Below are 72,089 nucleotides of genomic sequence, written 5' to 3'. Positions count from 1 at the left end.
AAGAGCTAAATCTAAAACCCTGAACTTGTATATATATATATATAACTCATCCAAAAGAATGTCTTGCTGCTTCAGTTCCCGAAACCTGTAAGAAATAAAAGACAAAATTAGGAGAAGAGGTCGCAGATATAAGACAGTTGAAAAGGGTGAAGAGAGCAAATAACAGAACCCATATAAGGACAACTCTTCTAGTTAGTGAAGTAAGTGCACTTACAATATAATTCATAGAGGAAGAGTAGGTAACAGAAAATTAAGTAACTAATTGTTGTTTATTTTGAATAGTAACAACTAACTGAGGAGGACGGTGTAAACGACTAGAACAGAAGAGGAGCAAACGTCCAGCATAGTCAGGGTGGGTGAGGTTCTAACACCATTTAGTAAATTAAGAATAAAATAAGAGTAGAGTTGGTAGTCATAATGATCTGTTAATTTACAGGTTCCTAAGAAGGAAAAGAGAACGTTATAGCAAGAAGTTGACGGAAGGAGCCCTATCTTGACCAGTCTCTTCTTTGTTTATTATTTTATCCAATTCCCCCGTCCCTTGAGGTAATGACTGGGAGGTTCGATAGAAAGACCTCCTGGCATTGCTAAGAGGGATTAGGGACCTAGCATCTCTGTTCCTGTGTAATAACCGGTAAGCCAATATAATTCAAGTTATCGAGTTCTGACAGAGTGGTATGTGTTAGCAGCACAAGACACACCTTTGGCTATATTTGGGACTGTTACAGAGATGACATTAACATACCATTGTATCTCCTTGTGGATTGGGGGAATATAAAACTGCAGAGGAATCTCCTTTTCAACAGCTCATACATGTGTGGAGAAACAAATACCTATGTTGTACACATTTAACACATACCCACTCTATATCTCAAGTACTACAGCAAGCCGAAAGACGTGAACGTTGGCCAAGTCAAGCTGCAATACTTACCATAGCAGATCTCACCCAATACAATGTTAGCCCCAATTGGAATTCATCCCACAAATACATCCATCCAACATTTACCCTCATCCTCTGTAGGACCACTACTTGTCCCAAGGTCTCACCATTCACTGCAAATGGACCAGCTATTATTGTCAAACAAACACAACTGTAGTCACATATCCCAAATTAGACAAGAACAACAAGTAGCATCAGTAGCAATGGTTGGACAAATAGTTCTACATAAAGCAAGTTGTTTATTATGGAGTACAATTTGGGATCCAAAAACAAAGACCACTGGCCAGTACATAGTCCAGTATGTCCTCCAACACACTGCTGTGCCACCTAACTTGCCAACTATAACACTACCGGGGAAAACTCCCCAGGAATGGGTATCTAGTGGGCAGTACAGGCATCTGAATTATGTAATTTGGGTGGGCTGGGGTTGGAATCTGGAGGGCTTGTTTGATCCCTGGGAGGGCTGAACTCAGGATTGGGAGGGTTGGCCTGGTCTGTGGGAGGGCGGGCTCAGATTTGGGAGGGATGAGTTTGACCATGAGTATGAGAATTGTATTACTAGAGTGCACTGCCACTCCCAGGGAAGCATCTAGGCGGTAATCGGTGATGAGTGTGGCTGCATACACTTAGTCAGTATTGATTAATCTTGGGGGGATCCATAAAGGGTATACAGTACGCATTAAGGGGTTTGTCAGGCAACCTATATGTTGAGTGTACACACATATGGATATTGGTCACAGTGTCCACACTAACATGTACCACGACACAGCCAGATATTATGTGAACAAACACTAATCAAGGGACGGTTATGCCACCACCAGTATGTGGGGCAATAGTGTGAATAGGTTTCGGCATGTGCCGCTTCTGCCTCAGGAGGACACCCCCAGCTAGACCTCCAAGATCTTATGGGTCCAGCAACTCAGGTCTTCTGACATTTTTCTGCAGTGAACACTGTGCCGATGAGTGATCCAAAGGGTCTATATCTTCTGGGTGATGAATTTCCTTATGGACGTTGACCTGTAGGGATGCAATTGATAAAGAGACTGAATGGACATACAATATGTAGGTTATCTGCTAGGGTGGCACAGAGATTGTACGCAGCTAGCATAGCCATTTAACAACATTGCACACATTACTTGTTTGAAGCACACATTCTGAGCACTAGAAAAACCCTAACTGCACACTGTTAAAGTCCTCTGAATACTACCCTCCACCCTGATCATGCCCATACTGACTACGCCGGACCACTGACATCATGTAGGCCTGGCCCACACCACATGTGCTCTGAAAGGTGTTACCCTGTAACACAGCACACAATTGTGTCCCCCTGTAGGCTACAGTAGTAGTGCAGCACTGGACCGACACATGATCCGTGTGGACAAATTACTTGCTTGAAACTGTACAAGACATCACTGCTATCATTGTGTCCGAAGCCATTAAAGAGGCACTGGATTCGGGGGGCAAAGCTATGCTCGTAATGCTAGACTTGTCGGCGGCTTTTGACACCGTCCCCCATGAGGGTCTCCTCGCCAGACTCCATGAGATCGGTCTGAGGGGCACGGTGTTCAGCTGGTTTACATCATTCTTGGCTGGCCGTCAACAAACGGTCTGGGTCCCTCCTAGCTCTGCCGTGATGCCGCCTTTGGGAGTCAGAGTTCCGCAGGGCTCTGTGTTGAGCCCGACTCTTCTTAACATCTTTATGACCCCTCTGGCGGCACTGGCGGAGTCTTTTGGGGCCCAGATCGTATCCTATGCCGACGATACCCAGCTCCTCTTTACGTGCTGGAAAGGAGAAGATTTTGATGGAGAGAGTATCCGTGAGTGCCTTGGGGCTGTTTTTAAATGGTTCCAGCTTAACAGCCTCAAGTGCAACTCAGATAAATCTGAGGTACTCTTCTTCGGCTGTCCATCTGACCCAGATTGGCAGGAATGGTGGCCGGTTAACATGTTCCCTCCAGCGGGCTCGTCCCAGCTAGCAAAGAACTTGGGGATCAAGATTGATAATGGTCTGACGTTAAGATCTCAGATCCTTGGTCTTACCGGAACATGTTTTGGCCTCCTCAGGATGCTCCGTAAGTTCCTCCCTCTGCTTTCAGAGGACCATAGGAAGACGACGGTGCAGGCCTTAATTGGTTCAAGATTGGACTACTCCAACGTCCTATATCTCGGCCTGCCGGAATATCTCCTGCAACGGCTGCAGGTGGCCCAGAACTCGGCCGCACGGGCCATTTTTGGTCTGTATAGGCGAGCCAGAGTCTCCGGTCTTTTGCAGTCGCTCCATTGGCTGCCTATCCGGAAGCGGATAGTTTTCAAGGCCTTGACCTTGGCCCATAAGGCTCTCCACGCCTCGGGAGCAAAATATCTCCAAAAGAGGCTTGCCTTTTACCATCCGGCCCGATCTCTGAGGTCTGAATCACTGTTCCTTGCGGTGGTCCCACGAGTAAAAAGGGCTCGTATTGGAGGTCGCTCTTTTAAGCTGTTGGCGCCACAGCTTTGGAACACTTTGCCCCTGGCATTGCGCAGCACCTCTAACTTGCTGACCTTCAGGAAGGGCCTTAAAACATGGCTTTTTGCCCTTTAGGTCGCTCTCCTTTCTTTCTGCTTGGTCCGTTTTATTTTACGGTGTTGTGTTTTTTTCTGCTACAGGTTTGTCAATAAAAGCGCCGGGACACTCTATGGAGTAGCTGTGCGCTATAAAAGACTATATTAACATAACATAGCATAACATAACATAACATAACATAACATAACATAACATAACATTGCATTGACTACATTCAAAGTTTGGGGTCAAAATCAAAGGGCTGCCATGCGTGTAACTGAGAACTCTCACTCTGAGGATCAGTGGACATGTGATTTCCTAATTTGGACATCATACTATGTCTGCATGTGTTTCTGTGGGAAGTCCTGACATCACAGGACACATGTATGCAATATTTTGCAGTTTGTATGGGACAAAATCAACATTGTACATACTGCATGATTGTGCATTATTACACAGCAGGTGATGCACTTCGGAACTGCACTACAGATGTAACCAACTATCTGCAGTGAACATGTTTCACATGAGCAATGTTCCTGTACAATGAATGTTCCTGTACAATGGTAGTATCACTCATATGACAGTAAATTCCTAGACATCTGGGAGTAAGGGCCTCTCCTAAGGCAATGAAACACAATGTCAATATGGGTCCATGGACAGAAGTCTCTGGCTATCATCATGTACACTACCGAATGTAGTCTTACTAGGTGCATTTAGGCAAACTCATGGTCCAGTTACACTGGTTCAGGCCATGTTTGTGAATCAGCATATCTACAGGGAGAGTACTATGTACATAAGTTCCATTGTCAAATAAACTCTGCTACAATCTGGGCCATGAACCACACAGGGCACACAGCATTGTCAGTGATTGCTCTCTGCATGCTGAGCATACAGTTTCGAAATGACTATTATATGCCCACATATTCCATACCCAACAGTACATCACATTTTTCAAACTTTAGCCTATTTCTGTGACCGCCGTGGCTGAATCATCCTACTACACAGTTCAAAATTAGCCAGCGATCGGCGAATGAGCATCTCCCATTAGAAAGGTCAGGCATCCACATAGGCGGTCTTCTCTGTCGGCAGATACATCCCTTAAACTGCAACTTTCACAAAAACCACTTTCAGCCTATGCTGTGACAGCCATTGATGAAGTTGCCTCCTGCTGGGTTTGAATCCTCCAGTGGTTGGCGATCCTGCATGTCCCATTAGTGAGGTCAGGCATCCTCTATGTCAATGTTGCAAACCACATTGTAAAACTATTCTCTAAGAGTGTCTCTGCCACTACATACATGTTTGAACATGTCACCTAATGTATGACACAATTCCTCTGCTTATACCATTACTCACACTTCAGGGTGAAGTGTGAGTAATGGTATAGGCAGTGCATGAACACACGATTACTGCAGTGCTGTGTACACCAGTGCTGACGGTAGAAATGTGTGCAGGCTCCACAACATGACGGTGTCCATCATGCAAATGTAGTTACAGACACATTTGGAGGCCAGATTGGGATTGATAGGTGGAACTTGTGCTGATGTGAATAGATTAGATTCACCTGGATGACTTGTGTACATATCTGGAAAGTCAATGATAGGCTGTCTTTTGCCAGGAATGTCCTCTCTCACAACAGTGGTCATTGAGGGATATGTAATATAAAGGCATTTTTCAGGCATCTCTTCCACTTTCCTCATACAAGAAGTTGCTATGTATGCTTATGTCTTTTATAAAATTATGATGTGAAATGCTGTGTACTGCTCACATATATATTAGTGTTTGTTCACATGACTTCTGGCTGTGTCGTGGTATATGTTAGTGTGGACACTGTGACCAATATTCATGTGTGAACACACAACATATAGGTAACCTGACAGAGTGAAGAGACAAAAGCCTAGAGTATTTCACCCATATCCAGGATCTACAAACTATGGAAGAAAGGGATGTCATCAGGATGTTTCACCTCAATAGGCAGACAATACAAATCTATGTGACTAGATGGAGTCTCATTTACCCCCCTATAGGGCCTATCCCACTTCTCTGACACCAGTGGTGAAACTCATGTCAGCACTGCATTTCCTGGCTACAGGTTCATTTCACTGCACTGTGGCTATATATGGTGGAATGTCACAACCTTTGTTCAGTGGGGTGCTAAGGGATGTACTTTTAGCACCAATAGGACACATGGACAGCTGCATTCAGTTCTCAGATGTGAAGATTTGGCCAATGTTAAGAGTGACTTTTATGGATTAGATCACATCCAACATGTGGTTAAAGATATTAATGGCACATATATTGCCTTAATACCACCGCAAGCCAGAGAATAGGTATATAGGAACAGAAACCACTTCCATTCTATCAACGTGCACGTGGCATGTTTATCTGATGTATACATCTCACACATTTGTGCCAGATTCCCAGTATCTGTAATGACTCCTTCGTACTGCGGAACAGCGCCATACCCCAGTTGATGTCATAACAACTACCGAAGAGGGCCTGGTTTGTTGGTGAGTATGATGTGTCCATCCTTTGCATGCGTGATGCCTGCTCGCATCTGCTGAAAATGTGTGACTCAATATTGCACATATGTGTGTCTTCCATCTAGGAGATTCAGTGTATCCCAACCGGGCATGGTTGTTGACATCACTGAGGAATCAAACAGCGCCAACGGGGTGTTCACTTTAATGAGGCCCATGGTAAAACACAGCAACCAGTGGAGCAGGCCCCGTTAGGGCTTCTTAAGGCCAGATTCAAGGGTCTGGACAAGACTGGGGGAGCCCTCCTCTACTCACCAAGGAAGGTGTGTCAGATCGTGATAGCCCTTTGCATACTTCACATCCTTGCACTGCAACTGAACATCCCTATCAATCGCAAAGGATGGAAACCAGCAGGAGCCAGCAGGTGAGGATCCTGAAATCCCAAATGATGAAGATAGTGGTGAAGATGAAGAAGATAACATGGGTCAAGAGCTCATCAACAACTTCTTCTCATTAATCTAAGTATGCTGTGAGATTTCATTACTTTGACTTCTACAGTGAGTGCTGTTGTGAAGCTGTGAGGAGGACGTTCATGGATACTGGTATGAACAGCTGTGGGAAACTGTGCACAGCTGTTTCTGGAAAAAAGGTTCTTGACACATGAACACTTTGTTGATGTTGTCTGGTGTAGGTGACATTTACCCATACACTGTGTACTCCAGAATAGGCCTGGGTGGTGAACTTCATTCCGTTTGCAGAGTTTGCAGAGTTTTCTGCACTCTGCACTCCACAGAGCTTGCGGAGTGCAGAAAACTCCACTTCGTGATGTGCAGCAGAGTTTTTACCCCGCTCCCAATCGCAAGCAGTAAGTACACGATCACGAACAGTAAGTACACGCGAGCTTCAGCTCAATGAGTGGCAGAAATACCAGCACAACTGCAGTTCGCACTGCACTCTGCCACTCACAGAACTTCACAGAGTTTTTTTGTAACTTCGCGTAGCTCCACGAAGCAAAACTCTGTGACCTATGCCCAGGCCTACTCCAGAAGTGGACTGTAATTGTTTTCATATGTATGATTTCCTAGTTCATTTTGTCTGTTTGGGTACCTTCAACGTGTCATCTTCAGTTGGACATTTCAAATTTGTGACATATGATGCTGTTTGGAAGTACGAGGTGGACATGGAATTTTCCTGGGAATGTCTGGAACATAACTTGGGTGTACTACCCGAGTACCAAGCCAGATTGCACAGTGATGGAAGCTGATGATACTCCATTGGACTTGTTCCCTATCATGTGATGGTCCATTAGCAAAATGTCAGTTATCATGTTCTCCAACACACTGTTGTTGTTGGGCCAAATTATGTTAGTCTCTCTTCATATTGGCTAAGTCCTCAATGTGTATGAACTGAATGTAGCTGTTGATGTGTGTCATCATTGTATGCCACAGCGGTTGTGGCACACCACTGACAAATGTTTGTGACATTCCACCAGATGCACCAACACTTGATTGGAGTGAGCCTGTGATCCAAAAAATTTGTACTGCCATGCTCTGGTTCCTTGCTTTCAAAAAAGTGGGATTCCTTTTGTGAGGTTGTCGATATGGCTCCAGCGAATTCCATGAGCCAATTGGCATTTGCCTACTCTACTTGGCACTAACAGATGTATCCCCTCCAACCATGTTGTTGAGGTCTGCACATTACATTTGTGGTCACTGACACAGATCATGTCAGTGACTTATTATTTAACCGTGTTCTTGACATCATGCCAGCCTCAGGTTGGAACTATGGAAAAAATATGTCATGAAACTAAACACATGTATGTCTGTGTTGGGGTGTAATACTCAGTTACACATTGTTGACATTCCACATGTCCATGCTCACACAGGTAGCTTCTACTTACATTTGGTAATCAACAAAAGGATAACTTCATTATTTCCTAGATGTGAATGATACTACATGAATTAATGATTTTGTGACAAGTGAATTTATTGCAGTGCACATTGTAAAAATATAAATCATTTTCACCACGATTTGCCAAGAAGATAACTTATAACTGGGCCTTCTCGGGGTTGGCACCCTGGATTTGGAATGCACTGCCCACGGGAAACAGACTTAATCCGTCTTTTGTCTTTTTAAAAAAAGAAGTGAAATCTATTCTCTTAGCTAAATTCACATGAACTCAGTATATAACTTGTATTACAATTGTGTACTTTCACTGAACTGTTTTTTTTCCTACATATGCCTGTAAGGCGCTCTGATACATACAAGGGTCTTGTTCGCGCTATATAAAACCTTCAAAATAAATATATAAATGAAATAAAACGAAATATACAGTGATATAGTGACAACACAGGGGTGTTGTTTTCAGTGTTGGTGGATGAAACTATTGCTGTACGAGCCACTTTGTCTAAAGTCCTAAGTCCAACATACTCCTCCAATAAGAAGACATAAAGTGTACATTAATAGTCAACAAAAGTGAAAATGTTGCACACACACAAAGGAGGACATCAGGTGTAACATTTCCTACTGACCGTGAAGTGTGCCTTGGCAACCAAATCTATTGTTGTTTTTCTTGAGCGCCCCATGCACAAGGATCGATCTACTGCTGCAGACTCAGTGAGGTATCTGAGGAGTCTTCCCCTGACAGGGTACCCCTTCCTGTGGCTGACACAGATGCTGAAGGGCCAGATGTAGTTGGATCACAGGAAGTGGTAGGTGGTGGGGGAAGCCATGCAGAGTGTGGTGTCACTATTTTTCAGTACCCCAATGAAGTGGCTCATGTTGTTGTTGTGGGTGTTCAGCCTCTGATCAATGGACCTCTGCAGCTGCTTCATCTTGTAGAGTTCCTCAAGTACCTGGCCCATCATTCCTTGGGAGTCCTCATAGGCTCACATGACTCAGGCAATGGTGGCCTGGGGGCCAGTGGCAACAGAGGCCACACTTAGCTGGCCCACTATTACCCTCCTACTACCCCTTCCCCCATGGGCCAAAGGTTTTATGCCAGCCTGCCCCCTCCTACTGGCTCCTCCATCCTCAGTGACTGTGTTGTCAATCCTCACCTCCGGAAGTGGGACTGAGGTGCAGGAGATGTTGTTGCTGGGTGCTAGGTCTACAGGTTGTTGGGGCAGAGGTCAGTTGATATGTTGCAGCTGGGTTAGAAAGTGTAGTTGTGGGCACAGTGAGACTCACTGTTTCTGTTTGCCCAGGCTGTCCAGATGGCCCAGGTTGGTTCTCCACATCCATAGGTCTCGTAGATTCTTTATCATTGGTGGCTTGATACAGGGGGGTAGGTGGAGTGTAGGCAGTGTCCTGAGTGTGGCCAGATGCAGTGCTGGATTGACCTGTTCAGACATAGAGTCACATTTTATTGTTGTGGGTGTGGTATGTACATCCACATCATTTGGTACCCAGTAGGTTCAGGCCTGTGAGGGACAAAAGCATTTGGTTGTTGACATAGTGAACTATCCCTGTTGTGTTTGACTCATTTGAAAGACTCTGGGAGATATCCATTACATGACGTGTTAGTGGCCTCATCATTTGCCCTACTGATATGCTTCATGTTGGCATGAGGGATGGACATAGCATCTTCCAATAACTTGAAGCCAACACAGTGTAGAAGTTACATGCGTATTAGTAAATTCCAAGTCCTAGGTGTGTGCAATACAGGCATGCAAGCTACTTGGTAGTAGATTTAGCACTGGCAATCATGTGTGCTCTGCATCGTCAATGGGTCCATAGCCATTTCATATCAGCTGGGTTACCTTCATATGATACTGATATGTCAGTTACACACTTGATATGGTGTTACTTATTTCCACTTTCTTTTCATTTATGGGGACCCGGGGAAGTTCCGGCTTAGCTGGCAGGCATGTGCCTGAGCAGGGCATTGTGTGCAAGGTGCTCAATCCATTTCACCTGGGGATCAGTGGTGACATGACTGACAAGTGAGTAAGGACAAGCACCACTGGGGTCTCCTGTTCAAAGTTAGAGGTAGCAGGCCTCACGGTAGTTGTGTTCATTTCAATCACTCCTACCCCACACTGGACCAATGGTTAAGTGCATGTGAGGTGAACCTCAGTAGTGACATTGCTGACAAGTGAGTAAGTACAAACAACACCAATCCTCCTGTTCAGTGTTCAAGAAACAGGGCCTCATGGTGATTGCGGTTGTTTCAATTTTAACTTGCCAACACTAGGAAAACTGGTTTGTGTTACATACCTGTTTGCAAAATGCAGTAGTGATGGACCATACTGTTAGACAGGTGTACATATGATGTGTCCTGGGGTGATGATTTGTTGATAATGTACTTACTGACCGCATTCCCACATGTGAGATGTAATAGATGTTAATACATGTAAACTCATGTGCAGGGCTACTGATTGTAACTGCCAATCACACACCTCTGATATTTTAGCTACTGCATATAAGAAAAGTAGATGAGGAACACAAAGGCAAGAGCCGAGATGTGAGGAAACAGAACAGTGATATGTTGTGACAGTAGGTGTGGTGCTACTTACCAGTCTCCACAGGTATTCCTTTCAACCCCTCAGAATGCAGGATGACGTGTACCTTCTCATCCCAGGGTGTGTGTGAGTTCTAATGGTGGGCTGTGAGGACCACACCAGTGTTCTGGGCTGTAAGGTGGTGCCTGGAGACCAGGTTCTTCACCCTCGCCCTAAGGTCATGCCACCTCTTTCTGCAGTCCTTCTTTGTTCTCAGGGTGGTACCCACAGAATTCACTTTGTTGACTAACCTATCCCATATTTATTTATTTTTACGGAGAAGAGTTTGTTGGACTTGTGCTCCAAAAATGTGTGGCTCCACTCCACCATCACTTACAGGTTGGTGTCAGATAATTTGGATTTTTTGCCTGTGGCATAAAAATTAAATAAAGTGAGAGTGACAAAAACAAAAATGCCTTTATACCAAGGAAAAGTATAGAAAAAAGTGTGATGGTATTGTGTGAAAAGGGCTAACTTATGTGATTTCTAATGCTGCTCTGAGTTGCTGTGCTGCTGTGTAGAGGCAAAGGATCATGGTCAGGGATGGGGTGTGTTTTACAGTATTATTTGTAGGTATGTCCACTTTGGCAATGGCCATCAGCCATGTTGTTTTTCTCTGCTTTCAATATGCATGGTTGGGGTGATTCGTGGCAGCAGTAGCATGGCAGTCTAGCACCCTCTTCAAACCACAGACAAGGGATGCCAGTACAGTGATTCCATAGTAATCTGCTCAACAGTGGTAGCACAGCCCTGATGACGTTGGAGCCATCCGGCACCATTTCTGACTGCTGCAGGCATGCAAAGGCTACTCCAACTGATGTGTCCCATACCCAGCATACTCCGACCACCACGTAAGAGTGGTTTGGCCAGCATACATCGTAATACAAGAGTGTTAACTTTGCGACCGCAGCGGTCGGAATTGGACCGGAGCCAAGGCGGCTGAATGGTCAGTCTAACCATCATTGCAATCAGCCCCTCAGTTACCGGCCCATATTTTAAACATTTAAACATTCATTACTTTCCATAAAATAAAACTTAGTATTAAAACTTCTATAAAATACAATAAAAACTTCACTATAACAACACACATTAAACTTTAGACAACTATACTACTACAACCCTTACATTAGAAACATTTACAAAAACATTAAAAAGTAAGTTACAGGAACTTCTAACCACAACTTCTTGCCCCAAAAAGGCCCAAAATAGCACCAATCAAGTACAAAATATAGATACAGTTTAAAAGAAATTCTACTTAGGAATGAATGGGAAAAATAGTAACAATGTTATAAAAATGTGTAAAGAAATGTTAGAAATATTATAAAATGTTATACATGAGTAATAATGTAAAAAATATCACAAAAACTGTAAAGTATATATTAAATAATCCCTTCAATTATAGGAAATGATTTACATATAATAATAATATTTATGTTAAACAGCACTTAGAAAATGCATATAACAGTGTTTAAGAATATACACAAAATATTTACAATATTTCACAACATATAAAAATGTTTTTTATACAAAAAGCAATAAAAAAATGTTTTCTTTATTTTACAACAGAAAAAAAATTAAGTTATGTATTTACATGGAAAATTACTACTGTTTTAATTTATGGATGTATTTAACAACAACTAAAATGTTGCACTTAAAGGTAATTCTATCAAAATAAAATGAAAAAATAAATAAATGTTTGATTTTATTTTACTTAATAATATATCAATAATAATAGTACAGATATATATTCCCATATCAATACAAACAAACTGAGGGAAGGTGTTGGACTCTAAAGGGGTGGCATTTACTCGTCCCACTCCAATTGAAACAAAAGATGTTAATTACAATACAGGTCAAATCGGCCGTCTGAAAACCGTATCCGCAGGCCATTTCCCATGGTAGTTGCCACAAATAGTCTCTCGCCTCTTACGATGCATGCAGCGCAAACCTTCAACCCCTACAGTTGGAAAGCTCTCCGCATGGGCTACTGCTGTTAAAAAGCTTGCCGATGGGGATTCCAACAGCACTACAGTACAACTGGAGAGCAGATTACGATGAAACTGCTGTACTTGAGGTTTGGCTTTTGCAGTCCCTCTAAAGTGATCAACCACTGAACTACTGAATATCCCAAATATCACAACTGTGTTAATTGGAATTTGAAACAAAAGGACACAGCTGATGGTCATTGCCTAGGTTGACACACCTACATTTCAAAGTATAAACCACACTTCATCGCAGACCATAATCCTTTGCTACAACACTGCAGTGCAGCCTCACACACTACTTTGTTGCAGAGAGAGAGAGAAGGCAGCCATCACTACACAATCACAAAAAAGAGGGACAGGGGCTTGGTAGAACCAGCATAGAGGACGTGGAAGGGTAGAGGAGGTGGTGGAAAAGAAGTGGGGGAAGGGGGTGTCAGGTGTTCAAAATCTAGAATGTGGACTGCGAAAGGAGTAGCTCCAATAAGGAGCAAGGGCTCTTACACTCTCCAGAGGGTGTCATGCTTCATCATAGGGTAGCTCCTCATTGGGCCAGCGCTGAAATGCCCAACGGGCCTCACGGGAGGCTCTTTGCTGGAGGTCTTCTCCAGTTGCCGACGTGAAGCTTGAGAGTGGTGTGGTGGCGTATGTGTATAGAGTAGAGATATGGAACAAAAGTGCAAGTAAAATAGCTAAGGGATTCTAAAACCAATTTTATTCACTGGCTTACTCTACTACTATTAAAAACAATTGACTGTCAAAGTAGTGGCTGGAGAGGGAAATTATACCTGCTGTCTTTTGCCAGGAATGTCCTCTCTCACAACAGTGGTCATTGAGGGATATGTATTATAAAGACATTTTTCAGGCATCTCTTCCACTTTCCTCATACAAGATGTGCTATGTATGCTTATGTCTTTTATAAAATCATGATGTGAAATGCTGTGTACTGCTCACATATATATTAGTGTTTGTTCACAAAACTTCTGGCTGTGTCGTGGTATATGTTAGTGTGGACACTGTGACCAATATTCGTATGTGTGTACACGCAACATATAGGTAACCTGACAGAGTGAAGAGACAAGAGCCTAGAGTATTTCACCCATATCTAGGATCTACAAACTATGGAAGAAAGGGATGTCATCAGGATGTGTCACCTTAATAGGCAGACAATGCAAATCTATGTGACTAGATGGAGTCTCATTTACCCCCCTATAGGGCCTATCCCACTTCTCTGACACCAGTGGTGAAACTCATGTCAGCACTGCATTTCCTGGCTACAGGTTCATTTCACTGCACTGTGGCTATATATGGTGGAATGTCACAACCTTTGTTCAGTGGGGTGCTAAGGGATATACTTTTAGCCCCAATAGGACACATGGACAGCTGCATTCAGTTCTCAGATGTGAAGATTTGGCCAATGTTAAGAGTGACTTTTATGGATTAGATCACATCCAACATGGGGTTAAAGATATTAATGGCACATATATTGCCTCAATACCACCGCAAGCCAGAGAATAGGTATATAGGAACAGAAACCACTTCCATTCTATCAACGTGCAAGTGGCATGTTTATCTGATGTATACATCTCACACATTTGTGCCAGATTCCCAGTATCTGTAATGACTCCTTCGTACTGCGGAACAGCGCCATACCCCAGTTGATGTCATAACAACTACCAAAGAGGGCCTGGTTGGTTGGTGAGTATGATGTGTCCATCCTTTGCATGCGTGATGCCTGCTCGCATCTGCTGCAAATGTGTGACTCAATATTGCACATATGTGTGTCTTCCATCTAGGAGATTCAGTGTATCCCAACCGGGCATGGTTGTTGACATCACTGAGGAATCAAACAGCGCCAACGGGGTGTTCACTTTGATGAGGTCCATGGTAAAACACGGCAACCAGTGGAGCAGGCAGCTTTAGGGCTCCTTAAGGCCAGATTCAAGGGTCTGGACAAGACTGGGGGAGCCCTCCTCTACTTACCAGGGAAGGTGTGTCAGATCGTGATAGCCCTTTGCATGCTTCACATCCTTGCACTGCAACTGAACATCCCTATCAATCGCAAAGGATGGAAACCAGCAGGAGCCAGCAGGTGAGGATCCTGAAATCCCAAATGATGAAGATAGAGGTGAAGAGGAAGAAGGTGACATGGGTCAAGAGCTCATCAAAAACTTCTTCTCATTAATCTAAGTATGCTGTGAGATTTCATTACTTTGACTGCTACAGTGAGTGCTGTTGTGAAGCTGTGAAGAGGACGTTCATGGATACTGGTATGTACAGCTGTGGGAAACTGTGCACAGCAGTTTCTGGAAAAAAGGTTCTTGACACATGCACACTTTGTTGATGTTGTCTGGTGTAGGTGACATTTACCCATACACTGTGTACTCCAGAATAGACCTGGGTGGTGAACTTCATTCCGTTCGCAGAGTTTGCAGAGTTTTCTGCACTCTGCACTCCACAGAGCTTGCGGAGTGCAGAAAACTCTACTCCGCGATGTGCAGCAGAGTTTTTTCCCCGCTCCCGATCGCAAGCAGTAAGTGCATGATCACGAACAGTAAGTACATGCGAGCTTCAGCTCAATGAGGGGCAGAAATACCAGCACAACTGCAGTTCGCACTGCACTCTGCCACTCGCAGCACTTCACAGAGTTTTTTTGTAACTTCGCGTAGCTCCACGAAGCAAAACTCCGTGACCTATGCCCAGGCCTACTCCAGAAGTGGACTGTAATTGTTTTCATATGTATGATTTCCTAGTTCAATTTGTCTGTTTAGGTACCTTCACTGTGTCATCTTCATTTGGATATTTTAGATTTGTGACATATGATGCTGTTTGGAAGTACTAGGTGGACATGGAATTTTCCTGGGAATGTCTGGAACATAACTTGGGTGTACTACCCGAGTACCAAGCCAGATTGCACAGTGATGGAAGCTGATGATACTCCATTGGACTTGTTCCCTATCATTTGATGGTCCATTAGCAAAATGTCTGTCATCATGTTCTCCAACACACTGTTATTGTTGGGCCAAATTATGTTAGTCTCTCTTCATATTGGCTAAGTCCTCAATGTGTATGAACTGAATGTAGCTGTTGATGTGTGTCATCATTGTATGCCACAGCGGTTGTGGCACACCACTGACAAATGTTTTTGACATTCCACCAGATGCACCAACACTTGATTGGAGTGAGCCTGTGATCCAAAACATTTGTACTGCCATGCTCTGGTTCCTTACTTTCAATGAAGTGGGATTCCTTTTGTGAGGTTGTCGATATGGCTCCAGCGAATTCCATGAGCCAAATGGCATTTGCCTACTCTACTTGGCACTAACAGATGTATCCCCTCCAACCATGTTGTTGAGGTCTGCACATTACATTTGTGGTCACTGACACAGATCATGTCAGTGACTTATTATTTAACCGTGTTCTTGACATTATGCCTGCCTCAGGTTGGAACTATGGAAAAAATATGTCATGAAACTAAACACATGTATGTCTGTGTTGTGGTGTGATACTCAGTTACACATTGCTGACATTCCACATGTCCATGCTCACACAGGTAGCTTCTACTTACATTTGGTAATCAACAAAAGGATAACTTCATTATTTCCTAGATGTGAATATTACTACATGAATTAATGATTTTGTGACAAGTGAATTTATTGCAGTGCACATTGTAAAAATATAAATAATTTTCACCACGATTTGCCAAGAAGAAAACTTATAATTGGGCCTTCTCGTGGTTGGCACCCAAGATTTGGAATGCACTGCCCACGGAAAACAGACTTAATCCGTCTTTTGTCTTTTTAAAAAAAGAAGTGAAATCTATTCCCTTAGCTAAATTCACATGAGCTCAGTATATAACTTGTATTACAATTGTGTACTTTCACTGAACTGTTTTTTTCCTACATATGCCTGTAAAGCGCTCTGATACATACAAGGGTCTTGTTCGCGCTATATAAAACCTTCAAAATAAATATATAAATGAAATAAAACGAAATATACAGTAATATAGTGACAACACAGGGGTGTTGTTGTCAGTGTTGGTGGATGAAACCATTGTTGTACGAGCCACTTTGTCTAAAGTCCTAAGTCCAAATACTCCTCCAATAAGAAGACGTAAAGTGTACATTAATAGTCAACAAAAGTGAAAATGTTGCACACACACAAAGGAGGACAGCAGGTGCAACATTTCCTACTGACCGTGAAATGTGCCTTGGCAACCAAAATTATTGTTGTTTTTCTTGAGCGCCCCATGGACGAGGGTGGATCTACTGCTGCAGACTCAGTGAGGTATCTGAGGAGTCTTCCCCTGACAGGGTACCCCTTCCTGTGGCTGACACAGATGCTGAAGGGCCAGATGTAGTTGGATCACAGGAAGTGGTAGGTGGTAGGGGAAGCCATGCAGAGTGTGGTGTCACTATTTTTCAGTACCCCAATGAGGTGGCTCATGTTGTTGTTGTGGGTGTTCAGCCTCTGATCAATGGACCTCTGCAGCTGCTTCATCTTGTAGAGTTCCTCAAGTACCTGGCCCATCATTCCTTGGGAGTCCTCATAGGCTCACATGACTCAGGCAATGGTGGCCTGGGGGTCAGTGGCAACAGAGGCCTCACTTAGCTGGCCCACTATTACCCTCCTACTACCCCTTCTCCCTTGGGCCAAAGGTTTTAGGACAGCCTGCCCCCTCCTACTGGCTCCTCCATCCTCAGTGACTGTGTTGTCAATCCTCACCTCCAGAAGTGGGACTGAGGTGCAGGAGATGTTGTTGCTGGGTGCTAGGTCTACAGGTTGTTGGGGCAGAGGTCAGTTAAGATGTTGCAGCTGGGTTAGAAAGTGTAGTTGTGGGCACAGTGAGACTCACTGTTTCTGTCTGCCCAGGCTGTCCAGATGGCCCACGTTGGTTCTCCACATGCATAGGTCCCGGAAATTCTTTATCATTGGGGCTTGATCCAAGGGGGTAGGTGGAGTGTAGGCAGTGTCCTGAGTGTGGCCAGATGCAGTGCTGCATTGACCTGTTCAGACATAGAGTCACATTTTATTGTTGTGGGTGTGGTATGTACATCCACATCATTTGGTACCCAGTAGGTTCAGGCCTGTGAGGGACAAAAGCATTTGGTTTTTGACATAGTGAACTATCCCTGTTGTGTTTGACTCATTTGCAAGACTTTGGGAGACATCCATTACATGACGTGTTAGTGGCCTCATCATTTGTTGTACTGATATGCTTCATGTTGGCATGAGGGATGGACATAGCATCTTCCAATAACTTGAAGCCAACACAGTGTAGAAGTTACATATGTATTAGTAAATTCCAAGTCCTAGGTGTGTGCAATACATGCATGCAAGCTACTTGGTAGTAGATTTAGCACTGGCAATCATGTGTGCTCTGCATCGTCAATGGGTCCATAGCCATTTCATATCAGCTGGGTTACCTTCATATGATACTGATATGTCAGTTACACACTTGATATGGTGTTACTTATTTCCACTTTCTTTTCATTTATGGGGACCCGGGGAAGTTCCGGCTTAGCTGGCAGGCATGTGCCTGAGCAGGGCAATTTGTGCAAGGTGCTAAATCCATTTCACCTGGGGATCCGTGGTGAGATGACTGACAAGTGAGTAAGGACAAGCACCACTGGGGTCTCCTGTTCAAAGTTAGAGGTAGCAGGCCACACGGAACTTGTATTCATTTCAATCACTCCTACCCCACACTGGACCAATGGTTAAGTGCCTGTGAGGTGAACCTCAGTAGTGACATTGCTGACAAGTGAGCAAGTACAAACAACACCAAGCCTCCTGTTCAGTGTTCAAGAAACAGGGCCTCATGGTGATTGTGGTTGTTTCAATTTTAACTTGCCAACACTAGGAAAACTGGTTTGTGTTACATACCTGTTTGCAAAATGCAGTAGTGATTGACCATACTGTTAGACAGGTGTACATATGATGTGTCCTGGGGTGATGATTTGTTGATAATGTACTTACTGACCGCATTCCCACATGTGAGATGTAATAGATGTTAATACATGTAAACTCATGTGCAGGGCTACTGATTGTAACTGCCAATCACACACCTCTGATATTTTAGCTACTGCATATAAGAAAAGTAGATGAGGAACACAAAGGCAAGAGCCGAGATGTGAGGAAACAGAACAGTGATATGTTGTGACAGTAGGTGTGGTGCTACTTACCAGTCTCCACAGGTATTCCTTTCAACCCCTCAGAATGCAGGATGACGTGTACCTTCTCATCCCAGGGTGTGTGTGAGTTCTAATGGTGGGCTGTGAGGACCACACCAGTGTTCTGGGCTGTAAGGTGGTGCCTGGAGACCAGGTTCTTCACCCTCGCCCTAAGGTCATGCCACCTCTTTCTGCTGTCCTTCTTTGTTCTCAGGGTGGTACCCACAGAATTCACTTTGTTGACTAACCTATCCCATATTTATTTATTTTTACGGAGAAGAGTTTGTTGGACTTGTGCTCCAAAAATGTGTGGCTCCACTCCACCATCACTTACAGGTTGGTGTCAGAAAATTTGGATTTTTTGCCTGTGGCATAAAAATTAAATAAAGTGAGAGTGACAAAAACAAAAATGCCTTTATACCAAGGAAAAGTATAGAAAAAAGTGAAAACAAATGTGTGTGATGGTATTGTGTGAAAAGGGCTAACTTATGTGATTTCTAATGCTGCTCTGAGTTGCTGTGCTGCTGTGTAGAGGCAAAGGATCATGGTCAGGGATGGGGTGTGTTTTACAGTATTATTTGTAGGTATGTCCACTTTGGCAATGGCCATCAGCCATGTTGTTTTTCTCTGCTTTCAATATGCATGGTTGGGGTGATTCGTGGTAGCAGTAGCATGGCAGTCTAGCACCCTCTTCAAACCACAGACAAGGGATGCCAGTACAGTGATTCCATAGTAATCTGCTCAACAGTGGTAGCACAGCCCTGATGATGTTGGAGCCATCCGGCACCATTTCTGACTGCTGCAGGCATGCAAAGGCTACTCCAACTGATGTGTCCCATACCCAGCATACTCCGACCACCACGTAAGAGTGGTTTGGCCAGCATACATCGTAATACAAGAGTGTTAACTTTGCGACCGCAGCGGTCGAAATTGGACCGGAGCCAAGGCGGCTGAATGGTCAGTCTAACCATCATTGCAATCAGCCCCTCAGTTACCAGCCCATATTTTAAACATTTAAACATTCATTACTTTCCATAAAATAAAACTTAGTATTAAAACTTCTATAAAATACAATAAAAACTTCACTATAACAACACACATTAAACTTTAGACAACTATACTACTACAACCCTTACATTAGAAACATTTACAAAAACATTAAAAAGTAAGTTACAGGAACTTCTAACCACAACTTCTTGCCCCAAAAAGGCCCAAAATAGCACCAATAAAGTACAAAATATAGATACAGTTTAAAAGAAATTCTACTTAGGAATGAATGGGAAAAATAGTAACAATGTTATAAAAATGTGTAAAGAAATGTTAGAAATATTATAAAATGTTATACATGAGTAATAATGTAAAAAATATCACAAAAACTGTAAAGTATATATTAAATGATCCCTTCAATTAAAGGAAATGATTTACATATAATAATAATATTTATGTTAAACAGCACTTAGAAAATGCATATAACAGTGTTTAAGAATATACACAAAATATTTACAATATTTCACAAAATATAAAAATGTTTTTTATACAAAAAGCAATAAAAAAATGTTTTCTTTATTTTACAACAGAAAAAAAATTAAGTTATGTATTTACATGGAAAATTACTACTGTTTTAATTTATGGATGTATTTAACAACAACTAAAATGTTGCACTTAAAGGTAATTCTATCAAAATAAAATGAAAAAATAAATAAATGTTTGATTTTATTTTACTTAATAATATATCAATAATAATAGTACAGATATATATTCCCATATCAATACAAACAAACTGAGGGAAGGTGTTGGACTCTAAAGGGGTGGCATTTACTCGTCCCACTCCAATTGAAACAAAAGATGTTAATTACAATACAGGTCAAATCGGCCGTCTGAAAACCGTATCCGCAGGCCATTTCCCATGGTAGTTGCCACAAATAGTCTCTCGCCTCTTACGATGCATGCAGCGCAAACCTTCAACCCCTACAGTTGGAAAGCTCTCCGCATGGGCTACTGCTGTTAAAAAGCTTGCCGATGGGGATTCCAACAGCACTACGGTACAACTGGAGAGCAGATTACGATGAAACTGCTGTACTTGAGGTTTGGCTTTTGCAGTCCCTCTAAAGTGATCAACCACTGAACTACTGAATATCCCAAATATCACAACTGTGTTAATTGGAATTTGAAACAAAAGGACACAGCTGATGGTCATTGCCTAGGTTGACACACCTACATTTCAAAGTATAAACCACACTTCATCGCAGACCATGATCCTTTGCTACAACACTGCAGTGCAGCCTCACACACTACTTTGTTGCAGAGAGAGAGAGAAGGCAGCCATCACTACACAATCACAAACAAGAGGGACAGGGGCTTGGTAGAACCAGCATAGAGGATGTGGAAGGGTAGAGGAGGTGGTGTAAAAGAAGTGGGGGAAGGGGGTGTCAGGTGTTCAAAATCTAGAATGTGGACTGCGAAAGGAGTAGCTCCAATAAGGAGCAAGGGCTCTTACACTCTCCAGAGGGTGTCATGCTTCATCATAGGGTAGCTCCTCATTGGGCCAGCGCTGAAATGCCCAACGGGCCTCACGGGAGGCTCTTTGCTGGAGGTCTTCTCCAGTTGCCGACGTGAAGCTTGAGAGTGGTGTGGTGGCGTATGTGTATAGAGTAGAGATATGGAACAAAAGTGCAAGTAAAATAGCTAAGGGATTCTAAAACCAATTTTATTCACTGGATTCCTCTACTACTATTAAAAACAATCGACTGTCAAAGTAGTGGCTGGAGAGGGAAATTATACCTGCTGTCTTTTGCCAGGAATGTCCTCTCTCACAACAGTGGTCATTGAGGGATATGTATTATAAAGACATTTTTCAGGCATCTCTTCTACTTTCCTCATACAAGATGTGCTATGTATGCTTATGTCTTTTATAAAATCATGATGTGAAATGCTGTGTACTGCTCACATATATATTAGTGTTTGTTCACAAAACTTCTGGCTGTGTCGTGGTATATGTTAGTGTGGACACTGTGACCAATATTCATATGTGTGTACACGCAACATATAGGTAACCTGACAGAGTGAAGAGACAAGAGCCTAGAGTATTTCACCCATATCTAGGATCTACAAACTATGGAAGAAAGGGATGTCATCAGGATGTGTCACCTTAATAGGCAGACAATACAAATCTATGTGACTAGATGGAGTCTCATTTACCCCCCTATAGGGCCTATCCCACTTCTCTGACACCAGTGGTGAAACTCATGTCAGCACTGCCTTTCCTGGCTACAGGTTCATTTCACTGCACTGTGGCTATATATGGTGGAATGTCACAACCTTTGTTCAGTGGGGTGCTAAGGGATATACTTTTAGCCCCAATAGGACACATGGACAGCTGCATTCAGTTCTCAGATGTGAAGATTTGGCCAATGTTAAGAGTGACTTTTATGGATTAGATCACATCCAACATGGGGTTAAAGATATTAATGGCACATATATTGCCTCAATACCACCGCAAGCCAGAGAATAGGTATATAGGAACAGAAACCACTTCCATTCTATCAACGTGCAAGTGGCATGTTTATCTGATGTATACATCTCACACATTTGTGCCAGATTCCCAGTATCTGTAATGACTCCTTCGTACTGCGGAACAGCGCCATACCCCAGTTGATGTCATAACAACTACCAAAGAGGGCCTGGTTGGTTGGTGAGTATGATGTGTCCATCCTTTGCATGCGTGATGCCTGCTTGCATCTGCTGCAAATGTGTGACTCAATATTGCACATATGTGTGTCTTCCATCTAGGAGATTCAGTGTATCCCAACCGGGCATGGTTGTTGACATCACTGAGGAATCAAACAGCGCCAACGGGGTGTTCACTTTAATGAGGTCCATGGTAAAACACGGCAACCAGTGGAGCAGGCAGCTTTAGGGCTCCTTAAGGCCAGATTCAAGGGTCTGGACAAGACTGGGGGAGCCCTCCTCTACTTACCAGGGAAGGTGTGTCAGATCGTGATAGCCCTTTGCATGCTTCACATCCTTGCACTGCAACTGAACATCCCTATCAATCGCAAAGGATGGAAACCAGCAGGAGCCAGCAGGTGAGGATCCTGAAATCCCAAATGATGAAGATAGAGGTGAAGAGGAAGAAGATGACATGGGTCAAGAGCTCATCAAAAACTTCTTCTCATTAATCTAAGTATGCTGTGAGATTTCATTACTTTGACTGCTACAGTGAGTGCTGTTGTGAAGCTGTGAGGAGGACGTTCATGGATACTGGTATGTACAGCTGTGGGAAACTGTGCACAGCAGTTTCTGGAAAAAAGGTTCTTGACACATGCACACTTTTTTGATGTTGTCTGGTGTAGGTGACATTTACCCATACACTGTGTACTCCAGAATAGACCTGGGTGGTGAACTTCATTTCGTTCGCAGAGTTTGCAGAGTTTTCTGCACTCTGCACTCCACAGAGCTTGCGGAGTGCAGAAAACTCCACTCCGCGATGTGCAGCAGAGTTTTTTCCCCGCTCCCGATCGCAAGCAGTAAGTGCACGATCACGAACAGTAAGTACACGCGAGCTTCAGCTCAATGAGGGGCAGAAATACCAGCACAACTGCAGTTCGCACTGCACTCTGCCACTCGCAGAACTTCACAGAGTTTTTTTGTAACTTCGCGTAGCTCCACAAAGCAAAACTCCGTTACCTATGCCCAGGCCTACTCCAGAAGTGGACTGTAATTGTTTTCATATGTATGATTTCCTAGTTCAATTTGTCTGTTTAGGTACCTTCACTGTGTCATCTTCATTTGGATATTTTAGATTTGTGACATATGATGCTGTTTGGAAGTACTAGGTGGACATGGAATTTTCCTGGGAATGTCTGGAACATAACTTGGGTGTACTACCCGAGTACCAAGCCAGATTGCACAGTGATGGAAGCTGATGATACTCCATTGGACTTGTTCCCTATCATTTGATGGTCCATTAGCAAAATGTCTGTCATCATGTTCTCCAACACACTGTTATTGTTGGGCCAAATTATGTTAGTCTCTCTTCATATTGGCTAAGTCCTCAATGTGTATGAACTGAATGTAGCTGTTGATGTGTGTCATCATTGTATGCCACAGCGGTTGTGGCACACCACTGACAAATGTTTTTGACATTCCACCAGATGCACCAACACTTGATTGGAGTGAGCCTGTGATCCAAAACATTTGTACTGCCATGCTCGGGTTCCTTACTTTCAATGAAGTGGGATTCCTTTTGTGAGGTTGTCGATATGGCTCCAGCGAATTCCATGAGCCAAATGGCATTTGCCTACTCTACTTGGCACTAACAGATGTATCCCCTCCAACCATGTTGTTGAGGTCTGCACATTACATTTGTGGTCACTGACACAGATCATGTCAGTGACTTATTATTTAACGTGTTCTTGACATTATGCCTGCCTCAGGTTGGAACTATGGAAAAAATATGTCATGAAACTAAACACATGTATGTCTGTGTTGTGGTGTGATACTCAGTTACACATTGCTGACATTCCACATGTCCATGCTCACACAGGTAGCTTCTACTTACATTTGGTAATCAACAAAAGGATAACTTCATTATTTCCTAGATGTGAATATTACTACATGAATTAATGATTTTGTGACAAGTGAATTTATTGCAGTGCACATTGTAAAAATATAAATAATTTTCACCACGATTTGCCAAGAAGAAAACTTATAATTGGGCCTTCTCGTGGTTGGCACCCAAGATTTGGAATGCACTGCCCACGGAAAACAGACTTAATCCGTCTTTTGTCTTTTTAAAAAAAGAAGTGAAATCTATTCTCTTAGCTAAATTCACATGAGCTCAGTATATAACTTGTATTACAATTGTGTACTTTCACTGAACTGTTTTTTTCCTACATATGCCTGTAAAGTGCTCTGATACATACAAGGGTCTTGTTTGCGCTATATAAAACCTTCAAAATAAATATATAAATGAAATAAAACGAAATATACAGTAATATAGTGACAACACAGGGGTGTTGTTGTCAGTGTTGGTGGATGAAACCATTGTTGTACGAGCCACTTTGTCTAAAGTCCTAAGTCCAAAATACTCCTCCAATAAGAAGACGTAAAGTGTACATTAATAGTCAACAAAAGTGAAAATGTTGCACACACACAAAGGAGGACAGCAGGTGCAACATTTCCTACTGACCGTGAAGTGTGCCTTGGCAACCAAAATTATTGTTGTTTTTCTTGAGCGCCCCATGGACGACGGTGGATCTACTGCTGCAGACTCAGTGAGGTATCTGAGGAGTCTTCCCCTGACAGGGTACCCCTTCCTGTGGCTGACACAGATGCTGAAGGGCCAGATGTAGTTGGATCACAGGAAGTGGTAGGTGGTGGGGGAAGCCATGCAGAGTGTGGTGTCACTATTTTTCAGTACCCCAATGAGGTGGGTCATGTTGTTGTTGTGGGTGTTCAGCCTCTGATCAATGGACCTCTGCAGCTGCTTCATCTTGTAGAGTTCCTCAAGTACCTGGCCCATCATTCCTTGGGAGTCCTCATAGGCTCACATGACTCAGGCAATGGTGGCCTGGGGGTCAGTGGCAACAGAGGCCTCACTTAGCTGGCCCACTATTACCCTCCTACTACCCCTTCTCCCTTGGGCCAAAGGTTTTAGGACAGCCTGCCCCCTCCTACTGGCTCCTCCATCCTCAGTGACTGTGTTGTCAATCCTCACCTCCAGAAGTGGGACTGAGGTGCAGGAGATGTTGTTGCTGGGTGCTAGGTCTACAGGTTGTTGGGGCAGAGGTCAGTTAAGATGTTGCAGCTGGGTTAGAAAGTGTAGTTGTGGGCACAGTGAGACTCACTGTTTCTGTCTGCCCAGGCTGTCCAGATGGCCCACGTTGGTTCTCCACATGCATAGGTCCCGTAACTTCTTTATCATTGGTGGCTTGATCCAGGGGGGTAGGTGGAGTGTAGGCAGTGTCCTGAGTGTGGCCAGATGCAGTGCTGCATTGACCTGTTCAGACATAGAGTCACATTTTATTGTTGTGGGTGTGGTATGTACATCCACATCATTTGGTACCCAGTAGGTTCAGGCCTGTGAGGGACAAAAGCATTTGGTTTTTGACATAGTGAACGATCCCTGTTGTGTTTGACTCATTTGCAAGACTTTGGGAGACATCCATTACATGACGTGTTAGTGGCCTCATCATTTGTTGTACTGATATGCTTCATGTTGGCATGAGGGATGGACATAGCATCTTCCAATAACTTGAAGCCAACACAGTGTAGAAGTTACATATGTATTAGTAAATTCCAAGTCCTAGGTGTGTGCAATACAGGCATGCAAGCTACTTGGTAGTAGATTTAGCACTGGCAATCATGTGTGCTCTACATCGTCAATGGGTCCATAGCCATTTCATATCAGCTGGGTTACCTTCATATGATACTAATATGTCAGTTACACACTTGATATGGTGTTACTTATTTCCACTTTCTTTTCATTTATGGGGACCCGGGGAAGTTCCGGCTTAGCTGGCAGGCATGTGCCTGAGCAGGGCATTGTGTGCAAGGTGCTAAATCCATTTCACCTGGTAATCAGTGGTGAGATGACTGACAAGTGAGTAAGGACAAGCACCACTGGGGTCTCCTGTTTAAAGTTAGAGGTAGCAGGCCACACGGAACTTGTATTCATTTCAATCACTCCTACCCCACACTGGACCAATGGTTAAGTGCCTGTGAGGTGAACCTCAGTAGTGACATTGCTGACAAGTGAAGTACAAACATTACCAAGCCTCGTGTTCAGTGTTCAAGAAACAGGGCCTCATGGTGATTGTGGTTGTTTCAATTTTAACTTGCCAACACTAGGAAAACTGGTTTGTGTTACATACCTGTTTGCAAAATGCAGTAGTGATGGACCATACTGTTAGACATGTGTACATATGATGTGTCCTGGGGTGATGATTTGATGATAATGCACTTACTGACCGCATTCCCACATGTGAGATGTAATAGATGTTGATACATGTAAACTCATGTGCAGGGCTACTGATTGTAACTGCCAATCACACACCTCTGATATTTTAGCTACTGCATATAAGAAAAGTAGATGAGGAACACAATGGCAAGAGCCGAGATGTGAGGAAACAGAACAGTGATATGTTGTGACAGTAGGTGTGGTGCTACTTACCAGTCTCCACAGGTATTCCTTTCAAGCCCTCAGAATGCAGGATGACGTGTACCTTCTCCTCCCAGGGTGTGTGTGAGTTCTAATGGTGGGCTGTGAGGACCACACCAGTGTTCTGGGCTGTAAGGTGGTGCCTGGAGACCAGGTTCTTCACCCTCGCCCTAAGGTCATGCCATCTCTTTCTGCTGTCCTTCTTTGTTCTCAGGGTGGTACCCACAGAATTCACTTTGTTGACTAACCTATCCCATATTTATTTATTTTTACGGAGAAGAGTTTGTTGGACTTGTGCTCCAAAAATGTGTGGCTCCACTCCACCATCACTTACAGGTTGGTGTCAGAAAATGTGGATTTTTTGCCTGTGGCATATAAATTAAATAAAGTGAGAGTGGCAAAAACAAAAATGCCTTTATACCAAGGAAAAGTATAGAAGAAAGTGAAAACAAATGTGTGTGATGGTATTGTGTGAAAAGGGCTAACTTATGTGACTGCTAATGCTGCTCTGAGTTGCTGTGCTGCTGTGTAGATGATTCAGAAAAGGGGGTGGTGATGAACAGAGTGTCTGAATTAAGCAGACCACTCTTACCCAGTCCAAAGATCAGGGCTTGATCCATCACCGTTATTTATCTCACTGCACCATCCCAGCTCAGAACCTGGCTATATGCAAATCAGTCTGTCCCTGGCCCAGTGCATCATGGGAACAGGGCAGACTAAACTACCAAGCCAATTCTTCACCAGAAAGGAGACAAGCTACCGGGGACCGGTTTCTGGCATTTCAGCCTTCTTCGGCCCGGCTTGCTTGAATACTGATGGTGCAGTGAGAAAGGGACTCATGTCTGAGTATACCCTGCCACACCTATAGTGGCCAAAAACGATTCAGAAAAGGGGGTGGTGATGAACATAGTGTCTGAATTAAGCAGACCACTCTTACCCAGTCCAAAGATCAGGGCTTGATCCATCACCGTTATTTATCTCACTGCACCATCCCAGCTCAGAACCTGGCTATATGCAAATCAGTCTGTACCTGGCCCAGTGCATCATGGGAACAGGGCAGACTAAACTACCAAGCCAATTCTTCCCCAGAAAGGAGACAAGCTACCGGGGACCGGTTTCTGGCATTTCAGCCTTCTTCGGCTCGGCTTGCTTGAATCCTGATGGTGCAGTGAGAAAGGGACTCATGTCTGAGTATACCCTGCCACACCTATAGTGGCCAAAAACGATTCAGAAAAGGGGGTGGTGATGAACAGAGTGTCTGAATTAAGCAGACCACTCTTACCCAGTCCAAAGATCAGGGCTAGATCCATCACCGTTATTTATCTCACTGCACCATCCCAGCTCAGAACCTGGCTATATGCAAATCAGTCTGTCCCTGGCCCAGTGCATCATGGGAACAGGGCAGACTAAACTACCAAGCCAATTCTTCACCAGAAAGGAGACAAGCTACCGGGGACCGGTTTCTGGCATTTCAGCCTTCTTCGGCCCGGCTTGCTTGAATCCTGATGGTGCAGTGAGAAAGGGACTCATGTCTGAGTATACCCTGCCACACCTATAGTGGCCAAACCGATTCAGAAAAGGGGGTGGTGATGAACAGAGTGTCTGAATTAAGCAGGCCACTCTTACCCAGTACAAAGATCAGGGCTTAATCCATCACCCTTATTTATCTCACTGCACCATCCCAGCTCAGAACCTGGCTATATGCAAATCAGTCTGTCCCTGGCCCAGTGCATCATGGGAACAGGGCAGACTAAACTACCAAGCCAATTCTTCACCAGAAAGGAGACAAGCTACCGGGGACCGGTTTCTGGCATTTCAGCCTTCTTCGGCCCGGCTTGCTTGAATCCTGATGGTGCAGTGAGAAAGGGACTCATGTCTGAGTATACCCTGCCACACCTATAGTGGCCAAAAACGATTCAGAAAAGGGGTGGTGATGAACAGAGTGTCTGAATTAAGCAGACCACTCTTACCCAGTCCAAAGATCAGGGCTTGATCCATCACGGTTATTTATCTCACTGCACCATCCCAGCTCAGAACCTGGCTATATGCAAATCAGTCTGTCCCTGGCCCAGTGCATCATGGGAACAGGGCAGACTAAACTACCAAGCCAATTCTTCACCAGAAAGGAGACAAGCTACCGGGGACCGGTTTCTGGCATTTCAGCCTTCTTCGGCCCGGCTTCCTTGAATCCTGATGGTGCAGTGAGAAAGGCACTCATATCTGAGTATACCCTGCCACACCTATAGTGGCCAAAAACGATTCAGAAAAGGGGGTGGTGATGAACAGAGTGTCTGAATTAAGCAGACCACTCTTACCCAGTCCAAAGATCAGGGCTTGATCCATCACCGTTATTTATCTCACTGCACCATCCCAGCTCAGAACCTGGCTATATGCAAATCAGTCTGTCCCTGGCCCAGTGCATCATGGGAACAGGGCAGACTAAACTACCAAGCCAATTCTTCACCAGAAAGGAGACAAGCTACCGTGGACCGGTTTCTGGCTTTTCGGCCTTCTTCGGCCCGGCTTGCTTGAATCCTGATGGTGCAGTGAGAAAGGGACTCATGTCTGAGTATACCCTGCCACACCTATAGTGGCCAAAAACGATTCAGAAAAGGGGGTGGTGATGAACAGAGTGTCTGAATTAAGCAGACCACTCTTACTGAGTCCAAAGATCAGGGCTTGTTCCATCACCGTTATTTATCTCACTGCACGATCCCAGCTCAGAACCTGGCTATATGCAAATCAGTCTGTCCCTTGCCCAGTGCATCATGGGAACAGGGCAGACTAAACTACCAAGCCAATTCTTCACCAGAAAGGAGACAAGCTACCGGGGACCGGTTTCTGGCATTTCAGCCTTCTTCGGCCCGGCTTGCTTGAATCCTGATGGTGCAGTGAGAAAGGGACTCATGTCTGAGTATACCCTGCCACACCTATAGTGGCCAAAAACGATTCAGAAAAGGGGGTGGTCTGCCCTGTTCCCATGATGCACTGGGCCAGGGTCAGACTAATTTGCATATAGCCAAGTTCTGAGCTGGGATGGTGCAGTGAGCTAAGAAACGGTGATGGATCAAGCTCTGATCTTTGGACTGGGTAAGAGTGGTCTGCTTAATTCAGACACTCTGTTCATCACCACCCCCTTTTCTGAATCATTTTTGTCCACCATAAGCGTGGAAGGGTATACTCAGATGTGAGTCCCTAGCTCATTGCACCCTCAGGATTCAAGCAAGCCGGGCCGAAGACGGCTGAAATGCCAGAAACCGGTCCCCGGTAGCTTGTTTCCTTCCCAGTATAAGAATTGGCTTGGTAGTTTGGTCTGCCCTGTTCCCATGATGCACTGGGCCAGGTTCAGACTAATTTGCATATAGCCAAGTTCTGACCTGGGATGGTGCAGTGAGCTAAAAAACGGTGATGGATCAAGCCCTGATCTTTGGACTGGGTATGAGTGGTCCGCTTAATTCAGACATTCTGTTCATCACCACCCCCTTTTCTGAATCATTTTTGTCCACCATAAGCGTGGAAGGGTATACTCAGTTGTGAGTCCCTAGCTCATTGCACCATCAGGATTCAAGCAAGCCGGGCCGAAGACGGCTGAAATGCCAGAAACCGGTCCCCGGTAGCTTGTTTCCTTCCCAGTATAAGAATTGGCTTGGTAGTTTGGTCTGCCCTGTTCCCATGATGCACTGGGCCAGGGTCAGACTAATTTGCATATAACCAAGTCCTGAGCTATGATGGTGCAGTGAGCTAAATAACGGTGATGGATCAAGCCCTGATCTTTGGACTGGGTAAGAGTGGTCTGCTTAATTCAGACACTCTGTTCATCACCACTCCCTTTTCTGAATCATTTTTGTCCACCAAAAGCGTGGAAGGGTATACTCAGATATGAGTCCCTAGCTCATTGCACCATCAGGATTCAAGCAAGCCGGGCCTAAGACGGCTGAAATGCCAGAAACCGGTCCCAGGTAGCTTGTTTCCTTCCCAGTATAAGAATTGGCTTGGTAGTTTGGTCTGCCCTGTTCCCATGATGCACTGGGCCAGGGTCAGACTAATTTGCATATAGCCAAGTTCTGAGCTGGGATGGTGCAGTGAGCTAAAAAACGGTGATGGATCAAGCCCTGATCTTTGGACTGGGTAAGAGTGGTCTGCTTAATTCAGACACTCTGTTCATCACCACCCCCTTTTCTGAATCATTTTTGTCCACCATAAGCGTGGAAGGGTATACTCAGATGTGAGTCCCTAGCTCATTGCACCATCAGGATTCAAGCAAGCCGGGCCGAAGACGGCTGAAATGCCAGAAACCAGTCCCCGGTAGCTTGTTTCCTTCCCAGTATAAGAATTGGCTTGGTAGTTTGGTCTGCCCTGTTCCCATGATGCACTGGGCCAGGGTCAGACTAATTTGCATATAGCCAAGTTCTGAGCTGGGATGGTGCAGTGAGCTAAAAAACGGTGATGGATCAAGCCCTGATCTTTGGACTGGGTAAGAGTGGTCTGCTTAATTCAGACACTCTGTTCATCACCACCCCCTTTTCTGAATCATTTTTGTCCACCATAAGCGTGGAAGGGTATACTCAGATGTGAGTCCCTAGCTCATTGCACCATCAGGATTCAAGCAAGCCGGGCCGAAGACGGCTGAAATGCCAGAAACCAGTCCCCGGTAGCTTGTTTCCTTCCCAGTATAAGAATTGGCTTGGTAGTTTGGTCTGCCCTGTTCCCATGATGCACTGGGCCAGGGTCAGACTAATTTGCATATAGCCAAGTTCTGAGCTGGGATGGTGCAGTGAGCGAAAAAACGGTGATGGATCAAGCCCTGATCTTTGGACTGGGTAAGAGTGGTCTGCTTAATTCAGACACTCTGTTCATCACCACCCCCTTTTCTGAATCATTTTTGTCCACCATAAGCGTGGAAGGGTATACTCAGATGTGAGTCCCTAGCTCATTGCACCATCAGGTTTCAAGCAAGCCGGGCCGAAGACGGCTGAAATGCCAGAAACCGGTCCCCTGTAGCTTGTTTCCTTCCCAGTATACGAATTGGCTTGGTAGTTTGGTCTGCCCTGTTCCCATGATGCACTGGGCCAGGATCAGACTAATTTGCATATACCCAAGTTCTGAGCTGGGATGGTGCAGTCAGCTAAAAAATGGTGATGGATCAAGCCCTGAACTTTGGACAGGGTAAGAGTGGTCTGCTTAATTCAGACACTCTGTTCATCACCACCCCCTTTTCTGAATCATTTTTGTCCACCATAAGCGTGGAAGGGTATACTCAGATGTGAGTCCCTAGCTCATTGCACCATCAGGATTCAAGCAAGCCGGGCCGAAGACGGCTGAAATGCCAGAAACCGGTCCCCGGTAGCTTGTTTCCTTCCCAGTATAAGAATTGGCTTGGTAGTTTGGTCTGCCCTGTTCCCATGATGCACTGGGCCAGGGTCAGACTAATTTGCATATAGCCAAGTTCTGAGCTGGGATGGTGCAGTGAGCTAAAAAACGGTGATGGATCAAGCCCTGATCTTTGGACTGGGTGAGAGTGGTCTTTTTAATTCAGACACTCTGTTCATCACCACCCCCTTTTCTGAATCATTTTTGTCCACCATAAGCGTGGAAGGGTATACTCAGTTGTGAGTCCCTAGCTCATTGCACCATCAGGATTCAAGCAAGCCGGGCCGAAGACGGCTGAAATGCCAGAAACCGGTCCCCGGTAGCTTGTTTCCTTCCCAGTATAAGAATTGGCTTGGTAGTTTGGTCTGCCCTGTTCCCATGATGCACTGGGCCAGGGTCAGACTAATTTGCATATAACCAAGTCCTGAGCTGGGATGGTGCAGTGAGCTAAAAAACGGTGATGGATCAAGCCCTGATCTTTGGACTGGGTAAGAGTGGTCTGCTTAATTCAGACACTCTGTTCATCACCACTCCCTTTTCTGAATCTTTTTTGTCCACCAAAAGCGTGGAAGGGTATACTCAGATATGAGTCCCTAGCTCATTGCAACATCAGGATTCAAGCAAGCCGGGCCTAAGACGGCGGAAATGCCAGAAACCGGTCCCCGGTAGCTTGTTTCCTTCCCAGTATAAGAATTGGCTTGGTAGTTTGGTCTGCCCTGTTCCCATGATGCACTGGGCCAGGGTCAGACTAATTTGCATGTAGCCAAGTTCTGAGCTGGGATGGTGCAGTGAGCTAAAAAACGGTGATGGATCAAGCCCTGATCTTTGGACTGGGTAAGAGTGGTCTGCTTAATTTAGACACTCTGTTCATCACCACCCCCTTTTCTGAGTCATTTTTGTCCACCATAAGCGTGGAAGGGTATACTCAGTTGTGAGTCCCTAGCTCATTGCACCATCAGGATTCAAGCAAGCCGGGCCGAAGACGGCTGAAATGCCAGAAACCGGTCCCCGCTAGCTTGTTTCCTTCCCAGTATAAGAATTGGCTTGGTAGTTTGGTCTGCCCTGTTCCCATGATGCACTGGGCCAGGGTCAGACTAATTTGCATATAACCAAGTCCTGAGCTGGGATGGTGCAGTGAGCTAAAAAACGGTGATGGATCAAGCCCTGATCTTTGGACTGGGTAAGAGTGGTCTGCTTAATTCAGACACTCTGTTCATCACCACTCCCTTTTCTGAATCATTTTTGTCCACCAAAAGCGTGGAAGGGTATACTCAGATATGAGTCCCTAGCTCATTGCACCATCAGGATTCAAGCAAGCCGGGCCTAAGACGGCTGAAATGCCAGAAACCGGTCCCCGGTAGCTTGTTTCCTTCCCAGTATAAGAATTGGCTTTGTAGTTTGGTCTGCCCTGTTCCCATGATGCACTGGGCCAGGGTCAGACTAATTTGCATATAGCCAAGTTCTGAGCTGGGATGGTGCAGTGAGTGAAAAAACGGTGATGGATCAAGCCCTGATCTTTGGACTGGGTAAGAGTGGTCTGCTTAATTCAGACACTCTGTTCATCACCACCCCCTTTTCTGAATCATTTTTGTCCACCATAAGCGTGGAAGGGTATACTCAGATGTGAGTCCCTAGCTCATTGCACCATCAGGATTCAAGCAAGCCGGGCCGAAGACGGCTGAAATGCCAGAAACCGGTCCCCGGTAGCTTGTTTCCTTCCCAGTATAAGAATTGGCTTGGTAGTTTGGTCTGCCCTGTTCCCATGATGCACTGGGCCAGGGTCAGACTAATTTGCATATAACCAAGTCCTGAGCTGGGATGGTGCAGTGAGCTAAAAAACGGTGATGGATCAAGCCCTGATCTTTGGACTGGGTAAGAGTGGTCTGCTTAATTCAGACACTCTGTTCATCACCACCCCCTTTTCTGAATCATTTTTGTCCACCATAAGCGTGGATGGGTATACTCAGTTGTGAGTCCCTAGCTCATTGCAGCATCAGGATTCAAGCAAGCCGGGCCGAAGATGGCTGAAATGCCAGAAACCGGTCCCCGGTAGCTTGTTTCCTTCCCAGTATAAGAATTGGCTTGGTAGTTTGGTCTGCCCTGTTCCCATGATGCACTGGGCCAGGGTCAGACTAATTTGCATATAACCAAGTCCTGAGCTGGGATGGTGCAGTGAGCTAAAAAACGGTGATGGATCAAGCCCTGATCTTTGGACTGGGTAAGAGTGGTCTGCTTAATTCAGACACTCTGTTCATCACCACTCCCTTTTCTGAATCATTTTTGTCCACCAAAAGCGTGGAAGGGTATACTCAGATATGAGTCCCTAGCTCATTGCACCATCAGGATTCAAGCAAGCCGGGCCTAAGACGGCTGAAATGCCAGAAACCAGTCCCCGGTAGCTTGTTTCCTTCCCAGTATAAGAATTGGCATGGTAGTTTGGTCTGCCCTGTTCCCACGATGCACTGGGCCAGGGTCAGACTAATTTGCATATAGCCAAGTTCTGAGCTGGGATGGTGCAGTGAGCTAAAAAACGGTGATGGATCAAGCCCTGATCTTTGGACTGGGTAAGAGTGGTCTGCTTAATTCAGACACTCTGTTCATCACCACCCCCTTTTCTGAATCATTTTTGTCCACCATAAGCGTGGAAGGGTATACTCAGATGTGAGTCCCTAGCTCATTGCACCATCAGGATTCAAGCAAGCCGGGCCGAAGACGGCTGAAATGCCAGAAAACAGTCCCCGGTAGCTTGTTTCCTTCCCAGTATATGAATTGGCTTGGTATTTTGGTCTGCCCTTTTCCCATGATGCACCGGGCCAGGGTCAGACTAATTTGCATATAGCCAAGTTCTGAGCTGGGATGGTGCAGTGAGCGAAAAAACGGTGATGGATCAAGCCCTGATCTTTGGACTGGGTAAGAGTGGTCTGCTTAATTCAGACACTCTGTTCATCACCACCCCCTTTTCTGAATCATTTTTGTCCACCATAAGCGTGGAAGGGTATACTCAGATGTGAGTCCCTAGCTCATTGCACCATCAGGATTCAAGCAAGCCGGGCCGAAGACGGCTGAAATGCCAGAAACCGGTCCCCTGTAGCTTGTTTCCTTCCCAGTATACGAATTGGCTTGGTAGTTTGGTCTGCCCTGTTCCCATGATGCACTGGGCCAGGGTCAGACTAATTTGCATATACCCAAGTTCTGAACTGGGATGGTGCAGTGAGCTAAAAAACGGTGATGGATCATGCCCTGATCTTTGGACTGGGTAAGAGTGGTCTGCTTAATTCAGACACTCTGTTCATCACCACCCCCTTTTCTGAATCATTTTTGTCCACCATAAGCGTGGAAGGGTATACTCAGATGTGAGTCCCTAGCTCATTGCACCATCAGGATTCAAGCAAGCCGGGCCGAAGACGGCTGAAATGCCAGAAACCGGTCCACGGTAGCTTGTTTCCTTCCCAGTATAAGAATTGGCTTGGTAGTTTGGTCTGCCCTGTTCCCATGATGCACTGGGCCAGGGTCAGACTAATTTGCATATAGCCAAGTTCTGAGCTGGGATGGTGCAGTGAGCTAAAACACGGTGATGGATCAAGCCCTGATCTTTGGACTGGGTAAGAGTGGTCTGCTTAATTCAGACACTCTGTTCATCACCACCCCCTTTTCTGAATCATTTTTGTCCACCATAAGCGTGGAAGGGTATACTCAGTTGTGAGTCCCTAGCTCATTGCACCATCAGGATTCAAGCAAGCCGGGCCGAAGACGGCTGAAATGCCAGAAACCGGTCCCCGGTAGCTTGTTTCCTTCCCAGTATAAGAATTGGCTTGGTAGTTTGGTCTGCCCTGTTCCCATGATGCACTGGGCCAGGGTCAGACTAATTTGCATATAACCAAGTCCTGAGCTGGGATGGTGCAGTGAGCTAAAAAACGGTGATGGATCAAGCCCTGATCTTTGGACTGGGTAAGAGTGGTCTGCTTAATTCAGACACTCTGTTCATCACCACTCCCTTTTCTGAATCATTTTTGTCCACCAAAAGCGTGGAAGGGTATACTCAGATATGAGTCCCTAGCTCATTGCACCATCAGGATTCAAGCAAGCCGGGCCTAAGACGGCTGAAATGCCAGAAACCGGTCCCCGGTAGCTTGTTTCCTTCCCAGTATAAGAATTGGCTTGGTAGTTTGGTCTGCCCTGTTCCCATGATGCACTGGGCCAGGGTCAGACTAATTTGCATATAGCCAAGTTCTGAGCTGGGATGGTGCAGTGAGCTAAAAAACGGTGATGGATCAAGCCCTGATCTTTGGACTGGGTAAGAGTGGTCTGCTTAATTCAGACACTCTGTTCATCACCACCCCCTTTTCTGAATCATTTTTGTCCACCATAAGCGTGGAAGGGTATACTCAGATGTGAGTCCCTAGCTCATTGCACCATCAGGATTCAAGCAAGCCGGGCCGAAGACGGCTGAAATGCCAGAAACCAGTCCCCGGTAGCTTGTTTCCTTCCCAGTATAAGAATTGGCTTGGTAGTTTGGTCTGCCCTGTTCCCATGATGCACTGGGCCAGGGTCAGACTAATTTGCATATAGCCAAGTTCTGAGCTGGGATGGTGCAGTGAGCGAAAAAACGGTGATGGATCAAGGCCTGATCTTTGGACTGGGTAAGCGTGGTCTGCTTAATTCAGACACTCTGTTCATCACCACCCCCTTTTCTGAATCATTTTTGTCCACCATAAGCGTGGAAGGGTATACTCAGATGTGAGTCCCTAGCTCATTGCACCATCAGGATTCAAGCAAGCCGGGCCGAAGATGGCTGAAATGCCAGAAACCGGTCCCCTGTAGCTTGTTTCCTTCCCAGTATACGAATTGGCTTGGTAGTTTGGTCTGCCCTGTTCCCATGATGCACTGGGCCAGGGTCAGACTAATTTGCATATACCCAAGTTCTGAGCTGGGATGGTGCAGTGAGCTAAAAATTGGTGATGGATCAAGCCCTGATCTTTGGACTGGGTAAGAGTGGTCTGCTTAATTCAGACACTCTGTTCATCACCACCCCCTTTTCTGAGTTATTTTTGTCCACCATAAGCGTGGAAGGGTACACTCAGATGTGAGTCCCTAGCTCATTGCACCATCAGGATTCAAGCAAGCCGGGCCGAAGACGGCTGAAATGCCAGAAACCGGTCCCCGGTAGCTTGTTTCCTTCCCAGTATAAGAATTGGCTTGGTAGTTTGGTCTGCCCTGTTCCCATGATGCACTGGGCCAGGGTCAGACTAATTTGCATATAGCCAAGTTCTGAGCTGGGATGGTGCAGTGAGCTAAAAAACGGTGATGGATCAAGCCCTGATCTATGGACTGGGTAAGAGTGGTCTGCTTAATTCAGACACTCTGTTCATCACCACCCCCTTTTCTGAATCGTGCTGCTGTGTAGAGGCAAAGGATCATGGTCAGGGATGGGGTGTGTTTTATAGTATTATTTGTAGGTATGTCCACTTTGGCAATGGCCATCAGCAATGTTGTTTTTCTCTGCTTTCAATATGCATGGTTGGGGTGATTCATGGCAGCAGTAGCGTGGCAGTCTAGCACCCTCTTCAAACCACAGACAAGGGATGCCAGTACAGTGATTCCATAGTAATCTGCTCAACAGTGGTAGCACAGCCCTGATGATGTTGGAGCCATCCGGCACCATTTATGACTGCTGCAGGCATGCAAAGGCTACTCCAACTGATGTGTCCCATACCCAGCATACTCCGACCACCACGGTAAGAGCGGTTTGGCCAGCATACATCGTAATACGAGAGTGGTAACTTTGCTGCTGCAGAGGTCGGAATTGGACCGGAGCCAAGGCGGCTGAATGGTCAGTCTAACCATCATTGCAATCAGCCCCTCAGTTACCAGCCCATATTTTAAACATTTAAACATTCATTACTTTCCATAGAATAAAACTTAGTATTAAAACTTCTATAAAATACTATGAAAACTTCTCTATAACAACACACATTAAACTTTAGACAACTATACTACTACACCCCTTACATTAGAAACATTTACAAAAACACTAAAAAGTAAGTTACAGGAACTTCTAACAGCAACTTCTTGCCCCAAAAAGGCCCAAAATAACACCAATCAAGTACAAAATATAGATACAGTTTAAAAGAAATTCTCCTTAGGAATGAATGGGAAAAATAGTAACAATGTTATAAAAATGTGTAAAGAAATGTTAGAAATATTACAAAATGTTATACATGAGTAATAATGTAAAAAATATCACCAAAACTGTAAAGTATATATTAAATAATCCCATCAATTATAGGAAATTATTTACATATAATAATGATATTTATGTTAAACAGCACTTAGAAAATGCATATAACAGTGTTTAAGAATATACACAAAATATTTACAATATTTCACAAAATATAAAAATGTTTTTTATACAAAAAGCAATAAAAACAAATGTTTTCTTTATTTATTTTACAACAGAAAAAAAATTAAGTTATGTATTTAAATGGAAAATTACTACTGTTTTAATTTATGGATGTATTTAACAACAACTAAAATGTTGCACTTAAAGTTAATTCAATCAAAATAAAATGAAAAAATAAATAAATGTTTGATTTTATTATACTTAATAATATATCAATAATAATATTACAGATATATATTCCCATATCAATACAAACAAACTGAGGGAAGGTGTTGGACTCTAAAGGGGTGGCATTTACTAGTCCCACTCCAATTGAAACAAAAGGTGTTAATTACGATGCAGGTAAAATCGGCTGTCTGAAAACCGTATCCGCAGGCCATTTCCCATGGTAGATGCCACAAATAATCTCTCGCCCCTTACGATGCATGCCGCGCAAACCTCCAACCCCTACAGTTGGAAAGCTCTCCGCATGGGAGAGAAGTGTGGCTCAGGGGTTAGAGGCGGCAGACCTGGAGCTTGAGTTCGGCCCGGGACCAGGGTTCAATTCCCCGCCTCGGCGGGTCTTGGGCTCAAAAAATTCCATGGACTCGTTAATTCGCGCTCCGGTGCCTTCTCGACTCACGGGTTCACACTCTGCGACTCTGGGCAATAGCTTGCTTAATCTCCACAACGGCCCCTCGCGGTGGGATGCCTGGCTTTCACCTTGTGGATACCCTGCCAGGGTATCTCACAGGGGAATACCAGGACGGGTTCCCTAAGCAAGGCTGAGATGCCCCAGGGTAAGTCGTGCGCTATATAAGTCTCATTCATTTCATTTCATTTCATGGGCTACGGCTGTTAAAAAGCTTGCCGATGGGGATTCCAACACACTACAGTACAAATGCAGAGCAGATTACGATGAAACTGCTGTACTTGAGGTTTGGCTTTTGCGGTCCCTCTAAAGTGATCAACCACTGAACTACTGAATATCCCAAACATCACAACTGTGTTAATTGGAATTTGAAACAAAAGGACACAGCCTATGGTCAATGCCTAGGTTGACACACCTACATTTCAAAGTAAAACCACACTTCATCGCAGACCATGATCCTTTGCCACAACACTGCAGTGCAGCCTCACACACTACTTTGTTGCAGAGAGAGAGAGAAGGCAGCCATCACTACACAATCACAAACAAGAGGGACAGGGGCTTGGTAGATCCAGCATAGAGGACGTGGAAGGGTAGAGGAGGTGGTGGAAAAGAAGTGGGGGAAGGGGGTGTCAGGTGTTCAAAATCTAGAATGTGGACTGCGAAAGGAGTAGCTCCAATAAGGAGCAAGGGCTCTTACACTCTCCAGAGGGTGTCATGCTTCATCATAGGGTAGCTCCTCATTGGGCCAGCGCTGAAATGCCCAACGGGCCTCCCTGGAGGCTCTTTGCTGGAGGTCATCTCCAGTTGCCGACGTGAAGCTTGAGAGTGGTGTGGTGGCGTATGTGTATAGAGTAGAGATATGGAACAAAAGTGCAAGTAAAATAGCTAAGGGATTCTAAAACCAATTTTATTCACTGGATTCCTCTGCTACTATTAAAAACAATCGACTGTCAAAGTCGTGGCTGGAGAGGGAAATTATACCTGCTTCAGCTCAGAATAGTGTGTGTAGGGTGGAGTAGGTCGCCATGTTTCATTTCCTGTTCCGTCCAATAGGGTCAGTGGTATTTCTTCAGGACTGAGAGATCCTCATCTAATCTAGCAGGAACGGTCAAGAATGTGAAGATTAAGATCATGTCCTCTGTATACTGGACCCGAATTGTAGTCCTATGTGCAAGTGCAAGTGTGAAAAACAAAAAGAAAAGTACACCTTCTGGTAAACATCTGGAGGGGGAGAAAACACAAATAAAATGACTTGGGCAAAGAATCACAGACACTTGTGGTAAAAAGAAGAAGAAGGGAATAGCCCGGGAAAGGGCATCAAGAGAAGAGAGTTAGAAACATGGATGCAAATTCTGACAACTGTAATTGCTCATAAAAAGACATGAAACCACACACTGTATGCAATAGTGAAATGCATTCCGTAATAGAGTATTTCGTCCTCTTGTAGTTCAGCAGGGCGTTCGGGGGGAGGGAAAAGGGAAGGGGAGGGCGGAAGGAGAGCTAAAGGAAGGGTTGTCAGCAAGGAGGGTGGTCACAAGTGGAAACAGGTTCACGTGGGTGCACACGGGCACCCATAATGACAAGGCTGGTCCTGGGCCGGTAGGCAGCCATACCATTGACAACATAAAGAACAGAATTGTTACTTACTCTACACGACATTGTCCATGGCGTGGGACCAACCCACAGCCGGATATCAGCTGGGATGACTGCTCGGATGTCGGAGCAGTCTCCTCTACGTAGTGGGAGCGTAGAAAAACAAGACCGTTTCCTGATCTGTGATGGAAGCGGCCTCCGTGGTGGCCATATTGGAGTGGGCAGTGAAAGCATACGTGGGCACCATCTTGTAACGGCATAGATGGATGAAAGGTCTGGTGTGCTAATGTAATGAAGTCACAATACCGATAGTGTAGGGATAATAGGTGGGAGCAACTCCTTTTGCAGTCCACATTCTAGATATTGAACACCTGACACCCCATTCCCCCTCTTCTTTTCCACCTCCCCGACCCTTCCAAGTCCCTTAGAAACTGCATACCTTTGTATTAGCCATCACTACACAATACTATCATACACACACACCCTGTCCTCGTTTGTTCACAAACAATTCCCTGTCACTCCTACTTAAAACCCATTTCACATCACTTTCAAAAGCCCACTCACGTTTCTCAATTCATTTCTGAACATGTTACCAGCAAAAATCTGTTTTATTCTGACACTGAGTTAGTGGATGAAATCATTAGAGTAGAGCCACATTTGTTTGGAGCCCAAGTCCAACAAACCTCTATTGCTAGGAAGAATGAAATGTGGGACATGGTCGTCATCAAGATCAATAGTGTGGGTATGATTCAACCATCTTAGGAAGAGCAGGCATGACCTTACGATCAGGGTCAATCGCCAGACACCACCTGGCAGCTCAGAAGACTGGTGGTGGGCCTCCAGTGCTACCATTAGACTTTGTAGACTAGGAGGAGAATGAGTTTGCAACCTGCACACTGAGGGCTTTACAACAATACCTTGGGGACTGGAGATTGGCAAGTTACACATCGTGGACTGCCACAACATATCAATGTACTGTTTGCACACATTACACCTCTTGCTATCATCACATTAAATGTTCCCATATGCAGTACCTAAAGTATCAGAGATGTGTCATTAGCAGTTACAATCAGTAGTCCTGCACATCATTCCTAATGTATCATCCTCCATCACATCTCACCCATGGGAATGTTGTTTGAAGGTGTTCCCATCAAATCAATACCAAAGTACACATATATTGTGCCAATGTACAACAGTATGTACTAACACAACAACATGTTGCCAGCAGGTATGTTACACAATGCAGTTTTGCCAAATTGTAACTGACAAAACTACAACTCCCACCAGGCCCTGTTGCCTGAGCACCTAATACTATGTACTACTCTCCTTTCCCCATAGCCACTTGGCAGCCATGTTCGTAGTCAGGTTCACCTCAAAGGTAGGTGGCCATTGTTCAAGCGTGGGCTGGGAGAAGATGACAGGACTGAAACTCCCATCAGGCACTGTTGCCTGAGCACCTAACAACATGTCCTACTCCCCTTTCCCATTAGCCACTTGTCAGCAGTGTCAGTAGTCAGGTTCACCTCAAAGGTAGCTAGCCATTGCTCAAGTGTGGGCCGGGAGAGGCTGACAAGACTGCAGCTTCCATCAGGACGTGTTGCCTGAGCACGTAACAACAAGTACTACTCTCCTTTCCCCATAGACATTTGTCAGCGATGTCAGTAGTCCGGTTCACCTAACAGGTAGGTAGCCATTGCTCACTCAAGTGTGGGCTTGGAGAGGATGACAGGACTGCAGCTCACATCAGGCCGTGTTTCCTGAGCACTTGACAAGATGTACCAGTACCATTTCCCCATAGCCATGTGGCAGTAGTCAGGTTCCCCTCACAGGTAGCTAGCCATTGCTCAAGTGTGGGCTGTTAGAAGATGACAGGACTGGATCTCCCTTCAGGTCCTGGTGTCTAAGCACCTAGCAACATGTACTACTCCTCTCTCCTCTTAGCCACTTGGCAGCCATGTCAGTAGTCAGATTCACAGCACTGATATGTAGTCGTTGCTCAAGTGTTGGCTGGGAGAGGATGACAGCACTGCAACTACCATCATGCCCTGTTGCCTGAGCAACCAGCAACAGGTACTACTCTCCTTTCCTTATAGACACTTGGCAGCTATGTCAGGAGTCAACTTCACCTCACAGGCCATGTTGCCTGGGCAGCCAGCAATATGTACTACTCTCCGTCCACCATAGCCACTTGGCAGCCATGTCAGTAGTCCGGTTCACCTCATAGGTAGCTAGCCATTGCGCAAGTGTGGGATGAGAGAGGATGACAAGAATGCAACTCCCATCATGACCCTGCTGCATGAGCATCTAACAACATGTACTACTCTTTCCCATAGTCAATTGTCAGCCATGTCACGAGTGATCTCCATGTCTAATTGACTGCACATAATGCTCACAAAGATGTGCTCAGGCACATTTCCACCTACCCTGCCAGAAATCCCCAGGTCTCCATAAATTAAAAGTAAGACTACCTGACAGACACCCAATGAAGTGTATAACAGAAAAGTCAGTAATGCTTCAAGGTAACACAACCTATATGACATGGCTGGTGAGCCATTGGTATTGCACATGCACACGTGATAACCAGTGCAAAATGTTAAATACATTTTTCAGTAGGCCTGCCTTCGACACACCTATGAGTTTGATGTTACCAATACCCATGTAACGTCTAAACTGGTCTTGCATCAAGTCATTGTGTGATGCCATGTACATCCCTATTGCCAACAGGAAGAGGAGTAGTTCACCTAAGCCTCATACCAATAAACCTTCATTTAACGGATGTAGCATGTAGTATAAAATCTTGCTAAACTGTCAAACACAACGGCCTATCGTCTTGAATGTCTACCTCCACCACTTTTGTCCCTTCCTTTACTACTGTATACCAAAGGATGTGGAATGTATATACCATACCTCCTACAATGACACTCTACACTGTCTCAACAGGGGGATCCACTACCACATCTACCGAGACACAAGATACAGAACAGAGTCCAGCTCCACCCCAGGATTAAGCCAACAGTGATGCTGAATCTCCTGTACATACGGATGTGGAGGACCTATTTGGCCATCTGGACAGCCTGAGCAGACCGAAACAGTGAGTTTTACTGTGCCCATGACCACACTTTCCATTCCAGCGGCAACACCTCCGCTGACCTCTGCCCCAACAACATGTGGACCTATCTTCACCTGCACCCCAGTCTCAGCTCCAAAGGCGAGCACTGAAACCATGCTCCCAGAGGATGAAGTTGCCAGTGGAAGGGTGCAGCCTGGGCCAAGGCCTCAGGTCCATTGGGGCAGGAGTGGAGGGAGGTTCTCTGTGGACCATCTTAGCCAATGTCTCACTGAAGCCCAGACCAACATTTCCAGAGTAATAGGTTAATATGAGGACAACCAAGGGCAGATGGATCGGGTACTAGAAGAACTCCAGGAAATGAAGCACCTGCAGCAGTCCATAGACCACCGTTTGGATACAAATAATGATAAAATGGGCCAGCTCATTCGGGTGCTGAGGGACATCCACACCATCTTCTGCAAGGCTTTTCCCCACAATCTGCCATTTCTTGTGGCCAACCTATATCTGGGCCATCTAGATCAGTGGCTGTCACAGTAATCGAGGCCTAGGCAGAGGAGGATTCCTCAGACACCTTAGAGCTTGCAGCAGCAGATCCCCCTGCAAACGTAAGCAGGGACGTCCAAAAACAAATGCAGGAGATTCGGGTGACAGTGCACCCACCCCCCCAACCCAGGAATAGGAGCTGCCCCTGATGTCATATTTTGTGTACTGCACATTGAGTTTGTTGACTATCCCTGTACACATTTAAATTATGATGACAGGACTTTGTTGGACCTTGGATTCCAGACAATGTGGCTACAACTCAAATGCTTTCCTCCACCACCATTGACAACTACAACCCTGTGTTTTCACCATTGCTCTGTAAATGTACTGTAAAATAGTCACAAAATGCACTGCAATAAATGCACTTTTCACACATTCAGTATTTCATGTTGTATCATTCACATCTAGCAAAAAATTAAGTCAACACCTTTTGTACCACCAAATATAAGTAGCAGCAACTTCCGTATGCATGGACTTGTGACACTTTAAAATATACACATGAGTATACCATACATGTCACCCAAAACAGACATAGAAGTGTACAGTATCAAAACATCTTAGGTGGTCATAATGTTGTCCACAGAGTGAAATGGCACATCAGTGAAATGATCAGTGTCAGTGACCACACATGTTATGTTCATACCTCAAGAACATGTATGCAGACAATACACTTGACAAAGCAAACATCCGTAGTAATATTGCAAATGTGTCAGGAAATTCAGCTGGAGCCATAACGATTTCCCTTTAATAGGAATCCCACATCATATATTCCTAAGAACCACAACAAGGAATGACTACAGTAACTGAGTGCAGGTCCAGTCCCAACAAGTGTAGCACAATGCAAAAGGTGGTCCCACTAGACAGTTATTCAACATCAAAGATACAATAACAGGGAAAATGAGTAACACAGCAGAACAAAAACATTGTGTACTTGAAGATACAGTTTTATTTAATCACGCTGAATTTACATAAATTTGTAATAGTATTTAAATCAAACAATACCAAAAACGAGTGCTCCTAGGAGGAAGAGAGGGGTGTTGGTGATAAGGAAGGTATCGTGATTTGAATGAGGATAAGAGGGTACACAGAGAAGATATTGTGCAGATGACATAATTTTCACATAAAAAACACGGCTCATGTTTTAAGCCACAACAATCGAAATAGTATCCAAAAGATAAACAGCCATGGTTCAAAATATTATCACAGTAAAAAATCACTATTAATCAAGCTGGCATATGGTAAAATGTTGTTGTTTCGACCCCTAAAGAAAATGTAGGTTTCTGATTTCCTTACAGAGGGTCTTCCTCAGGACTGAAGGGAAAGAGAAGGGGGCACCATAAACTGCCCCTCACTGAGGGCTGATTCGAAATTGTGGGCGCATAGGCTCCAAGCAACTGAGAGCGAAGGACAGGTACTTTACTTTAATAGGATATCTAGATTATCCCTTCCAATAGGCAGACAATACAGGGTGTATGTGACCAGTTGGTGTCTCACTTATGTCCTTGTTGGGCCTACCCCACAGCTCTGACACAAAGAGTGATAGTGATGGTCACATTGCACTTCCTGGACATTGGTTCATTTAAGTAACAGTGGCTATACCAGGAGGAATGACCGCAACCGATGTTTAATATTGTGCTACGTGATGTGCTATCAGCACTGATGAGATACATGGATAGCTACATTCTGTTCCGCAAAAATCAAGAGCTGGTCACAGTGAAGGGACACTTTCATGCCATAGGTCACATGCCACATGTGGTTGGAGCTATTGTTGACAAACATATTCCCCTAGTACTTCTGTAAGCCTGTGAGCAGGTGTATAGGAACAGAAAGAACTTCCATTCCATCAATTTACAACTGCTGTCATGGGCTGAGCCTGGCATTTACACTGTGTTAAGTTAGCATGAGCTTATTAGAAGTTTAAACGCCATTTTTCCTTTTTGCTGCCTTTGCACACGGCACACATTATTACAAATGTTTAGAGTCTAGAGGACTCTTTTGCTTCACACGAAAATAATATGTTTTTCTATACTAGAAGCTTGGCTTGGTGAGCTTTGTCTGAACAGTGAGTGCCAAAGCCTTCAAGGTTATTTCAACACAGTGGTTGTTGTTCAGTCTGATCAGCGCACGTTCTAGACATAACATATATGCAGCTGTGGCCACCTCTGAGTTTGGGCGTTTAATAATGCACTGCGCAAGCATGCTCACACATACTTTGGAGAACATTTGCATGCAGAGAGCTGGTGTAGAAAATGATGTGATACATTTCTACTAGGACCGGAGGTATGGGGCCGCCCTTATAAACCCAAGAGACTTTCGGTAGATTTAAAATATCAAATAGCAAGGGAGTGTGAAATCTAACTGTAATCTAGCCTATTTCCATTTAGCATTTTAACATGCTTTCTCCTTTTGTATTTTATGGAATAGTAACAATGCTGATAATCTTGTTGCTTATAATATGTCTGCTTGTATTAGCTAAGAAACTGCACCTGAGAACACAGTATTAAAAATAAATATTTCAAACTTGCACGTGTCTTCATTTACTCCCCGTTTTAGACTAGCAGGAGAGTATAACGAAAGAGTGTTCATGTGTTCCACATTGCCTGAGGTATTCTAAGTTCCATGTTCTGGGTTGTCTAATCATTGGGGGTATGGAAGAACCAATGAGACACTGATGGCTAGTCTGGTAGAGGATTTTGGCTACTAAGGTGAGTTTTGGCACACCATAATTCACTGAGGTTCCAAGTCTCTATGCACAGTTCTGTGTATGAGCAGAATCCCTGCTACAGTGGCATGTATAGGGGATTTATACATCTCATGTCTGTGCAAAATTCCCAGGATCTGCCCATGACTCCTGTGTAAATAGCGTAAACAGCACTATATCCCAGTTGATGTGACGGCTACAACTGGAGAGGATCTGGCTTGTTGGTGAGTGAGATGTGTCAAAACTTTGTGTTTGTGTATGATGTCTGCTGGCATCTTCTTTGGATGTCTGAATCATAAATGCACATCTGTGTGTCTTCGATCTAGGTGACTCTGCACATCCCAAATAGCCATGGTTGTCAGCCCTGCTGAGGAATCTAATAACACCCGTGGAAGTTCACTTCAATGAGGCCCATGGTCATATAGTGATGTGTGTCAAATCACTGCTGCCTGCTGCATGCTCCACAACCTCGCATTGTGCAGGAGCATCCCTCTGATCATAGAGGATAGAGATAAGCAGGATCCCCCCTCCTGGGGAGAGGACCTTGAAATGAGCAGTGATGATGATAATGGCAAAAAGGGAGGAGTTGACATGTGTCAACAGCTCATCAAAACGTCTTCCCTTGAGTGTGAGTATGCTGAGAGATGTCATTGCTGTGATTGTTCCTGTTACTAAGGTTGTGCAGCTGTGAGGATGTCGTTGATGGTTGACAGTTTAGTGTGTGTACAGATGTGGATGACTCAGCGCAGGTCTGTTAGTGGAGGAGATATTGTCACATCCACATTGTTGATGTTGCTTTGACGATTGGTCTGTTGTACGTACCTTTGCCCTGCCATCGTCATCTGTACATTTTAGAGTAGTGACATCAGCAGGTATAAGATGCAGTTCTGCAGTGCAAATTGGATATGGTGTGTTCCTAGGAATGTCTGGCACAGACTTTTGGTGTATGACTCTGGTACCTAGGCAGCTTGAACATCAATAGGATAGAAGTTGCTGATACACTATTGGATTCCTTCCCTGTTGTGTGGTGCTCCTTAGGCAATATGTGTGCCATCATGTTCAACTACACAATGTGGTAGTTTAGTCAAAACATTCTTGTCTCTCTTTGTATTGGGTTAGTCCTCAATGTGTATGAGCTGGATGTAGGTGTTCATGTGTCCCAACAATAGATCCCACAGAGCTTGTGAGACTCCACAATCAAATGTTTGTGACATTCCACCAGATGGTGCTACACTTGTTAATTACAAAAAAGGGTAAACCCTGAATACGTCGCTGGGACCTGGGTATAGGACAGTACAATGCAAAAGGCGATCCCAGTAGACAGTTATTCAACATCAAAGATACAATAACAGGGACAATGAGTAACACAGTAGAACAAACACATTCTGTACTTGAAGATACAGTGTTATTTAATCACACTGAACATACATACATTTGTAACAGTATTTAAATCAAACATTACCAAAAACGAGTGCCCCTATGAGGGGAGGAGTGAAGGTGATAAGGACGGTATCATGATTTGAGTTAGGATAGGAGGGTAAACAGAGAAGATATTGTGCAGATCACATAATTTTCACATAAAAAACACGGCTCATGTTTTAAGCCATAACTGTCAAAATATTATCCAAAAGATAAACAGACATGGTTGAAAACATTATCACAGTGAAGAATCGCTGTTGATCATCTGACAAATGGAAAAATCTTGACGTTCTGACCCCTAAAGAAAATGTAGGTTTCTGATTTCCTTACGGAGGGGTCTTCCTCAAGACTGAAGGTAAAGGGAAAGGGGGCACCATAAACAGCCCCTCACTGAGGGCTGATTCGAAATCTTGGGCGCGTAGGCTTCAAGCAACTGAGAACGAAGGACAGGCACTTGAGGAACACTGGAGGAAATCAAATGATCCTATTGACAAGGATCACTATAAATCGTTTCTTAAATTGTACAAAACCTGTATTCGGTCAACAAAAGCTCAGTATTATGAATCCCGCATTAACAACGCGGACAACGTCCAAAAAGAAACCTTCAAGATCTTATCAGAGTTGAGCAAGAAAGTAGAAAGATCAAAATCTCCAATTGATTGTAACACCTTTCAACACTACTTCCTCGACAAAGTACAAACTATTCTTAATGACATCAAGAATACCTCCAGCAGTCACTCCTCTCTTTCATATCCCCAATCCCTTCCGCCAATACATACCATCACTACGTTTCCGCCGATTGACTCTACAGTCTTAGGACAGCTCATGAATCGAACAAAATCTGGCTCCCCTGCAGCTCCATGTCCGCCTAGCATCTTTCGCATGGCGCTTCCTGCCCTAAACAAATCATTAGACTCTGGCCAGCTTCCATCCAGTTTTAAAGAAGCACGAGTTAGGCCCCTAATAAAGAAGGCCTAACCTAAAAAATTATAGGCCAATATCACAACTTCCTTTCTTGTCCAAGATTTTGGAACAACATGTTCTGATGTCTTTGTCATCATTCCTGGAATCACACCATCTACTCCAGGAACGTCAAGCAGGTTTCCGGGCGCATCACAGCACTGAACTGGTGATTCTTTCGGTGCTTGATGAGCTCAGAGGTATGGCTGACAGTAAAAAACTGAGTGCCGTGATATTATTAGACCTGTCATCGGCATTCGACACTGTAAGCCATACCCTGCTTTTGGACAGATTGGCCGCGTTTGGGATACAAGACGTAGCCTATAAAAAGCTTAAATCCTTTCTTTCTGGAAGATCTCAAAGGATTCAACTGGAGGACTGTATATCAAATTTGGGCACCCTGAAGTGTGGAGTCCCACAGGGATGTGCCTTGTCCCCACTCCTTTTTAATCTTTATCTGCAGCCCTTAATTGATTCTTTGGTAAGCATGGGCTGTAAAACCTTTAACTATGCGGATGATACCCAGTTGTTACTTAGTATCGATGACACTGCATCCGCACAGACCCATGCTCAAAAAATACTTATTCATACGGTGAACTGGATGACAGCAAATTCATTGAAGATCAATCCTGAAAAAATGGAGGTCCTGGTGGTTTCATCTGAAGGGTCTCCTTGGGGCGATTTGTTCTGGCCGCAAGATCTTGGTCCCACCCCTAAACCCTGTTCCAACGTAAAAAGTCTTGGCATAAAGATCGACCATGAGCTGTCAATGGTCAGCCAGATTTCCTCAGTGGTTGGGACCTGTACTAACCTTATTAGACAGCTACGTAAGTTAGTCCATCTGCTTTACTCCTCCACGCTCCGTACAATTGTCTCCGCCACAATAATCTCAAGACTAGATTACGGGAATGCCCTGTATTTGGGCCTCCCCAAAACTTTGATAAATAGACTGCAAGGGGAGTGTTTTCTTGCCAGTTACCTGTTACCTGCTTCTGCTGTTCGGAGCTTCCAGGCTCCCCGCTGCTGTTGTCCGCTGGGCTCCGCTGGGCTCTCCCTCACCATCGCGGGATCTGCTTGTGTCGCACAGCGCGCTCTCCTCACATCGCCGGTCTCCTCCCCCCGCTGCAGCCTCTGACCACCGGTGCTGCCGCCGAGCGGGGGAGTTGAGGACCACAAGCCCCAGAAGCCTCCGCGACCTGGACGGAAGTCGCGTCGAGGCTGAGCGCGCCAGGAGGCGCACAAAAAGGGGCATCCCTTGCTGGGGAGTGGGAGTGTTTTCTTGCCAGTTACCTGTTACCTGCTTCTGCTGTTCGGAGCTTCCAGGCTCCCCGCTGCTGTTGTCCGCTGGGCTCCGCTGGGCTCTCCCTCACCATCGCGGGATCTGCTTGTGTCGCACAGCGCGCTCTCCTCACATCGCCGGTCTCCTCCCCCCGCTGCAGCCTCTGACCACCGGTGCTGCCGCCGAGCGGGGGAGTTGAGGACCACAAGCCCCAGAAGCCTCCGCGACCGGGACGGAAGTCGCGTCGAGTCTGAGCGCGCCAGGAGGCGCACAAAAAGGGGCATCCCTTCCCGCGTCGCGGGACGCGCGCGGGCAGGCGCCGGGCTAAGCCCGGGCAAAGGGCGGGCCCTCTACGGCCCTCCAAGGCCTGACTAGGCCGGGTCGGGCCACCCCCATAACCCGCATCCTCGTCTAAAAGACATATAACTATGGCGAAAGCTGGATGCGAAGCTCAACCTATGGGTGAAGGGAGTTTAATCTGTGGCCCTCTGGACAAGTTCTTCTCCAAAGTTAAGGGCGAAATTGATAGAGATCTGACCTTGGCAGAGAGGCGCATTGCAAGGAGACAATCTATCGAGCAACTTAAAAATAACATTCTCATTCCGGTTCCCTCACCTACTCTTGAGCCCAGCCCACTTAATTCCACCTTAAAAATCACGGTAGAGGATTTAATGAATACTGATAATGTGCCCTCAGTTTTTCAATCCTACTTTCCGCCAAATAATGGATCTCTGCTCCCTTCCCCTTTAAAAATTGTTAATCATATAACCACGGCATCCGCCGACCTCATAGACTTGGTTACACCAAATCTGCCAAAGACTGCGGAGTTCGTGGGGCCGGATATCATAGAAATTCCATCCTCCCAGGCCACACAAAAGATTTCTATGTTCCACCCTTCTCCAGTGGTAGTAAAGTCAGATAAAGTGACTAAAGGGAAACAGAAACCCAAAAAGAACCAGCCTATTATTCGATCCCCGCCCAAAAAACGGAGGAAAAAATTACCAACGAAAAAGACCCCTAAAACTCAAACCTCGGCTAAGGTCATACTCACAAAAGAATTGCTACAAATTGTAGAAGGAATACCAAAACCACCACGGGAAACATTAATTTCCTGCGTCCCTCCCACAATTAAAGACTTTGTGGACGCCATGGAACATCTTGTGAAGGCATTACTAACACCAATACTCGAGAGAGTGAAAAGAATAGCTACTGAACTGCACACTCTCTCGGAAACCCTGACCCAAGCCCAAGTAGCAAATCCTGACTCCATGTTGAAAACTGGCGACAAATCTAAACAGGAAGCAAAAATCACAACCACCATAGTTAATCCCACTATCACAAAAATTGGGGGGGAGAAACCTAGTTGTGAAAAATCGACAAAAGAACAGATACCTATCAAGCAAACCCCTGTATCAAACCAGAACAAAACTCAACCGTTAGTCTCCATAAAGAAGTCATCAACCACTCAAAAACCAGCTGCTTCCTCAAAAGCGCCTCCTCATACGCAGGCAAATTCGACACAAATCAACTCTCTCATTGCCTCAGCAAAAATGGGAAATCCCCCTCCTACCCGGGAAAAAACCCACCCTGCCGTGATACAGGATAAACGGCCAGGTAAAAGACATGTCGACCTACCCCCGACAGCATCACAAAATGTTATCATACTAACGGGGGTCGCACCACTCTCAAGTACAGGAGGATACGAAAATCATCACAGTTTAAAAAACAAGGTGATATTCTGGCTCAGGGAAAATAGGCCCTTACCCCCTCATATAAATGGGGACATAATAATGGTGAGAAGAACTGACTGGGTTGGTATTCGCCCCAAAGACATAGAAGGGGATGTGGTTATTGTCACCTTTAAAGATCCAAGGGTCATTGCACATATCACAGACTGGTTCTCGGGACTCCACAGGGGACCAATTCTGCCAAAACCCTTAGCCTACTTTTACCCTGAAGCTTTAATGTCTTCCAAGCCACACAAATCTCACTATCCTAAATATTCATTTGCGCAGTATGGAAATAACCACCTTACCCAGGGAGTAAGAGACCAGATATCCTTTCCCTCAAACGATCTCTTTCTACCACCGACTCCACAGTTTTATCCACATGCCCATGTCAACCGCCCCTCCTTCTTCCACCCAAATTGGAATATACCTTGTTATAACTTCTTCGAGCCACTCTGCGGTATGGAAGACGTAGAATGACTCGCTAAAGAGAAGCAAGTAAATGACGGCTGTAGGAGATCTGAGAGTACCATCGCTCACTCCAATCATAAGCAGGTTAATAATGAAAAGGGCCCAAATAAAAATTCCCCACATAACGGGGTAAATAACAGAGTCCAAACCACTGACAGGGGCAAAGAAAATAGTCTAAGTTGTCGTCCCATTAGTACAAATGCCAATTCATACTCTAACAACAAGGCAGACAAAAACAAAACTGGTAACTTACAGTTCCTCTCGTGGAATCTAGCAGGACTCTCTTCTAAAACTATTCTACCGGATTGGATAAAGGTGGTAAATCAGTATTCCATCCTGTGCTTCCAGGAAACTTGGGCGATCTCCCCCATCCACCTTCAAGGCTTTAAGACTTTCCATTCACCGGCTGCCGCTACTAAATGGGGCAGACACAAGGGGGGTCTATGTACCTACATTAGTGTAACAGTCGGTCAGAAGATTAGGAAAACATTACTGAGAGATTCCTTCCAGATAATTGTACTGGACATCGCCCCGTCATTCTCATTGCTAATTATAAATTTTTACAACAACCTATCTGTAGATCAATTGGAGAAAGTCATGGATAAGTTACGTCAAGCCATGCTTATGACTAAGGAAAACCTGGGTGGAGAGTGTGCAATTCTTCTTGCGGGCGATTTAAACTGCCATATCTGCCCAAACACAGAAAGAGATGGTTGTGACATTCATGATACATATGCCTCAGACCCTGGTTTTACCACCTTTAGCCATTTTTTGCATACAAAGACAGGGGACCTTTTTAACACTTTCGTGACCTCTTTTAACTTACATCTGGTAAATGAGCTCCTGCAGACCCCATGCCCCCCTAAACCAACCTTTCATGGCAGAGGCAGGAACACCATCATAGACTTTCTATTATTCTCTGAAGCACATGCTTTGTTAATACAAGATTGGAACACACTCGACCATCCACACAGTGACCACTATCCTCTGTCGATGACCATAGACTTACCGGGACTATCGCTGAGCCGGAACTCTAATAAAGATCCTTACGAACAACCAATTACGCTGGGAGCAAAAAACGGATATTGTGTCAAATGGGATAAAATCAACCCAAAAAACCTCCTCAAACACCTAGTCAATAAAAGGAGGGAGGAGATCCATACTTGTCTCTCTAATAAGGACAATCCCGATGATATCTGTAATGCTTTCATTCAAATTCAAGGCACCTTGAAAGAACTCTTGACGAGACAGTTTAAAACAGGTACATTGGTTCAAAATGGGTGGTTCGATTCAAAATGTACGAAGGCATTGAATTCCCTAAAGAATTTGCTGCGTGTCCAACCTAAACCTCAATTAGAAATACGCCAGGCCAGAAATCAATATCGTCTAGCCATAAAACAGAGAAAAAAGGAACTGAAAAAGGAAGCATGGCAGAAATTGGTGGAAACATCGGAGATGGGGGACATGTCAGCTTTTTGGAGACTTATTAATTCCCCCTTGCCATGGGTAAAAATGCCCGAGAGGAACCTTGACATGGCAATAAATGGAGAGACGTGGGCGGCGCACTTCCAGAAGCTCTATTCTAAACCTGCATGTTTAAATAACCTCAACCCGGATCCAAATTCTATAAACCCAACCCGGGATACTCCATGCCAAATCCTTTTTTCACTTGAGGAGGTGGAATCAGCCATTAAAGAAAGCCCGCCTGGGAAGGCCCCTGGACCGGATGCAATCCCTGCAGATGTCTACAAGGCAGAGATGGAATTCTGGGTTCCCCTATTGACCTCCGTCCTTAACTCTATAAACATCACAAAGCTCCTGCCAACTTGGGGAGAGGCTATAGTAATACCAATCTTTAAAAAAAGGAGACAGACACCTTCCATCGTGCTACAGGCCCATATCTCTCCTCGACACCTTAATGAAAATTGTTGGACGTATAATCCTGAAAAGATTAACCATCTGGATAGAGGAAAAAGATATACTCTCAAAACTACAATATGGTTTCCGGTCAGGCAGAGGTACAACTGAACAGGTCCTCAATTTACACCTAATCAAGTCAAAATACATCGACATCAAAGGGCACAGTCTGTATATAACATACATAGATCTCACCTCAGCATTCGACTGTGTCCTCCATGACCAACTATGGGATATCTTAACCCACTTCGGGATGGATCCATCAATCCTTCTTTTCATTAAGGCTTTGTACCGTGATGCAGGAGCCAGAGTGAGATACGGACTGAGGGGAGAGTGCTCGCCACGTTTTAACATCAACAGAGGGGTTAGACAGGGGTGCATTCTGGCTCCCCTGCTTTTCTCCCTTTATATAAACGCGATCGGCGAGCATCTCAAAACCATCGAGTGTGACTTCCCTAAAATAGGAGGACAATCGGTTCCAATTCTGCTATATGCAGATGACGCTGCAATTCTATCCCAGACCAGAATGGGCCTACAAAAGGCAGTATCAGCTTTCACGACTTTTATGAATGACAGGGGCCTCAAAGTCAACATAGCAAAATCGTACACCATGCTATGCAACAAAAGACAAAAAATTCCATGCCCCATCTTTATTGAGAACCAAAGATTGGAGACAGTGGAGGCATTTACATATTTGGGAATCTGCCTACATAGAAAGTTACTCTGGAAAGCGGCAATAGAGAAGAGGAAACTCGCTTTTTTGAGAGCGATTGGAGGTCTCCGGGATTTTGCAGGAAAGATAGGGGGCAGACCAGTTAAACAACTACTAACTATATATAAAGCAAAATGTGCATCTACCGCTATCTACGGGGCTGGCCTCTGGGGAATAGATAAAAACATCTCAATGTTACAAACTCTGGAAAATCAATTTCTAAGGTATCTCCTCGCTGCCTCAAAGGCAACCTCTGTATACAAAATGCACATTGAGCTGGATCTCCCGTATATAACAGATACTATAAAAACCGAACCCCCCCTTCTCTGGCACAAAATTTGGACTACCCCTGAGACTGCTTTTAATAGAGAGGTGCTACAAGACATTTTTAAATTGAAAGGGGCCAGACATTCCAACAAATCGAACTGGTTGAATTATGTCAGAAATTCCTTTTTTGAGATCGGGCACCAAGAGTGGTTTACAGATCCATCATCACTTGAAAATATCTCGCGAAAACATTTGAGAAAGATTTTAATGGAGCATTTGGAATCAGTGAGATGGAACAAACAAAAATCTTCTGACACCATCCTGGCATATCAAAGGGCAACACCTCAGAAGGGCCTCCAATCATACCTATCATCAGATTTTCCGTGCTACTCAAGGATGTTACTCACCAGATTTAGAATGGGCTCTTTTTATCGATACGTAACATTCCCAAAATGCAATGACTGGTCACGGATCACCTGTCTCTGTCCCTGTGATACTACTTCACAACAATCTAACATTCACACCGTTCTCTTCTGCAAGTATTACGGGATTCTGAGAAAAGCCCTATTATTACCCCTACTAAAGAGATGGAATATCAGGACATGTAAAACTGCTTTTGAGCGTTTACAGGAACTTGAGGATAAGGAGGTGACAATCAAAATGGAACAGTTTTTAAAATTAGTGATAAAATTTAGGAAAACCTTAGATTGAGATTGGAGATAGCGATTACCCCTCTCTGTTTTTAATCTGTCTTTTTTAACGTAGACTTTTTATTCTTTCCGAAGCTTTGTATGAAATTTTAAACTGAGACATTTTCATTTTGTTATAGAAATGCATTTTAAATCATGTATATGAAGGTATGCTTATATGATATTTGTCTAAATATCGAATAAAGCTTATTTTGAACCTTTGAACCTTTGACTGCAAGTAGTCTTGAACAATGCAGCTAGGCTGATCTTTAGGCTACCTAGACGCATTCATGCATCGCCGCTGTTATGTAAGCTACATTGGCTCCCCATAAAACAACGGGTGGAGTTCAAAAGTTTGTGCATTGCCCATAAGGCAATCTATGGTCAAGCACCGGCTTACATTAAAGAACGCCTTGGAGTTTATAAACCTACACGATCACTAAGGTCCTCGAATACTCAACTACTGTCCTGTCCCCGCTATAAACTAGCAACGAAGGGTGGCAGATCTTTCTCAGTGGTGGTTCCACAGTTTTGGAACAAACTTCCAGAATCTCTTTGTAAGGAATCTAACTTGCTGCAGTTCAGGAAATCCCTAAAAACACTCCTGTTCAGAGAAGCCCTAAGCTCTACTTAGTGCCATGGCCCTATGCATCTGTTTCTTTGTTAGCATAGCTTTCTTCTGTTAAAAGCGCCTTGAGACCTGATGGTGATTTGGCGCTATACAAGCTGTAGTTAACAATAACAATGACAATAACAATAACAATAACAATAACAATAACAAATAGATATCTAGTTTGTACCTTCCAAAACTGCAACGGACCAAGCCATACTACTCAGCTGGACCTTAGAATTATATTAACCATGGAGGATTCCTCGGTACAAACAGCAGGCCCGCACGGTGGACAATCGCTACTCACAGAAAATGTCTCTGTTCACCTGAACCTTGACCAGGCTGCACCCTCTTACTGCCCCTCCATCCTCAGTGAGAATGGTGTCAATGCTCACCTCTGGAGATGGGACTGGAGTGCAGGTGATGTGGTTGCTGCTGGGGCTAGGTCCACATGTTTTGGGACAGTGGTCAGCTGAGGTGTTGCTGCTAGGATGGGTAGTGTGTTTGTGTGCACAGTGAGAGACTCACTGGTTCTGTCTGCCCAGAAGGGCCGGTAGGTCTCCACTTCCGTATGTGCAGGAGATTCAGCATCACCGTTGGCTTAATCCTGGGTTGCAGCTGGACTCTGGTTAATATCTTGGGTCTCGCCAGATGTAGTGTGGGATACACCTGTTGAGACAGAGTAGAGTTTCACTGTAGTAGGTATAATATGTATATTTCACATCCTTTGATACACAGTGAATAAAGGTCTGGAAGGGGCAACAGGGATGGAGGTAGACACTCTGGACTACAGCCATTGTGTTTGACAGTTTAGCATGATTTTGTGTGACATCCATAGATGAAGGGTTATTGGCATGAGCATGTGGTGTACTGCTCCACTTCCTTTCGACAATAGGCATGGATATTACTTGATGCAAGACCAGTGTACACCAAACTCCTAGGTGTGCCTAAAACAGGCCTATTGACAAATGTGTTTCCAATTTTGCACTGGCTATCATGTGTGCATGTGCAATGTCAATGTCTTACCAGCCATGTCATGTAGGCTGTGTTACCTTCACACATTACTGACATTTCTGTTACACACTTCATTGCCTGTCTGTCATTTTTTCTTTCATTTCGTTTGTGGAAACCTGGCAGATTTCTGGATGGACATGTGCCTGAGCAGAGCTTTGTGTGCAATGTGTGCACTACAGTGCATTAGACATGGGGATCACTGTTGACATGGCTGTCAAGTGGCTATGGGGAAAGTAGAGTACTACATGTTAGGTGCCCAGGCAACAGGGCCTTTTGGGAGTTGCAGTTCTGTCAGCCTCTACCAGGCCACACGTGAGAAATGGCTACCTATCTGTGAGGTGAACCTGACTACCAACATTGGCTGCCAAGTAGCTATGGAGAGAGGAGAGTAGTATATGTTGGTAGTTGCTCAGGCAACATGTTCTGTCGTGGTTGAAGTCCTGTCAGCCTTTCCCAATACCTGTGAGGTGAACCTAAGTACTGACATGGCTGCCACAAGGATATGGGGAAAGGACAGTAGTACATGTTACTAGATGCTCAGGCAACAGGGCATGATGGGAGTTGGAGTCCTGTCAGACTTTCCAAGCCCACACTTGAGCAATGGCTAGCTATCTGTGAGGTGAGCTTGACTGCTGACATAGCTGCCAAGTGGGGATGGTGAAAGGAGAATAGTACATGTTTTTAGTTGCTCCGGCAGCAGGGCCTGATGGTAATTGCAGTCCAGTTAGCCTTTCCTAGCCCTCACTTGACCATGGGCTACCTACTAGTGAGGTGAACCTGACAACGGGCATCACTGCCATCTAGCTATGAGGAAAAGAGAGTAGTGCAGGTTGTTAGGTGCTCAGGCAAACAGGGCTGATGGTAGTTGCAGTCCTGTCAACCTCTCCCAGCCCCATCGTGAGCAATAAAATTCCAACCTGTGAAGTGAACCTGACTTCTGACATGGCTGCCATGTGACTTTGGGGAAATTAAAGTAGTACTTGTTGTTAGGTACTCAGGCAACAGGTTCTGATGGGAGTTGTAGTCTTTCGAGTTACAATTTGGCAACACTAGCAAACCTGCATTATGTAACATACCTGTTGGCAAGATGCTGTTGTGTTGGAAGATATTGCTGTACAATGGCGCAATATATTAGTATTGTGATGATGATTTGATGGGTAAAACACTTGAAAACAACATTCCCACAGGATGGAGGCTGATACATTAGGAATCATGTGCAGGATTACTGATTGTAACTACCAATGACACATCTCGGATACTTTAGGTACTGCATATGGGAAAATTGGATGAGTTAGACAATAGCAAGAGGTAAGATGTGTGCAGTCAGTACATTGATATGTTATGCCAGTCTGTGCGGTGTTACTTACCAGTTTACAGTTCCTCAGGTGTTCCAGTCAAGTGCTCAGTGCGCAGGGGCAAGCACCTTCTCCTCCCAGGCTGTGAGGTGTATGGACCAGGGATGCCCACTGCCAATCTTCTGTGCCGCCAGGTGGTGCCTTTTGATGAGGCGCTTGACCCTGATCTTCAGGTCATGCCACCTTTCTCTGAAGTCCTCCTTTGTGCGCAGGATGGTACCAACACTATTGACCTTGGTGACGACCTTGTCCCACATTTCATTCTTTCTAGCAACAGAGGTTTGTGTGACTTGGGCTCCAAACCAGGGGCGGCTCTAGGCTCATGGCGGCCCTGGGCAGGGAGCCTAGGTAGGGGCCCCGGAAGAGGGCCCCGGAAGAGGAGGGCCCGGAAGAGGCGCAGAGGCCAGTGAAGAGGGGGGGTCAGGGTGTTTGGAAGTGGAACAGAGCTGGAGGCCGCCAAATCCCTGCCACTGGGGCCGCCACACAAATATGTATCCATCCTGAGAGGATTATTATATTAAGGATATATATTGGCGTGGCGGCCCCTGGGGTTTGGCGGCCCTGTGCAGGTGCACAGCTTGCACATGTCTAAGGCTGGCCCTGTCCAAACTAATGTGGATCTCCTCTAATGATTTCATTCACCAAAACGGACAACCCAGTTTCAGAAAAACTTTGTTTTTTTGCCAGTGACATGTAAAGAAAAAAAATGAAATTTGAGTGTGCTAGTGAAGGTGATGCAATTGGGTATTAAGTAAGAGTGATAAGTAACAGTGTGTGAACAAACGTGGGTGGGGTGTGTGTATAGTGATGGCTGCTGTCTCTCTTTCACTGGAACAAAGTGATATGTGGGGCTGCACTGCAGTGTTGTGGCAGACTATCATGGTCTGGAATGGGGTGTTTTTTATACTTTGAAATGTAGGTGTGTCCATCTAGGCAATAACCATCGGCTGTGTCCTTTTTTATACTTTCTATTGACACAGATGTGATGTTTGGCTGGGTCAGTAGCGCAGCAGTAAATTTCTGTGGTGTGACTGCAAAATTCAGACTGACAGTACAGCTGTTTCATTGTAATCTGCTCTACAGTTGTACCGCAATTCTTTCAGCTTCGGAATCCCTATCGGCAAGCTTTCTAACCGCCACAACCCATGCAAAGAGCTTTCTGGCTGCAGCAGTTGGAGGTTTGCAAAACATGCATTGTAATAGGGCAGAGATTAGATTGCGGCCTTGGCCGTCAGAATTATCATGCGGACACAGCAATCGGATGTGCTGGTCTGACCGGCATCAAAATTAGCCCATAAATAGGTGACATTTACTATTCCCACTCCACTACAAAAAAACTCAGGGAAACTGTTGGACACTAATGGGGTGACATTTACAATTCACACTCCAATACAAACAAACTCAGGGGAGGTGCTGGATACTAAATGGGTGGCATTTTCTATTTCGACTCTACTACAGACTGAGGGCCAGATTACAAGTTTGGCAGTTTTACCACCGTAGCGCCCTACCAAGGCCCCAAGAAACTGCTGCCACATTACGATGTCACTGCAGGGCCTGCTGCAGTCTTTCCGACAGCGGTGAATATTTTTTCATATGTGTCAAGGCAGGTGTGTATAATTTGACTACACAAGTATTAAATGTACACGTGAAAAAATACCTACTTCAAGTACTTTCCCATTGCTGGAGTCTGGATCATATGTGCCCAGTCCAGTCAATTCGTAAATATTGCAAAATGGATATACCTGATTTCAGTGCCAACAGGGTTGTTTTCTTCGGTGTCAAGATGCTGCTGTGAAGGAGAACCTAGAGGAAGGATTCCTTGTCAGAGACTTAAGGTAAGAAAGGAAAAGGGTGTGTTTGCACCCAAATTCCTTCGACTCTGCTGCCTCAAAGAAGTTGGTCTCACCGACATGGTAGGCTCGACAGAAGGCTAACTGATTATTCGGATTGCTGTGAACTTGTTTGTATCACTCGCTGCCAACTGCCCTTCCCCTACAGCTGGTGCTGCAGTGTGTGAAAGGCTAGCAGTGATGGCGGTGCTCTGGCAGTCTTTTGTTCAGCAAACCGACAACATCGTAATACGGCTTGCAGACCGCCAACTAGGCGGTGGGGTTTCCGACACTCTTTTGACAGTGGTTCCCGTGCAACCAAACTCGTAACTTGGTCCGAAGTCAGGGATGGTGTTGACATCAGAAGGGGTAACATTTACTATTCCCATTCCAATACAAACAAAGAAAGGGAAACTGTTGGACACTAAAGGGGTGACATTTACTATTCCCACTCCAATACAAACAAACTCAGGGAAGGTGTTGGACACTAAAGGAGTCAAATTTACTTTTCCCAATGCAATGTCAAAAAAGTTAAGAAACATATGATAAAATTTAAAAACATATTTAATAATACCAAATAAAAATAAAAGTCCATATAAAAGTCCTTATATACAATAATCTTTTTACCAATACATAAAGAATATTTTACACTACACAGTATCAAATATATATTTTTTAATTGTACTACATTTTATACCATAACACACTATTTAGAAAAATATAAAAATGTTAAATATCTTATTAAAAAAAGATTAGAAATTTCAATTTGTTTCCAAAGGTTTGTAACAATATTTTCTACACTAATATTCTGAAAATAGTACTATAATTTGTCAAAAATATAATTTTTTTATAAAACTATGTTTAAATTTGTTTTAACATTTCAAATAATTATTTATTTATTTTCCATTTTTACAAATATGAAAATATAATTTGTTGTAAATTAAATGTTTACATTAAAAAACATATTTAAATATAAAAATATCAATATGCAACAATTGTAAAAGTTATTTTTTTAATAAAAAAAATATTAAATACATTATTATAGTTTTACCAATACATTTCTTGTTATCAATTTTATTTTGTATTTATTAATGTTGGTTAAAATTATTCAAAACATAATTTTGTTATTTATAATAAAGCAATATTTTTATTATAAGGGTAAATATTAATATATAATTTCGAACAATCACCCCAACCTTATCCCCTATAAACCCACCATCTGACTTCCAAATGTCTCCACCCTTATCCCCTATAAACCCAACAATCTGCTACAAAATACAATTGTACATAACAAAACATACATTAAAACAGTTTAAATTGCAAAGTAAACATTTTAATAAATAATTAATTTTCAAAAATAAAAAATATAAATAACCATAAATAACATAAAAAATAAAATATATAACAAAACATTTACCACTCGAAACAGATAATATAACCAACTATATATACTACATCGATATTAAATAAATCAATATTTTAGACAACACCTAAAACTATAATTTTTACACTGATATTAACATTAATGATATTAATTTCTCATGACATTCTTTACACAATATTTTTGCAACACATATTTTTTATTTTAATGTATTATCCAAACCTCTTAAGATCTATGGCCTATTCATCAACTATAGCATCCTTTAACTGCAGAGGGACCTTAACACAAACTCGTTGTGATCACAGTGTGCACTGGACCGCAACATCAGAATTAACTATATCACTGGCACATTACATAGGGTTTCACTAAATTGGTAAGTTACAGGTAACTTTGGCCCTTATTAAGATGTCGATTGGACGAGCGTCTGACGACATTGTAGTGGAAACAGAACACCCAACAAGGAGTTGACAGTCCCGCTTCCAAATTTATGATACTATTGCCTACACGGAGGTCGGGAAGTGTATATTTTCTATTTAGGCTTGTGCTACAGGTTGCAGTACCAGCACTGTGTGACAGTCATCATGCAGTGCCAGACATGTGGTGTAGGAATGTTCAGGGAGGCAACATAGGTGTTCCCCAGAACTCATAGCGGAGGATCAAGAGGGAAGGAAGCCCTACTAGTGGCCCCCAAAGTCACTTTCTGACAGCCTTTCATATCAGAAAAGTCAACATGGAAAGGCTGTGGCAAATGAACATCATAATCCAGATGGCCATTTGGGGATTATCTGTCCTTCCGATACTATGATGGGCTTAAGCGGGGCGGGTTTCCCTCTGACCACTAGTATCGTAAAACGGCAGTCGGACCGAAACCTATCACAAGCTGTCGGATGACTTTCCACCTGACATCATAATCAAGCCCTTAGTGTGTGTGTGTGTACATATAGATATATAGATAAGTGTGTGTGGGTGTATGTATATATGTGTGCATGCGTGTATATATATATATATATATATATATATATATATATATATATATATATATATATATATATATATATATATGTATTACCTACTGGCGGTCGCCAGTAGATAGTTATAGTTAGGATCTACTTTCCATAGGAAATCCGTAACATTCTATTGGGAATAACTTTGGCACCGGGGGACGAATTTTCGCGAATTTCTCAAAAAAGGTGGCCCGCTCCGCTCCTTCCCTGAAAATGTGGGGGGGATTCGTCAAGCGGGGGCCGAGATAAAAGGGGGGTCCCAAAATGTGTTTTCTCCTTGTTAATTTCCACAGGGCGGTCGAACTCACTTTTAGCCCGAACGGCTGAATGGATTTCCACCAAACTTGGCAAAATTGTTGGGACTGGTAGCCTGATGTGCCTTTGCTATGTCTCAAGATATGTGCTCCAGTGGATTTTGAGTAATTTAGGTTAAAAAAATATATATCTATAGGCGCGCCCCAGTACGCGCACCGGGGAGCGCACCGGGCGCGCTACGCGACTTGCGCACGGAAAGCTGATTGGCTCTCGGGTGTCTGTAAACATTCGAAACAGTCCGGAGCGGCTGCCATCTTGTGTCTCGGTAGGATCGAGACACAAGAGGTGGCAAAAACAAAGGGGGAAATGACCATAAGGGGGCAGGGTAGACCCCCCTGACCCCCTAGGTTTGATGTGGGGGCCATAAAAGGGCCCCGCGGGGAAAAACAAATATTTTTTTTTTCGATTTGCGCGGGGGGAGCGCCCGGTACACGCACCGGGGAGCGGACCGGGGAGCGTAGCATGGGGAAAACCCAGTTTATTCACTGCATCATCTCTACGACCCTTTCTTGCGTCAATACGCCCCTTTTGCATACATTACACCTGACGTAGGTATAATGTGGCGCAGGGGTTTACAAAGTGACGCATCTACCTAGATGCGTCACTTTGTAAATATAACTCAATAAGTTGCATGTTTTATGCTGCTGATGCGTCACAAAAAGTGACGTACCGGTGGCGTAAAAGTGACGCATGGCCTAATAAATGAGGCCTTCATTCTTCTACTCATGCGTCATATTAAATATATGACGTATTATGTCGCAAGTACTTACAGATACGTCAGTATTTCAGACGTATCTGTAAGCGCAAAAGTGATGCATTGCTGGAGTGTGTCACAAAAATTATGCAACTGCAGCAATGCATCCTTTCACATGGGGCCAGGCCCCATGTGAAAGGGCCTGCATCAGTCTTACGCCTGCTGTGAAACAGGCATAAGATTTGGACGCAACAGCATCATAAAAGTGACGCAGTGATATCTCATAGATTTCACTGCGTCACCTCTACGACCCTTTCTTGCGTCAATACGTCTCTTTTGCATGCATTACACCTGACGTAGGTATAATGTGGCGCAGGGGCTTACAAAGTGACGCATCTACCTAGATGCGTCACTTTGCAAATATGACTGAATAAGGTGCATTTTTTACAGCACTGGTGCGTCACAAAAAGTGACGCACCGGTGGCATTAAAGTGATGCATGGCCTCATAAATGAGGCCTTCAGTCTTCTAGTCATGCGTCAAAAATAAATATATGACATATTATGACGGAAGTACTTACAGATACGTCAGTATTTCAGACGTATCTGTAAGCGCAAAAGTGATGCATTGCTGGAGTGTGTCACAAAAATTATGCAACTCCAGCAATGCATCCTTTCACATGGGGCCAGGCCCCATGTGAAAGGGCCTGCATCAGTCTTACGCCTGCTGTGATACAGGAGCAAGATTTGGACGCAACAGCGTCATAAAAGTGACGCAGTGATATCTCATAGATTTCACTGTGTCACCTCTACGACCCTTTCTTGCGTCAATACGTCCCTTTTGCATACATTACACCTGACGTAGGTATAATGTGGCGCAGGGGCTTACAAAGTGACGCATCTACCTAGATGCGTTACTTTGTAAATATGACTGAATAAGGTGCATTTTGTACAGCACTGGTGCATCACAAAAAGTGACGCACCGGTGGCGTTAAAGTGATGCATGGCCTCATAAATGAGTCCTTCAGTCTTCTAGTCATGCGTCATATTAAATATATGACGTATTATGTCGAAAGTACTTACAGATACGTCAGTATTTCAGACGTATCTGTAAGCGCAAAAGTGATGCATTGCTGGAGTGTGTCACAAAAATGATGCAACTCCAGCAATGCATCCTTTCCCATGGGGCCAGGACCCATCTGAAACGGCCTGCATCAGTCTTACGCCTGCTGTGATACAGGCGTAAGCTTTGGACGCACAAGCGTCATAAAAGTGACGCAGTGATATCTCATAGATTTCACTGCGTCACCTCTACAACCCTTTTTTGCGTCAATACGTCCCTTTTGCATACATTACACCTGACGTAGGTATAATGTGGCGCAGGGGCTTACAAAGTGACGCATCTACCTAAATGCGTCACTTTGTAAATATGACTTAATAAGGTGCATTTTTTACAGCACTGGTGCGTCACAAAAAGTGACGCACCGGTGGCGTTAAAGTGACGCATGGCCTCATAAATGAGGATTTCAGTCTTCTAGTCATGCGTCATATTAAATATATGACGTATTATGTCGGAAGTACTTACAGATATGTCAGTATTTCAGACGTATCTGTAAGCGCAAAAGTGATGCATTGCTGGAGTGTGTCACAAAAATGATGCAACTCCAGCAATGCATCTTTTCTTACCCTTCCACACCCCGTTCCTTTTCAACATTTTCTTTGAATATCCACATTCCCCATGTTCACTCTCCTTCTCCTTACTTTCCTTCCCAACACTCACCTTCTTTCAGTCCCCCTACTTCACTTCCTCTCTCCTCTCATACCTTTCTGTTCTTTCTTACTCATTTTCCTTTCCATTATCAATGCACTCCACTTCACTTACTCTTTTTCATTTTTTTAAGAATATAGCTCTTTGATAAGAATTGGAGGTAGTTCTGAAAAGAACTTTTTTTTTCTTCTTTTTTCTTTTTTTAGAACAAAAACAAAAACAGGGAATGGAAACTGCTCAACAGGAGCAAAAAAAAACAAAAAAATTAGGGCTGGGAACGGCAGCGATGGTTCTCCAATGCTCGAACCATGAGCAGAACACTTTGCTCCCCAAAGGTAAGTAGCTGATCACAGTATCTGCATTTCAGGACGCCTTTGTTGAATGCAGGCTGAATGTTTGGAACCAGCTCTTGCCATCAACCCCTCACTGAAGTAGTTGCTCCTCCTGTTGATGTAGAGGCCCCATCACTGGGATCCTCTTGTGCCAGAGCCCTGACACTTTCCCGGGCAAAATTCTGGGGGTGCTCCTCTCCACATGGCGAAGCATTGTGGACTTCCCAAAAGAATATTTCTTAGTGGGGTCACCCGGTGACAGGACTGTGTGACAGATCCTGCACTCCACTTTTGGAGCATTGACCTTCTTCTGGTCATCAGGTATGGAAAAAAATTTCCAGATGAAATGCTCTTTGACCTTCGGCTGAGGAGGCTCTTCCTCAATGAATTCAGGCTCATCTTCACTGCTGGATGGTCTGGCAGCAATGATTATCCAAGAAAGATCCAAGAGCAAAATGGCAGGTCTTTCAGTCACAAAAGTGAAAGAAGAAGTGAAGGAAATGGGTGGGGATTTCATTGTTTGTAAAAAAAACTGTTAGCAACCAATAAAAAGTGTTATTTTAAGGTCACAGGACTTGAGGCGTTGACGCTGCGCGCACCGGAGCGCTTCCAGGTGCGCATACGCAGCGCGAACGTAGGTGCTTCCGGGGGCGCATACGCGGCACGAACGTAGGCGCTTCCGGGGGCGCTTACGCAGCGCGCTTAAGTGACGTTTTGATAGTTGCACGGAAATGCTAAATTATTTTCATTTCCTTATTCAAAAAAACTGCTTTTATATGTATGGTACTAAATGTCTTGCGTTATTATTTACTTTTCATTCATATTTTTTTACACGAACACAAGTAGCGCTCTGGGTGCACTTTCCGGAGAGCTTACCGGTGCGCGGACCGAGAGCGCCCCAAGAAAAAATTATAATTTTTTTTTTTAATATTATTATAAAAAAATAATACTAATTAATACTCACACAAAACAGCAAATTAAAAAAAAATCGTAGGTTACAAACTCGATAAAGAAAGGAATTAGCATTTAAGAAAACTATGAAATTCACTGAAAAAAACCATAGGTTTCACACCAGTTATAATTAGGAATTAGCATTTAAAAAACCTATTAAATTCACTGAAAAAACCATAGGTTTCACACCAGTTATAGTTACCTGGAAATTTTACTGACATAAAACCATTGAAATTCCCACGTTATAGTTAGTTGGACTCACTATAACTTGCGCGCCTGCAATGCACTGCTGATGATGTCACATATTACATCACTCATGACATGGTCAGTGACATTACTCATGACATCACTGATGACACCATCCTTGTGACAGAGTGACAGACCTCCTTTCAGTGTAATGTAACCCTTGAAACACATATTCAAAAATAGAAACTAACATTTTCAAAAACATGGAGATACCCATACCAGTTACAACAACCAATTCACTAATTCCGCCATCTATATACACATCCACTCATTCACCAATAGTTCTATATAGTCACTCATACATATACTCACTCATCATATGTAGTGATACACCTATACATCCTGTTACACACCGACAGTCATCCAAAAGTTACTCACACACATACTCACACATGCAAATAAACTATTAAACATCCATTTATTTGCATATACAGCTATACACACACTACCACCTTACTTCTAAGGAAACTTACACATACTTACTCTCTTAAACAATCACTTATAAAAACACATACTTATTTAAACAGGAACTCTTACAATCTCTCAATCTCACATTTACTCACTTATATACATCAATACTCACATATACTAGATTAAAACATATGTAGTTACTGATAAAGACACTAGTGAGACAGTCAATAACTCACTAACACACACATATACACACTCATCCACCCATACAGTCCTGCACATAAGCTGTCTTCAAAACACATACAAACAGTGAGTCAGTCATTGATGCATCTATGTGCTAAGTAATACCCCCACCAAACCATACAGACACTCATACTGATACTAAAAAAACATCTAATAACCCATATACACACACATGTAGCTACTCACCAACCCATGCAGCCACTTATACACAAAGTGAAACACTGATACAAACATTTAAATATTTAAACATTACTCGCTAATATATGTATTCCCTAAGATACACTTAATAAGCCAGTTAACCAATCAATTTTTTTTTAAAAGAACATCCATTTAGACACTTATTTAAACATTTATTCTTCCATCCACCTTTACAAATACATATATAAAACATATTTATTTTTTCAGAAAGACACACATTCACTGGATGGTGTCATCAGTGATGTCATGAGGGATGTCACTGACCATGTCATGAGTGATGTAATATGTGACATCATCAGCAGTGCATTGCAGGCGCGCAAGTTATGGTGAGTCCAACTAATTATAACGTGGGAATTTCAATGGTTTTATGTCAGTAAAATTTCCTGGTGTGAAACCTATGGTTTTTTCAGTGAATTTAATAGGTTTTTTAAATGCTAATTCCTAACTATAACTGGTGTGAAACCTATGTTTTTTTCAGTGAATATATACATATATATATATATATATATATATATATATATATATATATATATATATATATATATATATATATATATATATATATATATATATATATATATATATATGTGTATGTATATATATATATATATATATATATTTATATATCCACCAGGAATTACGCGCAGCCCTTAGCAGCGTAAAAGCCGACCACAACAGCATGATTTCGGATCTTTTATTTCCAGGCAAGGTGGTTACAACAAGCAGGATGGCATGACGCGTTTCGAGGTCAGTTACCTCTTCCTCATATGCATAGTATCAAGGGCGGGTTCGTTAGACATTTAAAACGTAGCTGGGACATTGAAGAAGGACAACAGTCCATACATTTTAAAGAGGCAGTCAGTTAGTGCGTTAATTGCAGTTTTGTTCGGGTTAAGGTAAAAAAGTGCCCAAAGTCAATCTTTCATCTTGTTAAATACAACTGTTCACTTTCCATATCGTTGGTTTACCTTAACTCCCTTTTACAGTCTTAAACACTTTATTCCGACTTCAAGGTCCACAATGCCTCTTACTGCACATCCGGCATTATTCTTTTCTTCAATGTCGATCGTGGCAAACTCTCCACAGCGTCAGCTCTAGCCAAATGCAAATTGCTTTCAATCGGCAGAGTTTAATCCTCATTATAATCCGATGGTCAGAGCGACGCCGGAGCAGGTTACGACCACCCAGGATAACATCTCCTTACAGCCACTTATACACAAAGTGAAACACTGATACAAACATTTAAATATTTAAACATTACTCGCTAATATATGTATTCCCTAAGATACACTTAATAAGCCAGTTAACCAATCAATTTTTTTTTAAAAGAACATCCATTTAGACACTTATTTAAACATTTATTCTTCCATCCACCTTTACAAATACATATATAAAACATATTTATTTTTTCAGAAAGACACACATTCACTGGATGGTGTCATCAGTGATGTCATGAGGGATGTCACTGACCATGTCATGAGTGATGTAATATGTGACATCATCAGCAGTGCATTGCAGGCGCGCAAGTTATGGTGAGTCCAACTAATTATAACGTGGGAATTTCAATGGTTTTATGTCAGTAAAATTTCCTGGTGTGAAACCTATGGTTTTTTCAGTGAATTTAATAGGTTTTTTAAATGCTAATTCCTAACTATAACTGGTGTGAAACCTATGTTTTTTTCAGTGAATATATACATATATATATATATATATATATATATATATATATATATATATATATATATATATATATATATGTGTATGTATATATATATATATATATATATATTTATATATATATATATATATACACATACATATATACATATATATATATTACCTACTGGCGGTCGCCAGTAGGTATATATGGTTAGGATTTTTTTCCTATGGGATTTCTGAAAATTCTATGTCGAATAACTTTGGCGTTTGTGGACCGAATTGGCTGAAATTTTCAGGAAAATGGCACATTTTGTTTCTGAGCAGCCCCTGGGGGGGTTTCGTCAAGGGGGGGCCGAGAAAAAAGGGGGGTGCCAAAACGCGTTTTTCCCATTCATTTTTCCATAGGGCGGTTGGAATCACCTTTAGCTCGAACGGCTGAATGGATTTACACGAAACTTGGCAAAATTGTAGATATGGTTTGCCCGACGTGCCTTTGCTATGTCTCAATATATGTGCTCCAGTGGATTTTGAGAAATTAACGTTTTAAAAAACAGATATATCTGTAACAGCGCTCCGGTTAGCGCCCCAGTTCGCGTATCTGACGCGTAACGGAACTTCGCGAGGAGAAGCGGATTGGCTCCCCGGTGACTGTCAACATTCTAAACAGTCCGGAGTGGCCGCCATCTTGTGTCTCGGTAGGATCGAGACACAAGAGGTGGCAAAAACAAAGGGGGAAATGAGCATAAGGGGGCAGAGTACATCCTCCTTGACCCCCTAGGTTTGATGAGGGGGCTTTAAAAGGGCCCCGCAGGGCAAAAATAAATACATTTTATTATCGTTTTTTTGCGGGGGAGGCGCCCGGTACGCGCACCGGGAAGCGGTCTGGGGAGCGTAATATTTGGAAAAAAGAATGAAAGAATGTTCAAATATTGTATGTTTAGTGATTGTTCTTTTTGTTGTATTTTTTTTTAATCTTTTTATTTAAGTACCAACATGTAGGTACCAATGCAGAGTCTAAAAATAAATATACACCGTTTCCTTTGTAGATATCTTGCATGTTGTTTCAGAAGTTATTGTGGTATATGGAATTCATAGCATAGTCTGTGAGGAAAGCAGAAAGAACATGAAGGCAGGAGATGATAAAGAGATGTTAAATACACATTGGAGATAATATAGTGGGAGAAAGGAAGTAACTATGAGCAAACTTACTATGTAACACAAAAAAGTTGCACAGTATATTTTAAGTCTCAGTTTATATTTTATCTTTTTGGGTACTATTTCAAAATTTTCATATTAAAAAGAATAATGTCTCAAACAATTTTAACTTTTAAAATTTAAATGTATTGTTCTGATTTTTCAAAATCTAAGAGAATTTCTAACATTAAATCATCAGGAATGTCCTCCTTTTCATTCCAAGAATCACATTCACATTCTTCAGCACATTTTAATAGTTCTTGGTCTTCTGATTCATCCATAAAGTCTAGTTCTTCTTTTTCTTGGTTTGGATTGCTTTCAATATTAATTTCCAATGAAATTGTATTTTCTTTTTGCTGTGCTT

The sequence above is a fragment of the Lissotriton vulgaris genome, chromosome 4_1, assembly GCF_964263255.1.
Source record: "Lissotriton vulgaris chromosome 4_1, aLisVul1.2, whole genome shotgun sequence".
Lineage (NCBI taxonomy): Eukaryota > Metazoa > Chordata > Amphibia > Caudata > Salamandridae > Lissotriton > Lissotriton vulgaris.
The sequence above is the reverse complement of the archived record's forward strand: the minus strand, read 5'-3'. Positions refer to the sequence as shown.